The sequence below is a fragment of the Phocoena phocoena genome, chromosome 7 (assembly GCF_963924675.1).
Source record: "Phocoena phocoena chromosome 7, mPhoPho1.1, whole genome shotgun sequence".
Lineage (NCBI taxonomy): Eukaryota > Metazoa > Chordata > Mammalia > Artiodactyla > Phocoenidae > Phocoena > Phocoena phocoena.
In genome coordinates this window covers 480,575-552,426 of record NC_089225.1, presented here as the reverse complement: position 1 = coordinate 552,426, position 71,852 = coordinate 480,575, and positions in this window count along the sequence as shown.

The following is a 71,852-nucleotide window of genomic DNA, read 5'->3' as shown; positions in this document are numbered from 1 at the left end:
TGAACCCCAACTCTTCCCCAGGACCTCACGGGGCAGAGTGACCCGGCACGGCCCCTCCCTACCTGGCTTATCCTACTTGATGCTGGAGACTCAGCTCCTCCACGAGAGGCAATGGCCACAGCCCTCCCCACGGAGACGGTACGTCCCGCATCCATCTCGTTCCCTTTTCATCCTTATCGCCGAACCCCCAGACTCTGCTTTGCTAACAGCGCTGACTTCTTGGGGAGAGCAAGCCCTTGCATAACAAGCTCTTGACTTGTCTCCAAAGCCAAGGTTTGTTCCAATGGCTATGACTTTCAGCCTCCCCACGTGTCCTTGAGAAGATGAACCACGCTTTTGTACCACAGGACATGCCAGGAATAGCTCCCACGCAATGCTTTTGGGAGGGGGGTTGTTCGAGAGGAAGAGGCCACAGCTCAGCCAGACATCTAAAAGGTACCATTAAGATGACGGATGCCTTTTTCCGTGGTGCCTTGAGCAAGCCATTGTGCTTTATTACTCATCTCTTCCGTGGGGCGATCACGGCGTGAGAGTGTCCTGGGCTCCTTTGGCCGGGACGCATGCTCTGGGGTCCACGCTCACATCCTGGGGAAGAAAGGATGCAGGAGCAGGGCCTCAGGATGTTTTACCTCTGCATCCCTGCCTGGATGCAGGGCTTGGGCAAAACAGACAAGGGTCCTTTCCATGCCTCTGTGGCCCCGTCACAGCCACCATCTCTCCCTCGCTGCGATCACCACCCCCCAAGATCGGCAGATTTTCCCAACTGTCTGCCAATTCCTATCAAGGGAAAAATCTCAGAGGCAAAACCAGACTTCTGCCCAATTTAGAAATGTCTGAACACACTCCACAAACAACAATAGTGATAGCTACCAATTATCCAGTCGTACAACGACCAAGGGCAGTCCCGGGCGCTTGACACCCCCTGCAAAGGATTTGGCCATCCCCCTTGTCCAGAGTCTTGGGGAAGTTAAGAAACTTGCTACGTGGTATGTAAATGGCAGAGCTGGGATTCAAAATGACCCCTGGCTGGTTCTAAAGCCACCGTCTTCTGCCCATTGGTGACAATGCCCTTGTGATTCAGGGGGCAGAATCTAAGACAGAAACGAGGCTGGATTCAAGGCCTGGGATGAACTGGGTCAGCCTGAGCCAGACAGTGGGGGTTGGCGACCTCCCTGCCCCAACCAGCACTCCCTGGCTGGCCTCCATCAGGCAGACATGCAGAATGCGGAACCGGGCGGATCCTTGGGGAACATCCAGTGGAAGAAAGGGAATCAGGAGCTGAGGACCCATTATGCAGTAGGGCCATCCCCATAGGAAATTGGTGGTCCCTAGAGAAAGCTCATGAGCTGGGGGTTGCCTGACCCGTTTCACAGATGGGGAAGTAAAGCCTCACCGGGGTCACAGGACCCAGGAGACATGCACATTTCAGGCCAGTCCTGTTGACTCCAAGGACTGTGCTTTCCCACCACTACCCCACGCTCCTTCGACGTGGAAAGAGCCTGACTTTGACCCCAGAGGGACCCAACTCCCTGTTAACCACCACTGGGTACCACTCTTAGGGCCCTAAGAAAACAAGGCTATGTGGTATCTGCCTGCTCCCCGAATCACCTTTACGCTCGTCTGGGATAACATCTGGGTGATTACTGTGAAAAAGAACAGTTTCTAATTCCTTCATTGGCCAGAAATGGGTTCCGTTGCTATGCTTTAAAAATTGTTTTTCCCTCCTTTGGTATGTTAAACCTTCTCTCCTGAAATATTATAATTTTCCTCGTTGACACCGTCGCCTAGCTTTTTAAGATCTTTCTGTGTAAATACAGCAAAGATAAATTTCAGACCAACTCCCGTCTGAATCATTCCAAGCCTGGAATGCTGAGGGGTCTGGATGCGTGAGCTTTGGCTGTACCCGGAGTCAAGAGGAGGAATACATTAACCCTGACCTTTCCAAGAGGAACTGGATGACTGAGCCCCATCCACTGGGAAAAAGTGAGCCTTTCCCCGGCCCCGACCCGACTCTGTGACCGGAGGCTCGCTCCCGGAGACTGGAGATGGGCTCATGCTCCGAGACGGGCAGGCACAGGGCAAGGTTCACGCCTGGGTCTGTGTTTGACGCCTTCAGTTTGCAGCCCAGCGCCACCCTTCGCCGGCCCTGCTCTCTGCCCCAGGACGCAGACCCACCTGGGCTCCCTGGCCCTCCACCTTCCTGTGGATTTGGCCCTGGGAAGCCCAGCAGGAGATGGGAGGAGATTGAGGCTGGGGTATTTATGTCTCTGAGGCTCCCTCCCAGCAGGTCCCCCAGCCTAGCGATCCCCTCCACACCGGTTCCGCGGACCGCCTCCCCTGCCCTGCGCCTCTGCGTGGCCAGGGCCCCTCTGGGACCAACTTCAGGCTACTGCACTGGTCTGCCTGGAGCCCTGATACTAGGAACAGGAGCCGCCATTTACAGAGGCTTCTCTGCTCAGTCATTTTATCTGTGTGATGGTGCATAATTCTTACAGCAGCAGTGAGGAATTGGGGTGCACAGACTATGAGCACAGAGGAGCCCAGAGCAGTGACCCCAGCATGGGGCCACTTTCCTCCAGAAGAGCCTAAGAAAGTGAGAACACAGTTGAGAGCCTGAATCAGGCTTCCGAGAGATCTGGGACAAACTCTGGAATTCAGGGCCCACTAAGGATGTCCTGGTAAACATCCCAGACTTTCAGCTGAGACCCAAAGGCTACACCCCAAGAGTAAAAGTGAATGGTTCACACAGAGTCTGAAGCTCAACGCTTGGCTGGATTAAGGTGATCTGGGATAGTGGAGCCCCTAGCCTCATAGGCTGCCAGACCAAATATAAATCTTTTCTTAAAAGCTGTAACATAGGGACTCCCCTGGTGGCGCAGTGGTTAAGAATCTGCCTGCCAATGCAGGGGACATGGGTTCGATCCCTGGTCTGGGAAGATCCCACGTGCCGCAGAGCAACTAAGCCCGCGCACCACAACTACTGAGCCTGTGCTCTAAAGCCCGCGAGCCACAACTACTGAGCCCACGCACCACCACAACTACTGAAGCCCGCGCACCTAGAGCCCATGCTGTGCAACAACAGAAGCCACCGCAAGGAGAAGCCCGTGCACTGCAACCAAGAGTAGCCCCTGCTGGCTGCATCTAGAGAAAGCCTGCGCATAGCAACGAAGACCCAACAATGCAGCAGAAACAAAAAGCAAAATAAACAAACAGAAAAAACTATAACATCATCCAAAATAAATAAGCTCTGGAGATCTGCCATACAACCCTGTACCTATAGTCAACAATAATGGATTGTACACTTAAAATTTTGTTAAGAGGGTAGGTCTGATGTTAAGTGTTCTTACCACAATATAATATATTTTAAAAAAAACTGTAACATCATCTAGACTCTCAAATGAACGCTATTTAGAATACAGTGTCTGGCATGTGATCAAAAATAATGAGGTGTTACATGACATGACCAAAAACCAGGAGAAAAAATAGACACAGTACAAACAACAGACCCACAGAGTTCCAGAGAGTGGAGTTATCAGGCACAGATTTTAAATCCTCGCTTAATATACTCAAGGAACTGAGAGAGAAGGTTAAAATTTCAGCAGAAAACAAACTATAAAAAAATTCAAATTCTGAAACTGAAACAAAAAAGGAAATTGAGAACACAGTGGACAGATTTATGAGCTAATTAGGCCTGGCTGCAGAGAGGATTAATGACCTGGAAAGTGCAACAAAAGAAAATATCCAGAGGAAAACTCAATGAAACAAAAGGATGGGACAAATGGAAAAGCTCATGAGAGACATGTGAAATATGGTGATGATTCCAGGCCTATAACTGGAATTTAAGAAGAAGAGAAGAGGACTTCCCTGGTGGCGCAGTGGTTAAGAATCCGCCTGCCAATGCAGGGGACACTGGTCCAATCCCTGGTCCGGGAAGATCCTACATGCTGCTGAGCAACAACTACTGAGCCTGTGTGCTGCAACTACTGAAGCCTGTGTGCCTAGAGCCTGTGCTCCATATCAAAGAGAAGCCACCGCAATGAGAAGCCCGCGCACTGCAATAAAGAGTAGCCCCCACTCGCTGCAACTAGAGAAAGCCACACGCAGCAATGAAGACCCAATGCAGCCAAAAATAAAAAATAAATAAAGACACTGCCAAACTATTAAAAAAAAGAAGAAGAAGAGGGAAAATGGAGCAGGAGACCCTTCTGAAAAGAAAGAGCTGAGATTTTTCTTCATGTGTGTGCTCTTCCCATTTAATCCATTCTAAATAATTCGAGTTTCTGGATTCTTTTGTCTTTGCTTTCCCTATTCTATTTCCCACCATCTCTTTTTCCTAATGGGTACCTTTTGAGACAAATTAGGGTTCAGATGTTGGCCCCATGCAACATTAGTGAATTAGAAGGCAACATTTTCTGGGGCCTTCGGGGAACTGTGAGAAAGGATGATCTTTCCTCCCCTGGACGGTAGAATGTGAGGCCTGGAACTGCTGCAATTATTTTGTGAGCATACAAGAGTAGTCTTGGGAGGCAGTTAACACTACAGACACAGAGAAAGTGGGCTCTTCTCTCATTAAAACACCCAGGTAAGGCATGCCTGAAGCCAACCACACATACACACACACACACACACACACACACACACACACACACATCTGTCTGATTATTTGGAGCAATAAATTCCTTTTAAGCCAGTTTGAATCAGTTTGTGGGCACTTGCAACCAAATCTGCCCTAAGTGATATACAATGTTGGAAGTAAAACTTCTCTCTAGAAAGTTTGAAACCAAATCTATCTTGAAGTATTCGCAAGGGCCTCCTGCACCCACTCCAACATTTAGTATTGTCGTTTTGGGTTCTGCTTCTGATAGGCAAAACAGTAATAACTTCTCTTTACTTTAAATGTTCCTGTCTCTGATTTCCTGTGAAGTAGATTTTAAGATGTTTATAAACATCTGAATCTCCTCTGTTGTATATTGTTACTTTATGGCTGTGACTTCCCAAGACCTTAGCTTTCCATTTTTTCCCCTTGCTTCCATTGTTCAATTTGCTTCAATAAACAAATGTGTTTTTTTTCACAAGCCCCATCAGACTGAGGGCCAAACACTGACCTGCACGGGACAGGAGCCACAGAATCAAATGGACAGGGCTCTGTCCTGGAGAGACCAACTCTCTGGTAATGGTGGACAGACAAGGATGCAAACATCTGGGTCAAAGGCTGATGACAGGCCTGCAGGAGGAGATACATATTATGCTTATTAGGACTCTACCTTTTATGATCACTGAGTTATTTGGAATCATTTCTACCATCTAACCTTGTATTTTGTTTGTATACGCTTTTCCTTGGCTTATTCTTTTCCCCTCTCTTTCCTTGTCTTCACTTTACTGATTGAGTTTTCATTGTTTCTTTCTGTTCAACCAGTTTGAAAGTTATATATTCTATTTCTATTTTTTTACATTTCAATATATATTCTAGTGCTAACCCACTATATATATATATTTTTTTATAATTTTCTGTCCTTGTAAACTCCCTCTTTATTTTTATTTATTTATTTATTTATTTTGCGGTACGCGGGCCTCTCACTGCCGTGGCCTCTCCCGCTGCGGAGCACAGGCTCCGGACGCGCAGGCTCAGCGGCCATGGCTCACGGGCCCAGCCGCTCCGCGGCATGTGGGATCTTCCCGGACCGGGGCACGAACCCGTGTCCCCTGCATCGGCAGGCGGACTCTCAACCACTGCGCCACCAGGGAAGCCCCCCCACTGTATTTTAAGTTTCATACCTAAGCCTAATCAGTGTCTCTATCCTTCAGCCAAATGATACATGGAGCTTAAATTATTTAACTTCAATCAACCAATTAACATTTAGCATGTTATTGCTGTACAGTATTTCACTTCCACCTCATTTTTAAACCCCTTCAACAGATTGTTTTTTTAATAAATGCTTATTTGGATTTACCCACAGGCTTACTAATTTCTTTGCTTAGTTCACTACTTTCATCACACCCCTTCCTCTGGACTCAATTTTCCTGTTACTGAAGAAGATCTTTTATTAAATATCAGGTGAGAGGCTGTGAGTAATAAACTCATTCATTTTTTTGGAAAACTATCTTATTTCATCCTCAGTCATGAATGATGGTTTAGCTGGACACCAGTGATCAAGGTGACAGTTTGTTTTTCTTCGGGTTTTTGATGATTTTATCCCATTGTCTCCTGGCATCAGTTGTTTCTGCTGAGAAGTCTGCTGTCAGCCTAATTAGCATGCCTGTTTCGTTTCTCTCTACTCTGCCTGTTGTGTTTGCCATTTCATAATGATGTGTCTCGGTGTTGATTTGTTTTTATTTCAGTTTTTTGGAACTTGTTTCTTCAATTTTTCTTCACTATTCCCTCCTCCTGGAGAGAATGTGTATCTGGACTATTTCATTCTATCTCTCAGTCTCCTAACATCATGGTTACAGTTTTCTTCTCCTTATCTCTTCCTGTTGAGTTTTCCCAGACCTATCTACCACCTCCTTATTTCTCTCTGTTTAAATGATCCATTGAGTTGTGAGTGTTAATTACTACATGTTTATTCCTCGAGATCTATTTGGTTATTGTTCACATTTGTCTCACGTTATGTTTTTCTTATTTTATCCTTTTAAATATTTTGATCATACTTATTTTACAGTCTCTTTTTGTTCAATTCTAGATTATTCAATTATTTCTAGTTCTTAGAATAGGAATCCTCCCTTTATTGACTCTTCAAGACTATTTTAACGGACAGAAAAATCCCACATAAAACAGACCTAAGCAAAAGTAAGTTAATTGGTTCATATAACTGAAAAGTCTGGGTTATCTCGTCTTTAGTCACGATTTGACTCAGGACCAAAACACAGGGCCTAATTTCTCTTTTTTTTTTTTCTGTCTCTTGGACCCACTTCTTCTGTGTTGGCTCTATTCTCAGACATATAATTCCTCATAAGTGACAAGAGAGCTGCCAGCAAGCCAGCAAGAGAGAACCTCTGGTCCCGTAGCTCCTATAGGAGTCTTAATATTGCCTCTGGTTAGTCCAGCTTAGATCGTGTGCCCACATCCGCACCAAGGACTGTGGTCACGGGAAGGAGACGGGCTGACTGGCTTGGCCTGGGGTGGAGCCCCACCAGTCCACCTCGTATGCAGGAAGGGCAATCACCAAATGGGTCACTGGAAGAAGGATAACAGATGCTGGGGGGCATGGTGTATGGGTGAGGGTAAGTTTCATTAAATGTTGAAAGACTGAATGAGTTTAGTCTGACTTTTATCTGATTCATGAGTTTGCCTTCTGCACGTGTCCTTCTCCACACACACATGCACACACATGCACACAAATGCACACACCGAGATAGCTCCATCCCCTGTCTTGATAGATGAGCAAGCCCAGCCCAGAAATCTCCTTTCCCAGGGGTTCTCATTACAGCACTGGGGCTGAGGCTCTGGCTGGATTAGACCCCAGGCCTTCCCCTGCACTCAGCAGGCTCACTTTGCCTGGCCACGCCTGGGTCACATCCTTCCCCTGCAGCCAGGGACAGGGCCAGCCCCGCAGAGCTGCACAGTCTGAGAGTGGGAGAGGGGTGATCCCTAAGGAAGGTGGGTGCTTACCCGAGAAAAGGGGGATGGATGCTGTAAGACAGAAATAATAGTTGTCCTCTTCAAAGAGAAACTCACCAATTCCCAAAGTCAACCTGTTCCCATTGGGCAGCTCAGCCCACCATGCCCTGCTCAGCCTCCCTGGGCCTCCCGCCCCCAGCCTCACCATGCCAAGGACACTCTATGGCTTCTCTGGTATCTCCCATCCACAGATTTACTTTGAAGCTTTTCTCTAATTTCAGCCTGAACCACCTTCTAGAGTAGTGAGCTCCCAAATGGGTCATCCCCTCTCTAAAGCATAGCTTTGTTAGTCACTGGGATCACGAATCCTCACTGGCGCCTCTTTGGAAATCCCTGGTCCAGAGCATAATGGATTCCATATTCCTCTGATTAAATGCCTTAATGACTCCATCCAGGCCTCAGGCAAGCCTCTCCTCTCCCGAGATGAGCCGCAGCGTATAGACCACTCTCTCTTCTGTGACCCGGCCCCTTCCTATGTGGTCAGACAGACCACTGCTGGTCCCAACCCCACCACTTAGAAATGGTGAAACCTTTGGTGATTTACCCAACTTTTCTGAGCCTCAGTTCCAAACCTGCAACATCAGTATAAAGATGCTCACCTTGCAGGTCACGGGGAGGAAGTACTAATGGCACTGTTGGCAGGGTAGCCCAGGCACCTCGCCCGGCTCGTGGGAGTGCCTCCTTCTCTCCTCCTGATGACCCTGGCTTTTTGCTCAAGGACCAGTCAGTCCTTGGCCTCCAGCTTTTAATAGCCACATGTCTTTGCATCGATATAACTGCCCACCTGACCTTTGATCTCTGACCTGTGACACCTGCTCCTCCCCCCTGGGATTTCCCTGCTGGCCCCTCCCCTCCTGTGACCCCTGACCCATGAACTCCAAGCGTGGATGCGCCCACCCCAGAAGGGGTTAGGGAAGAAGCAGGAGATGAGGACAGGTGACATGGAGGAGGTGATGGCGGGCACACCAGGGGATGTTGCTAGGAGCTCTTCCTTTCATCTGGAGCGGACATCTGTGGCTTCCACGTTGTCACAGAGCAAACAGAAGTGAGCTTCCTGTTTCACAATTCAGGCAGCTCCTTTCATGGACCTTTGAAAGTTCTTTCATGTGCCTGAGGGTGGCCAGTATTTTCCCCAGGGAAGTTAGGAGCAAGCACCGGCCCCCCCATGGCCCCGCTCGCCCCGGTGACATTATGCCAGCACACCCAGCCTGATGACACTCTGTAGTCATCTTTCCTGTGTGAGCAGAGGTTGCCGCATAGGTTTCCAGGTGATCGAGCCACATCCCTGCTTCCTCAGGACCCCAACCCTCTGACGCATGGTCCTCCACCCACAGGGGCTGCCTGCTCCGCCTCTCTTGGGCAAACCTCCCAGTTTTGAATGAACGCTTTTCTGCTCACAACAGCCTTTCCTGGGGCCTCAGGGGAGGCAGAGCCGGAGTGGGGGTGGATGCTGGGTGTCACCCTCTTGCTATGGTTGGAATCACAGCCCACACATTCCTAGATCTTCCAGTGGGACCCTCAGACTATCCCCTGGTTTGGGGCTCATTAGTGTAGCTAATGCTTACTTCCTTCTCCTCCCCTGCCTCCCCCTCCCCCTGTTTCCCCTCCCCAGCCTCCCGCTTCTCCCCCTCCCCCTGATTCCCCTCCCGCTTCTCCACCTCCCACTGCTTCCCCTCCCCAGCCTCCTCCTTCTCCCCCACTCCCTGCTTCCCCTCCCCCTTCTCCCCCTCCCCGTTTCCCCTCCCCCTTCCCCCTCCCCCTGCTTCCCCTCCCCCTTCTCCCCCTCCCCCTGCTTCCCTTCCCCAGCCTCCCCCTTCTCCCCTCCCCCTGCTTCCCTCCCCAGCCTCCCCCTTCTCCCCCTCCCCCTGCTTCCCCTCCCCCAGCCTCCTCCTCAAGGGACCACTTCAGGTCCCGGTCCCTCCGACAAAGCTGTGATCAGCCCCACGGGGAGGGAGGGGGCTGTGATGACGGCTGGGCTCCTGTCTGACCCTTCCCTGCCCCTCCCCTGCTTCAGCTTCACTCCCCACCCTTCCCCCTGCAGAGCAGGGCCAGCCCCAGTTTGGAGCCGGGAAGCAGCCTTCTCATAGGGGTGCAGACTTTTGCTGGGAAACCCTGGGCAGTTTCACCCTGCTCTGCGCCTCTGCTTCCTCACCAACGCCCACCCTGCACAACAGCCACGAGGGTTACATGAGGAGAGGGGTCTGAAGGGATGATTTCCAATCCAGCATCATCACGCAGCCAGACCATCGCAGCTCACGTTCACGACATGCTGACCACACACGGGGCATGTGGAACACCAGCGAACTCATCCAATCTGCACGGGAAGATCCCATGAGGTGCCCATCCTCCAGCTGAGGAGATCACTGCCCAGAGAGTTCATGTAAGCACACAGGGTCACACAGCTGGCGAGCCCAGGCGTCTGCCCCTTTCTCTCCAGGAGGGAGCCGTCCTCATTTCTCTGAGAAACGTGTTCTGGTCTCTCATCGCCCCGTGTGGCCGGTCTCCCCCGTCCCCACCACCTACTGGCTCTGCCGGACACACAGACAGGGCTCTGGCTGGGCCGGGCACCCACTCCCCACACTCCTTGGCACTGGCCAAGCCGGCGGCTCAAGACTCAGGCCCCCTCTGACTGGGCAGGGGACTGAGTTCGGGGCCACACAGTGGCTCTCGGCCCCCACGGCCCGGGCAGGTGGCTCTCGCGGGGGCAGCACCGGACCCCAGGTGCTCCCAGGACATGTGGAAGGAGGGGAGCCCCAGGCGAAGGGCCCAGAAAGAAGGTGCCTGTTGTCTCCTCCATCTCCGGGAACAATTCCCCTTTTGAGCTTCTTGGCTGCAAGAGTTGAGAGATTCTTTCTCCAAGGCTTCTTCCTGACAGATTGATTTATCTGTTTTGGTAACTCGGCCTTCCTGAGAAAGGGGGGCTGTGCGCCAGGGCCGGCGTGCGGGCTGACCTGGGGGCAGAGGAGGGCCCGTCCCCCAGCCCCACGCAGCCTCGGACCCTCGGGCCACCTCCCTGCTCCCTGCTACTGACCAAAGGGAGGATGAGACCCATGGGCAGACAGCGGATTCCTCCCGCTGCACCCCCACCCTGGTCTCCGCTCCCCAAGGTGGGTCCTGGACCCATTTTCTGGATGGGAAAGTTGAGGAACTGAAACCCACTGCCCAAGGGCATGGTGAGCATGAGGCAGAGGTCAGATGTGGTGCTGAGCTTGGCCGCCTCCACACCGGCCCCCGGGCACCTGAGGAAAGGACTCTGAGCCCCAGTGGGGACGTGGGCTGCCAGGCCCGAGCTGAGATGGGTGTGGGCCCCCCAGGTGGGGCGAGACTGCAGGCTGACAGTTCTTCCCGGGTGTCCCTCACTGTCTCCTAACAGGAGTGCCCACTTCCTGCCCCTGCCGGCTGTCCCCCAGCGGTGTCCACAGCCCCACAGTCTGACCTGTGTCCCAGCACAAACCCCTGCCCACTTCCTGTCTCCCCATCAGACTGCCCGCTCCTCCAGGTGGGGACCCAGGACCCGAGGGAGGGAAGGAAGGAAGGAAGGAGGAAAGGGTTGGGAGGGAGAAAGGACAGAACCCCCAGTGGGAGGCTCAGGGGTCCTAGGGCCATTGAGAAATCTACAAGGCACCCTGTGCTTGAAAAATCGAATGGAAATAGAATACAAAGGCCCCAAGAGCAGCTTCTTTCCTGGTAAAGACACTGAGCCACTTCCTCAGGCAGGCGACACAGCCTGGTGCTGGCCGCCCTGGGGTGGGGAGTGGCGACGAGGCTGGGCATGAACTGGGGCTCTGAAGCCTCAGCAACCCAGATGCCCTCGCCCCAAGCGTGCGCCAGTGGGCATGTCAAGTCTCCCAACTGATCCCCATTTCTCATCTCTGTGAAGGGGGATCCTGGTGACATGGGGTCAACCAAAGTGGCGCGTGGGGTTACACCCCAAGTTTTGTTTTGTGTATCATTGCAAACAACTCTAGGTCCCTCTGGGAGCAAGACAGGACTCTGTCGTCAGAAGTCAAACCCTGTGGGGGGGGTAATAAATGAGGAGTTTGGAGTTAACAGATATACACCACTGAACATAGCATAGGCAAACAACAAGGCCCTGCTGTACAGCACAGGGAACTATACTCAGCATTTTGTAATAACCTATAAGGCAAAAAGGATCTGGAAAAGAATAGATATATAAAATTGAATCACTGTGCTGTACACCTGAAACTAGCACAACTGTCAATCAACTCTACCCCAATAAAAAAGGAAAGAAAGAAAACACTATGTGATCAGGGGCAGCTGCCTGTCCCAGGGGAATCCTTTAGGCGCTACTTCAGTCCCCCCTGAGAGCCCTTTCCTCCTCTCCTGGAGGGGCTTCCCGCCCCTCTCATGCTGTCCCCGGGCCGCCAGGTCTCCTAACACACAGTGACCTTCCCAGGGCTGAGGCTGCTCGGGCAGCAGGGGCAGCGTCTGGGCCCCAATCGGCTCTACCCCCGGACGTGCTCTCGACCACCCAGGGGGCGTCTCCCAGGCCTCAGGCCACCTCTGGGCCAGTCCCCAGGTGTCCCCACTGTGTGGCCTGGGGTCCTCACAGCGGCTTTGTTGGTGGCTTGCTGATCCTCGTGAGAGCCCCTTCACAGCCGAGAAGACAGATGCCCACAGCCAGACACCCGGCACCCCCCCCTCGGGGTCCCCCACGATCCTTCCACTTGGCCCCTTGGCCCCCACCTCAGGGATTTTCTCTTTACACCTCCATGTTTGGCTTTACCTCCTTGCATTTTTAAAGACACAATTTTAAATTGTTTTTTAAATCGTGGTACGCTATCCATGACATGAAATTTACCTTGTTAACCGTTTCCAGTGCAGCTTGGTGACAAGGACATCCATGCGGCTGTGCCGCCATCGCCACCTTCCACCTCCAAGACATCCTCATCCCGCAGAACTGACACTCTGTCCCTGTTAAACCCAGCTCCCGCCCCAGCCGCTGGACCCGCCGTCCTCCTTTCTGTGCCCAGGAGTGACAACTCCAGGGACCTAGTCTACATGCTATCACTCAGTGCTTGTCTTTCTGTGCCTGGCTCCCTTCACTCGGCATGAGGTTCCTCCCTGTAGTAGCAGGTGTTGGAATAGATCTCCTTTTCGAGGATGAATACCATCCCGCTGTGTGAATGGACCACATTTTCGTCATCCCTCCATCCGCTGACGTCCTTCTGCGCTCTGAAGCCGGGGCCGCCCAGCTGATTCTTGCCCCTGGTGGGGCTCGCCCCCCACGCTCTCCCCACCCACCAGAGCAACACGGGGAGACAGGCCAGGCGAGGGGCCTCTGCCCCCTTGGCCCCGTGGGAGGTCGCCGCTGTGGGGCATCGACAGGCCTTGCTCTGCTGGCGGCCCTCCCCATGGGGCCCCATCCCACCCAGGCTCGTCTGCTGCTGGTTTCTCCCCACAGGGCCCCGAGTAGGATGTCAGGGGCACATGTGTGGCGAGGGGACTCAGGGAAAGGGCCGGGCGCACCCCAAGGAGTCCCTCTCTCCCTCCAGGGTGAAGGGGTCAGCCGAGGGGAACTTGGCCATGCCCTGGAGGTGCCTCCCACCCAACACTGCTCAGCGACTCAAGGCCCAGCGCAGGTGCTTGGATGGCCCTGACCCTGAGTCCAGCTGAGCGGGGCTCAAGTCCTGGTCTGCCCAGGACGCCTGCCAGGCTTTCAGAGTACCCCCCATCTCACCCTGGTCCCCCTACCCGTCCTCTGCTGACCTAGGATGAGCCTAGGGGGACTGAGAGCAGAGGAGCCCTTGAGACACTCAGCAGAAAAGAGTGGAAGGAAAAGCAGGACCTGCACCTCTCCCACCCCTGCAGGAGGAGCTCCTGAAAGCCAGCCCACAGGGCCCCAGCCACCAGCCACCGACTCAGCGCAGGAGGGCTGTGTGCTCGGGGCTCAGCCCCTCCCTGGCCGGGTAGTCAGGTCAGGCCCACGCTCCAGGTGCGCAGAGGTGACCCCGAGGATCATCACAGCCTCATGCGGCCGGCGCTCTGGAAGGACGGTGCTGCCCCATCCGTGGTCTCTGGGTGTCAAGGGGATGCCCTGCTGAAGCCCCTCCCCTGGGGGTAGACAGGCAGTCAGCGAGGTCAGCTGCAGCTGACAGAGAGCAGCCCAGGCCCCCAGCCCCATACATGTGAGGATGAGGGCTTTGGGGCCAGCAGCCTCTGACCCTTCCACCCCCCACCCCCCAGGGCCTCGCTCACCAAGCAGCCTTGGAGGGTCATCTTCTCACCCAGAGAGACTGTGAAGGCCAGAGACAGGCTCCTCGGCAGACACTGTACGTTAATCAGGTGGCTCGTGGGTGACAAACCAGCAGGCCACCGTGGCACACCTGGAGCACCCACGACCTGAAGCCCAGGGGCAGTAGGTGAAAAGGGTGCCTCCCTGTAGGGGTTCCTGGACCCTCCCTTTGGCTGTTTTCCACTTGGACGCCGTCCAGCTTTGCCCTCACAGAGCTTCTGCTCTAAAGGGGAAAGAAATAAGGTGCAAAAGGGGTCGGGAGACTGGGGGTTGCTTGTTCAATGATCTCATGTGATGAAAGAAAACAGCCACACCCACTGAAAAGGGGGCCGCTGATTCTAATGGAGCTTAGGCCATTGGGGGTGGGGGGTCTGATCCTTCTTTTATAAATATGTTTGACTTTTTCTGTAAAAAGCCAACCTCCCCCAGAGGGATCTGCAAAATGAAAATCAATTCTGTTTTTTGGGGTTTTTTTAATGTAAGGTGTCCCATTCATCCTTCCTTAAAAGCAGTAAGTTTCTCTTCATGACCTACAGTCCATCACTTCTTCCCATTCTGACCTTAGTCTGGTGCATGACACCAGTCGGTCCAGCCAGCCTCCAAGCCGGTCTGAGCACCTGCTGTGAGCATCCTTCACTGGGAGCTGATGGCATGTGATCAGCCCCTGCAGTGTGACTTACTAAGAAGGGCTGGGGCAGGGGAAGGAGTGGGAGGCTGCCCCGGTGAGGCGGTGAAGGCACGTCCCAGGAGAGCCCGGAGGAAAGCCTGGCTGCCAGGCCCAGATAAACCCAGGCAGAGGGGAGGGTCCCGGGGCAGCCGGGGCAAGAGCGAGTTTTCTTGAGTAGCAACCCCCTCTACCGGTCACCTAGGGTATTGCAGGCAGGACTCCTGAACCCTCAGATTGTTGCGTTTTCACATCACCGATAGATGATAACACCTCCTTACCTTAGCACCTCTGGTTGGAAAGGATGAAAGCAAGGGTGAATCTTACCCACCTGCCTTAGGGAATAAGAAATGTAAGTCCCCAGAATTATCTCCAGACACCAAAAATTCTTCCAGAGGGAAGCAACACCAATTTTAGACAGAGGCCAGAGCTCGTGTGGAGGCACCCACTGCTTGACAGTATCCGAGGAGTACACCTAGAGCGGGCCTGTCGGACACACGTTTGGACCTACACAGAGGCCACCTTTGCTTTGCCAGGGACTCCTTTCAACTCTGAGTCTTTGCCCAAGAAACCAGTCTTGCATCTGATCAAGCCTCTAGCTGCAATTACCAGTGGGAGAAAATACAGGGACAGAAGAACTGGTTAAACCACACCATGGGGATGCAACCCACAAAGCCCAGACTTTCCTGTGGGAAACTCTACAGGACAAACAGCCAGTTTCTCCAACAATTTGTGCAGGAAAAATGAAAAGGTGGAGAGAGATATTTGGATTAAAAGAGACTTGAGAATGAGCGATTGCCAGGGGATATCGTTGAGTAAAAAAAATGCAAAGTGTGAATAAGTATCTACCACATGAGATAAAAGGGAGTGAAAAGGGCAATATACATATAGCTGCTCATTTTTGCAAAGGAAACACAGAAAGGATAAACTGACACCACTGAGATTGGTTACCGACAGGGGTGGGAACAGAGTGGAAAAGATGGGTGAACAGGGCGAAGGAGCTAGAGGGGGTGACACTTGAATACACCTTTTTGAACAGTTCTGATTTTTAGAATCATGTTAAGAGTGCACGCACTCAAAACATTTTTTTTTTAATAGCAAGGATGGAAAGAAATCCAAAATGGAATACAACCAGCAGCCAATGAAACTAAAGAGTTTTACAAATGAATTATATACATACACTGAAAGGTAGGGAGGGGAAAACTCATTGAAGAAGCCTTGGGAAACAGTATTTTTATTATATTCTCTGAGGCTAAAAACATAAAAACCTGTATACCTCTATTATGCCTTAGGTGGTAGGTGTATTTTTCACAGGGGTACAAGAAAGCAACTCCGGATGTATGCCCAGGAGTGGAACTGCAGGATCATATGGCAGCTCTATTTTTAGTATTTTTTTTTTTTTTTTTTTTTTTTTTTTTGCCGTACGCGGGCCTTTCACTGTTGTGGCCTCTCCCGTTGCGGAGCACAGGCTCCGAATGCGCAGGCTCAGCGGCCATGGCTCACGGGCCCAGCCGCTCCGCGGCATGTGGGATCTTCCCAGACCGGGGCACGAACCTGTGTCCCCTGCATTGGCAGGCGGACTCTCAACCACTGCGCCACCAGGGAAGCCCTTATTTTTCGTTTTTTAAGGAACCGCCATACTGTTCTCCATAGAGGCTGCACCAACTTACATTCCCACCAACAGTGCAAGAGAGTTCCCTTTTCTCCACACCCTCTCCAGCATTTATTGTTTATAGAACTTTTGATGATAGCCATCCTGACCGGTTTGAGGTGGTACCTCACTGTAGTTTTGATTTGCATTTCTCTGATAATTAGCGATGTTGGGCATTTTTTCATGTGCCTCTTGGCCATCGGGAAAGCAATTCTAAAACTAATTTATGTGCATCCCAGAATTAAGCCAATGAGTAAATACAATGTGGATAATGAGATCCAAGTCACTCCAAATTGGAGAGAGGAATTATAAATAAGGAGAGGAGAAGCTAAAAGGAGCCCTGTGGTGCTGTATTGGAGTTGAGGGTATCAGCATGAACTCATGGTTTTTAATATATATACAGATATACATATCATACACGCATATATATAATATAATAAATATAAGTGTATACATATAACTCATGTTTTTAAATACATATACATATATAACATAATATATACATATATATTATATTATATACATATAATATTCAATACATACAACTCATAGTTTTTAATATATATACAGATATTATATTGATATATGTGCATGTGTGCGTATGTATAGATTTTATTTTTTACATACATACTTTTCCTAGCTCTATCTGGTGAGAGAGCCCAGGAGCAATGAGCACACCCAGCACCCAGATCTTGGTTCCTACAAACCATTCTCAATGGAACAAACCAGGGCTCCTTAGAGAAACAGCTCATTCACGGGCTGGCTCAGCAAAGGTACAAGATGAGCCTGGAACACCTTGTGATGGCAGATAGCAAGGAAACACTCAAAAAATGATAAGGACACATCAGAAAGATACTGAAGCCGACCTGAAGGAGCTTCCGATGTCTAAATCTGGGACAATCTGAACAAGAAAATAAAGGATGATAGTAATGGCCTGTAAGCCACAGAATAAAATAAGAATCCATGAGTTACACTGATATAAAGATAAGTGAATAAATACATAAGTGGTGGAGAAAGGGACACTCTTCCTCACAGAGAAATCTCAAGTATTAAATGTAGAAGGAATGATGGACACAGAAAAATGACTATTTAATTAAAACCTCAGTAATAAGTGTTTCAAGCAAGGATTAACAATGGATGCTAAAATGAGCAGGCAAAAATATGATGAAAAACAATTTACTCACTCTTAAATTATCTCCCCACAGGTTTGGACCTACAATTACAAAGGGACCTACTAATTACAAAGGGAAAAATGGTAACTTCATAGTAGAGGAATCAGACATCATGCACCCCCAAAAGGATACACCGGAAGGATGCGGCATCCCCGCCAAAAAACGCATAACCCGAATTGAACCACAAGGAAAGACCAGACCAACCTAAATTCTACAAAATAAGTGGCAGGGACTCCTCCCCCCCAAAAAAAGGATAAAGCCAGACTCAGGAATTCTTCCAGATTAAAGGAGACAATTGAATTGGCAAAATTTAAGTAATATCTGTAGATGAGATCACAGTATTTCAAGCACATTAATTTCCTGATTTTGACCATTGTACTGTGGTGGTTATGCAACATGGTAATATTTGAAGAATCCGAGTGAAGAGTATAATGGGAATTCTTTGTACTATTTTTGCAACTTTCCGGTAAGTCTGAAATTATTTCAAAACGAAAAGTTGAAAAGGGAAGTCCTAGTGGGGCCTCCCTCGGTCACTCTGGGTGGATCCTGACTCAACCTGGAAAGGAAATTCTGCCCCCCTCAGATAACTGGACATCGGACCCTGCGTGTCTGCTGCTGCAGCCGTGGCCCTGCCATCTTGTACAGATGCGTACCGAAGTATTTTCGGATGGCAGGATATGATGCCTGGGATTTGCTTCAAAATAACAGAGGGGGGAAAAAAAGACAGAGGGGCGGCAGGAGGTGTGGGTGTGGCAAGGCAGGGTGGCCAGTGGTTAATGGTTGGCGAGGCTGCAGCGTCGGTACATAATACTGTTCTGTCCACTGTGGTGTGGACTCAAGATTCCCCCAAATAAAATGTGTTTGAAAACACTGCCCAGAGGCAGTTCTCAGCCTGGACAGGGGAAGGCAGGAAGCGTGCTGGGGTTGCCGGTATTCCTCCCTGGACCCTTCCTCTCTCCGTGCCAGGCCTTCCCGGGTCCTGGCCCGGCGGCTTGGGGGCTTGTTCATCCCCTCCCACGCCCCGATTTCAGAGGTTCTCAGTCGCCTGACCCCTCCCCCCAGGAGAGCAGACTTCAGACCTGGGACCACTCGTCACATCCCCCCAAAGCAGCCCTCCCGCACTCCCTGCCCCCATCCCTGTCCATCGGCAGCTCGGCACGTTTTCACGACAGCTAAATTCACCCCTTCTTTCTGTGCTTCCTCGTACTCAAGCTGGGCAGGGATGCTGTGGGAGTGTCCTCCGGTCCCCTATGGGGGCGCCGGGACCCAGGGAGAAGGCCATGGCTGTGGACAGAAGCATCCTCTGCGTCGCAGGAGGCTTGGCATCCCCGACCCACCCTCGAAAAGCCACTCACAGCCCCGAGTCGCTGGGACAACCAGCCAAAGTGTGCCCGCAGCACCGGGAGCTACCACGCTCCTGTTTCCTGGTCTTGGTCTTCCAAATGTCTCCTGCAGACAGAGAGCACACGCCTGGTCAGATAAACGCCAGAGAGGAGCAGCGGGCGTGCTTTCCACCCCCCCAGCCCCACACCAAGACCAGGCAGGAGGCTGGACATAGCGGCCCCGATCGGAGAATCCCAAGATAGCCTCTAGGGACCCAAGGGCAGAAGGGCCCTAAGCCCACCCTCCACAGAGAGCTCTGGGGAGGGACGGGCTGCAGCCTGAGTGCCAACGATTCCCTTGAGTTCCCTGCCCACCCCCTAGGTGGCACAGAAGCTGTAGGGAAAGCTTGGGACTCGAAGGATGCTGGGGACGGTGACAGGGAGCCTCACTCTGAGGGGCACGGATGGTACCCGAGACCAGATTGATCTCTCATACACACGTACACACACACACACACACACACCACACATTCTCACACTCACTCTCACCCTCTAAACTTGGAGCCAGAGACCGTGACCAGCAAGGAATCAGAATGCATTAAGGTCCATACGCTGCTGGAACAGACACATGAAATAGACACTAAGTTATGGAAAAGAAAACAAGGGACCCCTCTTGCATCCCTGAGTTGGTATAAAAGATTAAAAAGTATGTGTCATCATTTCATGCTGTATGTGAGTCGAATCATTATGCTGGTCACCTTAAACTTATATGGTGCTGACTATCAACTGTATCTCCATAAAACTGGAGGAAAAAAATAAAATAAAAACATACGAGAGTGCATTTTTAAAAAGATTAAAAAGTAGGAGGCAGAAACGCTTGATAAAATGCCTGCCACAGAGAAAGCCTGCCCTGTGGGTGGGGTCAGCCCAGAGTCTGGAAAATCAGACAAGCAGCTGGCGGGGGTCCCCGGCCCCATGATCTGGCACACACACCACACTGTAAGTCACTGGACCTTGCAGGTAGGGTTTCCGGGGTTGATAGGTGTAAACTGGGATTGAGAGAAAGTAAAGGTGTGTAATTCGGTTTTTACCCTTTTCTCCTACGTCCTGCCTTTTAGTGTCACTGAACGTGTTTGGGGCAGTGTGGATGGATAAGAAGTGTTGAGTGGTGGGGCCCTGGGAACACACTGAACTTTTACAATTAATTATTACAAAACAATGTCCCATTTTAAAGCCTCCCTGTTGTCAACTTCCTGGAGGGTAAATGGGAAATAGACCACTGCAGGTGGGCCCTCTGTAATCGATAGCTCGTGCCGCTGGGCTCATCCTGGCCCGAGCCTCAAACACCGAGGTCCCTGGATAAGGGCTGGGTCAGGTGCACAGAGCCCACCACCCCCAGACGCCTCCTCCCCGCCTTCCAGGCCGTTCTTGATTTCTTCTGAAAGAAGAGCATCAGTGGGATAAGATGCCCCAACTGTGGCATCAGGGCGCCACCTGGTGGTCAATATGCGTAGTACTGTTCCCCCGTCCATCTGCTCTGTGTGTGTGTGTGTGTTTGTGTGTGTGTGTGTGTGTGTGTGTGTGTGTGAGAGAGAGAGAGAGAGAGAGAGAGACAGACAGACAGACAGACAGACACAGAGACACAGACAGACGGATGACAAGGGGAGGGCGGTCAGGAGCAGCTCGGGAAGGGGCGGCCTTTACTAAACCTAGTTTCAAATCCCAACTCTGCTATTTACTTAGCAATTGACCTTGGACAAATCACTTAAACTCGATGAGCTTGCTTCTTCATCTGGAAATTGGAAATAATATTCCTTCCCTCATAAAGCTGTTGGGTGAGTATATGGGGCACAGAGGAGCTCTCCGATTCTTCTACCCGTGGTCAGCAGGGATGCTTTCACATGAGATGGGGGTCTTCTACCAACCAAGTGCTGCCCCCACCCCGCCATCCCACACCACCAACCAGAGCAGTGCACAGTGAATGTCCAGCCCAGCACAGCCTGTGGCTCCGGAGCTTGGTCTACAGCTTTAACTAGCTCATACTTTAACTGAGGGCTGCTGTCTCCCTTTGGAGCTGGTTCCATACCAAACAGCATTAAGGGAGGCTCATGGCAACTAAGGGTCAGGCCTGCCAGAGCGGGGCCTGTCTGTGGATGCACAGGGCACAGAGAAGGATAGGAAAGCAGCAAGAAAGAGCCAGGCCTGGTGGGCAGATGGGCTGCCAGGTGAGCCACTTCCATTAACTTGGGGCTGAACTGGGGTCACCATGACCGTAAAAATGGGTCCCAACTGCAAAGTCTGAGGTGGAGTCTCTTTTCCTGATAAGCCTCAAGGCCTCTTTCTCATCCACCATGATGTCTCGTTAAAACTGGAAGAGATAGGGGCTTCCCTGGTGGTGCAGTGGTTGAGAGTCCACCTGCCAATGCAGGGGATACGGGTTCATGCCCCAGTCCGGGAAGATCCCACATGCCGCGGAGCGGCTGGGCCCGTGAGCCATGGCCGCTGAGCCTGCGCAACCGGAGCCTGTGCTCTGCAACGGGAGAGGCCACAGCAGTGAGAGGCCCGCGTACCACAAAAAAAAAAAAAAAAAAAACTGGAAGAGATAAAGCTCTAATTCGAAAAGATACGTGCACCCCTATGTTCATAGCAGCACCATGTACCATAGTCAAGACATGGAAGCAACCTAAGTGTCCATCAACAGATGAATGGATAAAGAGGATGTGGTACATATATACAATGGAATATTACTCAGCCATAAAAAAGAATAAAATAATGCCATTTGCAGCAACATGGATGGACCTAGAGATCGTCATACTGAGTGAAATAAGCCAGACAGAGAAAGACAAATATCATATGATATCACGTATATGTGGAATCTAAAATATGACACAAATGAACCTACCTATGAAACAGAAACAGACTCACAGACATAGAGAACAGCTCGTGGTTCCCAGCGGGGTGGTGGGGTGGGGAAGGAATGGACTGGGAGTTTGGGGTCAGCAGATGCAAAGTATTACATAGACGATGGATAGACAACAAGGTCCTACTGTAGAGCACAGGGAACTGTTCTCAGTATCCTGGGATAAACCATGATGGAAAAGAATATGAAAAAGAATGTATATGTACGTGTAACTGAATCACTTTGCTGTACAGCAGAAATTAACACAACATTGTAAATCAACTACACTTCAATAAAATAAAAATTTTTTAAAAAGACAAAAAGATCTGGACATTCTGTAGCCCAAAACACGGCTGGCCCGAGGGGTTCTGGATCAAGGACTAAGGGTCTGTAGTAGAAACTGACACTGTCTCCTGGCTCATCCACAGTGTGCATCCCTTAGAACTGTTAAAACTGAAAATTCTAATTCAGTTGCTTCTTCTCACCTGTACTACCCTATGGTATATTCTGATTTCTAGTTGTATATTTACACAACTTTTGTCAATTTTCTGGTCACTGTCAATTAGACCATGTTTCTTTAGGCTCAAGTTTGAGGTCAGCCTTTGGCCGAAAACAGCTCAGAACAGCCTGGTCCTTCCTTCCTGTCTCCCGGACCATCCCAGGTGGGGCCAGCAGCCCATCACCTCCCAGCATCTTCTCTCTGCCATCACCCACGAGCTCTGTCCTATTTTTTGGACCTTCTGGTCTCCTTTGTGAGCCCATGGAGCCCTCCTTAAGTCAGGATTTCTAGATATTGAAATCAACAGGGCTGCAAGGAAAACCAATGATACAGAAAAACAGTAGATGCAAAGTAGTGGTGACTGCAAAGGTGTTCTGAGTGGTCTGCAACGACTGTGCTGTGAGATTAAAATATTTGTGACTGAGGACAGAGCCATGGGTCCTGCTAAAGAAACTGTTTTCTTTTCCTTTTTTTTTTTAAACCCACGTACTGGAAGGGAATGTGACATTTCAGTTAGAGGTTACGAAAAGTGTAAAAGTGCAATTTTTTTCCCATACAAGTTGTGACCACCCTGACTTCTCTCCGTGGACCCTCAGGGTCCAGGGACCCAGATAAAGACACCCTGAGCCAGTGGTCGCTGCCCTGCCGTCAGAGCACTATTGTGCCTATGGGGGACCCTGCAGGCAGGTTCTCGCGGAGTCCCGGGCAGAGCACGGCCCTCGGAGCACGGGAGGCTGCTCTCACACCTCGTTGTGCTGGTTCTGTTGCCACATGCAGCCTGGTAGCCTGGAGAGGACCTGGTGCCCTCACCTTGGGCAGAGAGGAGAGTCGTAACTGGACAGGGTCCCCAAGGCCCTCTGGGTCCTGCTAATGCTGTTTCCTGATCTGAGTGCAGCGCCCTAGTGATCTTTGCAAACTAATGGAAGTTAAACTTCTATGAAAACTTTACTTTAAAAGAAACAGGCGGGCTTCCCTGGTGGCGCAGTGGTTGAGAGTCCACCTGCCGATGCAGGGGACACGGGTTCGTGCCCCGGTCCGGGAAGATCCCACATGCCGCGGAGCGGCTGCGCCCGTGAGCCATGGCCGCTGAGCCTGCGCGTCCGAAGTCTGTGCTCCACAACGGGAGAGGCCACAACAGTGAGAGGCCCGCGTACCGCAAAAAAAAAAAGGCAAGGAGGGGATGGAGGGCTGACCATAGGGTCTTCTTTAGAGATAGATGAGCCCTGAGCATGGAGTCTGAGGAGAAAGGGGCCGGTTTGGAGCTGTCCCTGTAAGAGATGGGAGGGGACGCTGAGCCCGGACAGACTGCAGGGGGTGGGCAGGGATGGGGAGGCCTGAGGGTGGGGCAGGCTCCAGCGATGCTCCTCTCAGGGAGATCCAGACGGGAATGCAGGACCCACCCCTCCGTAGCCATGGCAATGGGACCCTGACCTGGTCCGAGGGGGGCATTGCTCAATCGTACACCGGTGTTAGGGCAGGGGCTGGGGTACCAAGACAACCGAGACAGACACAGTCAGCACCCTCCCAGGGCCCACGGGGCTGAGTGGGGCAGAGAGAAGGGCATGCGGTTCTAGGGCCACGTGACTCAGGCCGGAGGTCAGGGAGGGGAGGGCACATAGGCTGAGACCCAGGGGAAGAGTCAGTCGTGCCTGGAAGGAGAGGAGCCTGCCCAAGGCCCTCTAGGGGGACAGCAGAGCAATCCCCAAACCCTATCTCACACTGTGAGTTAGAGATCTCGTCTCACCTGCTCACTGGCTTATATGACCCCAAACTGTTGTCCATCTCAGGAACGATTTGAACATCAGAATAGTGTTACCATTTTATAAGAGAAGGCAGTGACCAGGATCTCACTTAATGCTGCTGTGGAATCCTGTTGGTTTTATATTCTTCTCCCCCTGGTCTTGACCTGACTGTTGAACAAGTCAGTTGAAAGCAGCTTCTTCTCTGTTACCTGGAGATTCGTGTGTTTTCTTTCGCAGGGGCTTAGATGACTTTCTGGAAACACGGAAGCATGACCTAAAGAAACATCACGCCAAGCTCTCCAGCTCGGCACAGAACAAGGGAATAACACACTGGCTTTGCACAAATCCTTCCACCACCTTAACATTTCCAGCCAGTGAAGAGAACATGGCCCAGCCATGCATTCACCTGCTTCCCTGGTTTTTCCACACGTGATGTGCCTCACTTATATCGAGCTATAAATAAACTGTCATCCTTCTGGGGGGAAAAAAAACACTTCACGAATGCTTTGCTGGATTGAAAACAGGCAGCATTTTTGAAGTGAAAAATTTCACTTTGTGAATTGTGGTTTGTTATTCATAAGGCTATTAACCCGTGAGAAGCTCCAGGACATTCCTCCTAACCAGAGTCACCTCTCAGCAGACTGACCTGGCAGCAGCTGGGGGATTTTATGGCTGTGTGGCCTGAGCGGAGAGGACTGTGTGAGCCCCAGCAGTGCCACCTCCTGACCCCTGTGCCCTCCCCGCTGCAGGCCGGCACCACGGCGACATGGGGAACCCGGCAGCCGAGAGCCTCCAGAAGTCAGCCGGTCCGGGGACCCCTGGGCCTCTGATATCCCTGCCCTCACGCCACACCCGTGACCAAGGAGGCTCAAGATTAGCTTTGGGCTTTGAAGGTCCAAGACCATCCACATTTTACACGCGTGGGGTGGGCTGGGGGACAGTGGAGGGGACAGCAGCTCCCACCTGGGGGCCAAGACAGCCCAGGCCACCGCGCCAGATGCACCACAATCCCCAGACCCGCCAGCAGACGCCTGGTGCCCTGCCTGGGAAGGGGCCTCCGCGTCCCTCTCTCCATCTCAGGGCCAGCTCACAGGACGGGAGCTGTTAAGGGGCTATGGGGGATGCGGGGCCCTGGTGTCTGCTTCCCTACTTCCCACCGGGAGAAAACAGCCCCGGGGGAGGGCGGAGGCAGCGCGGAGACCCCGCTCCTCTGATGGACGTCCCATCCGTGCGGCCTCCGCGTCCCACATTGCAACTCTAACCCGCCACGAGGGAGGAAGGCGCATCCCGCGGGCGCTGGGTCATCAGTGCAGCTGGAGACGCCCCCCGGTCCTCTCTCCGCCTGAGAACCCCGGGGTGAGAGCCACTGCGTTGGACGCTGTGACACAACAGTGTGACGCTGAGGGAACCCCTTTCCTCCCGGGGTCTCGCGGCCCCACCTGCCGGGAGGCTGTGAGCTCGGGGCTTCGGTGCGGAGCCCGGGGCAGAGGAGGAGCCTGAGGCTGGTGGGCACACGGGGGCGGCCGTCGGCAGAACAGGGTCCTCACCCGTCACTCCCGAGGCTCCTGCGCTGAGCCCATCTCCTCACCTTTGTCCCCTGCGGCCCATCTCCACGTCCCCATGTCCGAGGTCTGCTCCATCCTGCTCCGGCCGGGGCGCCTCCCCTCTGGGACAGATGCCCTCGGCTCCACGGGGCGCACCGTGCGCTTCGCCTGGTTCTCAGCACATCCCCCAACAGCCCCGTGGGGGAAGCCCCGCCTCCGCTCCCCGTTCACAGTTCACTGAGGCTCAGAGCGGTTACTGCCCTGGCCCGGGGACCGCACTATCGGGTCACAGCGGGATTCGCACGCAGAGCCCACAATCTTGCAGCCTGTCCGCCCAGCAGGCTCTTCTCTCTGGCCAGCTTCTGGGATTCTCCATCCTATCTCGCAGCCCACTTGCTGCTGCCTGAAAATAATCATTATATTTGCCTTCTTTTTTGCCCCTAACAAATTAAGCAGTACGAGGTCATCTTGCCAAAAATCTAGGTAATACAAAAAAGTAAAGAAAAAGATAAAACCCACCCACCTTTGCGTTCCCTTGTGCCTGGCTCTGTTCTTTGGTTATTATAGGCACAGGCTATATACACGGTTTCTCAGACTTTTTTTTTTACTTACACAAAAAGTGTTATGTTGAGAGTAATTTTCACATCATGAAATATTTGTGGGAAACGTCATTTTCGTGGCTGCTCGGTGCTCCGTGAACAGCTGAATTAAACCGTGCTCAATGTTAAGGGACTATAACTAATTCACCATTCAAAAGGCTGGCAAAGGGAGGGCTCTCGTGCTCCCCCTGGTGGGAGGGTAGAGCCATGCAACCGCTTTAGAAAGCGGTGAACATCTGGGCCCTGCTGGGTTACCTCCCAGTAGCCCGCCTCCTCGGGACACACATTAGCAAAACTCACCAGCACGGGCATCAGCAGATCAGTGCTGCAAGGCTGAGGTCCTCAAGCAAAACATGGAGACAAGCTGCAGAAGAATAAAGGCTATGCCATTTATAATAAATTTAAAAGCATGCAAAGCAACACTGTGTTTTTTACAGATGCATGTATCCTGGAGGATTCACGAAGAAATGCGTGTGAGCTCTGAGCACGGTGTTCAGGACGGTGGCTGCCTTTGGTGGGGGAAGGCAACAGACAGAGATGGCTGGGGTGTGGACTATACCCAGCTACAGACTGGATAGGTTGATTTATGAAGCTGTGTTATTGGGTACATAGTTGTTATATAGACAGATTAATTTTATTTTGTAAAAAAATTAATCAAGAAAGAGAGGGAAGGGGCTTCCCTGGTGGCGCAGTGGTTGGGAGTCCGCCTGCCAATGCAGGGGACGCGGGTTTGTGCCCCGGTCCGGGAGGGTCCCGCATGCCGCGGAGCAGCTGGGCCCGTGAGCCGTGGCCGCTGAGCCTGCACGTCCGGAGCCTGTGCTCCACAACGGGAGGGGCCGCAGCAGTGAGAGGCCCGCATTCTGCAAAAAAAAAAAAAAAGAAAAGAAAGAGAGGGAAGGGATCAACCAAACTGACAAGGCTTTAGCTAGATGGACTAAGAAAAAAAGAAATTAGAGGCTAAATAAATGGAAACACATTCATGGATTGCCAGATGTCACTACTACCCAAAGCAATCTTCAGATTCAATGCCATCCCTATCAAAATCCCAATGGTGCTTTTTTTCAGAAATAGAAAAACCCATCCTAAAATTCATACAGAATCTCAAGGGCCCCTGAATAGCAAAAACAACACTGAAAAAGAAGAACAAAGCTGGAGGAATCACACTCCCTGATTTCAAACTTACTACAAAGCTACAGTAATCAAAACAGTGTGGTATCAGCATAAAGGCAAACCAATGGAATAGAATAGAGAGCCCAGAAATAAAGTTCACATATATGGCCAAATGATTTTTTTTTTTTTTTTTTTTTTTTATGTTAGCTGTTTGCTGTATTTGGTTACAAGTGAGGTGTTTACTTTTTTTTTTTTTTTTTTAAATATTTATTTATTTATTTATGGCTGTGTTGGGTCTTCGTTTCTGTGTGAGGGCTTTCTCCAGTTGTGGCAAGCGGGGGCCACTCTTCATCGCGGTGCGCGGGCCTCTCACTATTGCGGCCTCTCTTGTTGCGGAGCACAGGCTCCAGACGCGCAGGCTCAGTAGCTGTGGCTCACGGGCCCAGTTGCTCCGCGGCATGTGGGATCTTCCCAGACTGGGCTCGAACCCGTGTCCCCTGCATTGGCAGGCAGATTCTCAACCACTGCGCCACCAGGGAAGCCCGCCAAATGATTTTTGACAAAAGTCAACACCATTCAATGGTAAAGGACAGTCTTCTCAACAAACGATGCTGGGACAACTGGATAGCCACATGCAAAAGAATAAAGTTGGACACTTACCTATCACCATATACAAAAATTAACCAAAATGGATCAAAGACCTAAACATAAGAGCTAAAGCTATAAAACTCCTAGAAGAAAATACAGGTCAAAGCTTCAGGACATTGGATTTAGCAACAATTTCTTGGGTATGACACTAAAGGCGCAGGCAACAAAAGAAAATATAGACAAATTGGACTTCATGAAAATGTTTAAACACTGTGCATCAAGAGAAACTATCAATAGAGTAAAAAGGCCTCCCAAGGATAGGAGAAAATTTTTGCAAATCATGTATCTGATAAGGGATCAGTATGCAGAATACATAAAGAACATCTAAAACTCAACACCAGGGACTTCCCTCGTGGTCCAGTGGTTAAGACTTCGCCTTCCAATGCAGGGGGTGCGGGTTCGATCCCTGGCCGAGGAGCTAAGATCCGACATGCCTTGTGGCCAAAAAACCAAAACATAAAACAGAAGCAATATTGTAACAAATTCAATAAAGACTAAAAATGGTCCACATTAATAAATAAATAAATAATCGTAAAACTCAACACCAAAAAAACAAACAACCCAATTCAAAAATGGGCAAAGGAGTTGAATAGACATTTCACCAAAGAAGATATACAAAGGGCCAAAAAGCACATAAAAGATGTTCAACATCACTAACCATTAGCAAAACACAAATCAAAACTACAATGAGATAACTCCTCACACCCACTAGGATGGCTACTATCAAAAAAAAATAAAAACAGAAATTCTCAAGTAAGCGTTGGTGAGGATGTGGAGAAACTGGAACCCTTGTGCGCTTTTGGAGGGAATGTAAAATGGTGCAGCCACTGTGGAAAAAAATTAACACTAGAACTACCATATGATCCAGCAATCCCACTTCTGGGTATATACCCAAAAGAATTGAAAGCAGGGCCTCAAAGAGATATTTGTAACCCTGTGCTCAAAGCAGCATTATTCACAATAGCTAAAAAGTGGAAGCAACCCAAGTGTCCTTCAGTGGATGAACAGATAAGCAAAATATGGTCCATACATATGATGGAATATTCCTCAGCCTTAAAAAGTAAGGAAATTCTGACACCTGCTATAATATGGGTGAACACTGAAGATATTATGCCAGTGAAATAATCCAATCACAAAAAGACAAATACTACAAGATTCCACTTACATGAGGCACCTAGAAGAGTCACATTCCTAAAGACAGAAAGTAGAAGGGTGGGTGTCAGGGCTGGTTCATGCTCTTACTTCACTTTAATTCCGTATCATTAATTTCACACCTCTCCAGCTTTGACTTACATGTCAACACTCATGATTAAAATTGTGTGACATTTGCATTGTCCCAGGACAGAGAGAACTGTGACCCATTGCACCGTCTACACGGCCAATCTTGTGAACTTGTGACAGTTCGGTCACATCCTACTGCTATGCTCACCACCCAGGTTTACTAGAGGAGAGCTGGTCTATGGTTGATAACGGGCTGGGGTTTCCCTGATTAAGGGACCCCGCCCAGCTAGTGGCCCCTCTGTTTTACTTTCCTCTCTCCTCTCCCCAGGCTGGGGGTGGGGCTATGAAGGGCTCTCCAGGGCAGGGGCAACAGGACAAAGTGAAGTCGATTTGAAAGCAGACTATAGCAATCTTTGTGGAAACACACCAGTTCTAAGTCCAATATTTTAAAAATTGAGGATTTAGTATTAGGGTAGAATCAGGGAGTAGAATACTTGTGCTAACCAGACTGGGGGTTCCCTGTGAGCAGGACCCATGTCCAATTCATTACTGGAACCCAGAGTCCAGCATAGGGCCTGACCCAGAGCTACCCAGTTTGGTCAGCATCTGCTGAACAAATATTGAAGATCTCATCCAACACCACATTCTGTGATTGTACTAAGAAGGAGAGATGTAAGGAAAAGAGGATATTTTCAGGGTCTTTGAGTTTGTATTGTGACTCACGTGAATGAAAAGTCCTGGGTAGGTCATTCAGCGTGATCCAGGCACAGCTTGATCCAGGTGTGTACCTGGTGTCAGGCACCAGATTCGATTCTCTCCATCTCTTGCCTCTGCTTTTGTCTGAGGTGCCTTCGGTCTTAGGGGGAGTCTTGTCAGGAGGGGGGCAAAGATGGTCCACAGCATCTCCTGGTGACATTCCAGCAGCTTAGCAACCATAACAGAAACAAAGCTGCTTCCCTCTAGTTCCAGAAAGGGGAAGCTGAGACAGGAAGCAGAAAATAACTGAGGTTCTGTGTTCATTATCCTGAGATAAACCATAATGGAAAGAATATTTTTTAAAATGTATGTATACCTGAATCACTCTGCTGTACAGCAGAAATTAACACCACATTGTAAATCAACTATACTCCAATTAAATAAAAAAGTGAAAATAACTGAGGTCCAACCTGCAGGTTAAAGAAAGCAGAAACACAAGTCAACCTCCGTGTAGGCAGTTAAAGCCTGCAAACCAGTGTATCTTGTACTTCCAGGCCTTTTTAACACAGACGACTTGGGATCCAGAAGACTTTGGGAAAAGTAGAGCCGCAGGACTGGCTGCCAAGGAGAACTGCTCTCACCCCAGAGCCCCAAGACAGGAGGGGCACAAAGAACTTCTGTTCCAATCACTTAGAACGTCAGTTCCTCTTCAGAAATTACAACCCATCACGGATGCAAACTACACATAAAGTCCGCCCCACTGTAGGGGTATCCGCTCCCGCCTGGGCGCAGATGGATCACCAAGATGCCACCCCTGCCCCTCGGCGCTCTCAGCGCAGAGGCTCCAGGGAAAGCACGTGGCTTGGGGCTTGGCCAACGAGAGTCTTGCATGCGTCCCCATGGACACAGTGATTGGTTCAGGGAAGGACACAGGATCCAAACCAGGCCAGCCAATCAGAGGCTTCCAGGACACGCGCGAAGGCAGGCAGGATCTCAGCGCAGGATGTCAAGGCAGGCAGGCTGCTGAGACGACCGCAGGGTGCTGGCTGGTCAGGAGCCCCCTGCTACTCTCGGTCAGAAACAGGGTGCTGGGGGCACTGCGTGGCCACAGATCTCCCGGGTTTTCTCCTGAGGACACAGCCTCGTCCACCCCTTCTCTCCCGGCCCAGGTCCCTGATGCATCTGCCACCATTTCTTTGGCCCCCAAGAGGACTTACTGTCTTACGAATGTCACCCCGGAAAGCGTCTCAGGCCACTCATACGGGCTGGGGAGGAGGGAAGGGGCTCCCACCCACAGCTGAGAGGATGTAAAGCTTGCTGAGGAAGGGGGAGAAACACGGCTTCAAACAGTGTGAAGGTTACTTGAGTGGAAACATTTTGGTTTCCGTCTTGGCTGAAGCCACAAAACAAGAGATGCCTCATGCTAAAGGTGGGCTGCAAGAACCCCATGAAGGACTTGCAAAAAGTGGGGTAGAGGAAAATAAAGATCAAGGAGGAAGCCTGGAAGGGCTTTTGACTCTGAAGGGGGGCGGGTCAGGGGGCAGAGCAGCCTCGGTCAGCCCCTCTTCCCCGGGAGGCACCAGGGTGTAAGCTTGCAGATCCTTCCTTGTGGTCCCCCCGACTCCCACCTCCTCCAGGCTTGGCCAACGGTCTGGCTCAGGGCACGGGCTTCTCACTTGTGAAGCAGGTAGAGCCAGCTGCCTTGCTAGCATTCCAGGAATTGCTGGAATCACCTGCTGCCCCGGTGGAACGGTCCTAAGGGACAGCAGAGATTTACTGGCTGAGGTCCAAACATTGATCTCCAGGCACCCCCAGCCAGCCCAGGCTCACCCTGAAATGCACCAGACAGGGGCCTCCACTCCTGGCCCCTCCCGGACTGCTGTCTGTTTCTGTTAACGGGGGAAGAGTTCACATCTCTCCGCCAGGTGTCCAAGCCCCTAGCTTCTCTTCTGGGGCTTAAAGAGCCTGCAATCCCGTTGGGAGAGTGAACAGAGCTTCTGGGACAGGAAGAACCCTCCAAACCAGGGGGTCGCGCCCCCCACGGGGAAGCCTCCCCCAGAAAGTCCGGGTTCCTCACTCCTCCAGACCCACCCGGTCCCTTCCCCTCTTCCCCCTTTCCTCCGGGGCTGGGGGCGCAGGAAGCTTGCCCCCAAATGCTCTTGTATGACACATCCTCACAGCTATGGGCGTTTGGGGGGGACCTGGGGGAAGGGAAAGGCGTTGAGGGAGCAACTGGAACCTTTAAGTGTTGGTGAGGGGATGGGAACACCGAGCGACACTCTCCTCCAACTTTTCAATAGCAGGACTTTGAGATTGGACCCCGCCTCCGAAAGTGCAGCCTGAAAGCCCGCCACGAGGTGGCAGCGTAGAGCTAAGAATCGAGTCATTGCGCGCGGTCCTCGTCTGCGGGACAGGCATCCCACCGCCCAGGGAACTTGTGATTCCAGCTCTGCCTTGTGCAAAGTGTCTGGGACTTCACACCCCGCGGCCTCTCCCTGTACAAGGGGAAATTACCCGGCATTTACTGAGCATTTTCAGTGTTCCAGACCCCGTGCTGGGCCCTGGGCAATCATGAGTCGTTAAATTGCAGCAGCCCCAGTGACCGTGGCATTTTGAACCTCGTTTTGTAGCCAAGGAAACTGAAGCTCCATGGAGGCTAAGTGGCTGCTCAGTGGCAGAGCCAGAATCCAAGACCAGCGGTCCGTATACAAAGTTAGTGTCTTCCCGGCCCATTGTGCTGCCTCCAAAAAACCTGAAATGACAGAGGCCTCTTGGCTCTTCCCCTCTTTGGGGGCAGAGGGAATGGACCTGAAGGCTGCCCAGGGGTGCAGAGGGATTCCCTGAAGACAACACCCCCGAACAGCAACAAAACCGTGCAAAACAAACAATAAGGTTGTATCTCACTTCAGCACTTTGTTTTATCTCCTGTGATCTCAGCATCCCTGGTGTCCTTTCATTTTATGGAAGGGCTAATTGAGATTCAGAGGGGTTAGTGCCCGGGGCAAATGCCCAGAGTCTCCTGGTCAGACTCAGGCCTCCAACCGGGGCCTCTAAATCACAGCCTCGGTGCTTCTGTACGACAAACTAGAATTGCGTCCCTTGGTTGGTTAAGTCGGGGAGGATATCACTGAGTCTGATTAGAACTTCGTTCCCTTGTTGGCTGGTGAGTTCAGACAGGAAGTTAGGGGCCAGGGAGAGGAGGAGGGAACCAGGGAAGGGACGGAAGGACTTCCTGGAAAAACTGGAGAAGTTGAGGGATAATGTCTCCAACCAGACTCCACTGAAAGAGGCTGGTGATCGGCACATCTGGGCTTGAATTCTGGTACCACTTACCAGCTCCCCACGCTTTAATTTTACTTTTTCTAAGACTGGGTGTGATTAATCATAGCCTGTATCTCAAGAGGTTTTCTCAGGATTAAATATAAAAAAAATACATTTAATCCCTTACACCCACTATGATGGCTCCTATCAAAAAAGCGGGAAATAACTGGTGTTGATGAGGTTATGGAGAAATTGGAACCCTTGTGCCCTGTTGGCAGGAATGTTAAATGGGGCAGTGTTGATGGAAATTAGTACGGCGGTTTCTCAAAAAAATAAAAATAGGGGCTTCCCTGGCAGTGCAGTGGTTAGGACTTGGCGCTTTCACTGCCGGGGCCCCCAGTTCTGTCCCTGGTCAGGGAACTGAAATCCTGTAAGCCATGCAGCAAGGTAAAAAAAAAAAAAAAAAAAAAAGTAGAAATAGAATTGCTATATGATCCAGCAATTCCACTTCCGGATATATACCCAAAAGACTTGAAAGTAGGGTTTTTTTTTTTTTTTTTTTGAAAGTAGGGTTTTGAAGAAACATTTGTACACCCATGTTAGCAGCAGAATTATTCATAACAGCCAAAGCATGGAGGCAACCTAAGTATCCATCGAGAGATGAACGGACAAGCAAACTGTGGTCTATACAAACAAATAGAATATTATTCAGCCTTTAAAAGGCAGGACATTCTGACACATGCTGCTACATGGATGAACCCTGAAGACGTTACGTTAAGTAAAATAAGCCAGTCACAAGAAGACAAGTACTACATGATCCCCCTTACATGAGGTCCCTAGAATAGTCACATTCATAAAGCCAAAAAGTAGAAGGGTAGTTGCTGGGGGCTGGGAGAAGGGCGGAGGGGGGGAGTTAGTGTTTAACGGGGACAGAGTTTCCGTCTGGCAAGATGAAAAGTGTACTGTATGGGTGGATGGTAGTGGTGGTTGCACAGCAACGTGAATGCCACTGAACTGGGCACTAAAAAATGGTTAAGCGGGTAAATTATATTTATGTATATTTGACCACAATTTTAAAATATAGAAAATAAATAAAGATGATCACACTATGAATAAATAATGAAAAACTAAAGATAATTAGTGTATATATATATATATATATATATATAATTTTTTCTAAATGAGCCTCTGGGTGACTTGATCTGGAGCTGTTTGTCCTTCCCTTGTGTGCCTACAGATTCTTCAAGAGATGGGCGTCTATACCCCCTTCCTTGAGCTTGAATCTGAGTGGACTTGTGACTAGCTCGTCACCAAAACAATGTGACCGAAGAGACACAGAGCGACTTGCACATAGATCAGAAAAGTCCGTTCAGCGTCTGCCTTGTTTGCTGGGTTATTTGTGTTTGGACCCCTGAGCTTCCAGGGAAGGAGGTGGAGCAGCCCCCGGGGCCACCATACTGTGAGGAAGCTGAGATGTCACAGATGGTCCACGTAGAGATGCTCTGGTCAGCAGCGCCAGCTCCGGTCCTGGCCTGGCGGTCCACACAGCAGAGAGCAGAGACAAGCCACCCCTCCGGGGCCCTAGCCGAATGCCTGACCCACAGAACCCATGAGCACGTTAAAGGAGTTGTTTCTAGCTGCTAATTTCCTAAGTTGCTACTGCTACACAGCAATAGTTACTGGAACGTGTGTAACACATCCGGAAATGGGTGTCCCTTTGAAATAGCTGCCTAGTAGCACACTTCCCCTCTCCCCGTCTACTCCTCCTGGACTCCCTCCCTCTCCCCTTCTACAGAGACACAAGCAAGTCAGTCTAAAATGTCTTCTGAGGGTGACCCCAGATTGGGTTACCAAGGAGTCTTGCAGAAATGTCCTCTGAGTCCACGCTTGAAAATGAAGTTAGGTCACCCACACCCACCCTCATGGGAAAAGACACTTTGTAGGGAAGGTTGTCTGTCCATTCAGAGTCTGTCATCAGACGTTCTTTTCCCACTGGTGTCCCTTCTTGTTGCAGGGATGCTCTCTGGCCCTTAGGCTTTTGCAGGTTAAACTCCACTGGACGTGTGCTTCTAGCAGCTTTGCTCTGAGCATCGCTCAGTCTGTCAGGTAAGGGGACAGACCCCAGCCCTTCCCTGGAAGCTTGCAGTTTCTCCAGGATGTGTGGGGGGCCACCACGGTTTGGCTGTGACTGTGCTGTCCCCGAAGGGCACAGACGAGGCATTATTGGGGCGGGGCACGGTTTCACTCCCCACCCTGCCTCACACCAACGGTTCATCTGGGCCAGTCACCTTGGCCCTGGGCCTCCCTCCTGTTTGCCGTGCGTAAGGTGACAAGCACCAGCCCACTCTCAGGGCCCGAGGTGTGCCATTCACTGGACAGGTATGACTGTCTGACACTTGAGCTGCCGAAGGGGACAAGGCAGACCCAAACCCTGCCTTCCTGAAACTTAGGTGCTCGTGGGGCAAGGCAGACATCTGAAACCAGCCAAGTATTTACAGGCAGGAAATTCCCAATAATCATAGTTTTTAAATGCCAGATAAAATTTAGTGAAAATCTGGACTTCCCTGGGGGTCCAGGGGTTCGGACTGCGCGCTTCCACTGCAGGCGGCACGGGTTCGATCCCTGGTTGGGGAACTAAGATGCTGCATGCCTCACGGTGTGGCAAATAAAAATTATGATTATGAACAGTAAGAGAACCAGCCTGACCCGACCACGCGACTCTTCTGCCAGAATCAAAGCCCTGCCGGGGGACTTGACCCCTGTCACATTGTCAGCAGTAGTATTTTATGACAAAGGTTATCTATTCTGGTAAGAATCAGGTGGTCTCTAAATGACCTATACCTCCTGAAAACCTACTTTATGAATGCAGCCTGAGAGGGCATCCCAGTGTCATCTGTGTGTCTGGACTCCTGCTCTGTTTAGTGGGCCAGAGACCACCTCTCGGCCCCCTTGACTTCTGCCACCCCACCCCTGGGGTGACAGAAGCGGTGCATCCTTACGGGGAGCCAGTCGTTCTGCATCTGAACCCCTCTCTCAATGGAAATCTTTCTGGAAGGAAGATTGAACTTCTCCCTAATTGCTATTAGCACCTCGTTATGAATGAAGCATCCCCCCAGCAGGTGTGATGCCCTCCCCGGGGCGGGCAGTTTTGAGGGCTCTAGAAATGCACTTTCCTGTAGGGCAGCCACTAGCTACCTGTGGCCATTGAAGTTTAACTGTAAATTAATTGAAAATAAAGAAAAATGCCTCCTTCAGTCATAAATAGACACATTTCAACTACTCAAAAGCCACAGGTGAGTGGCTGTCGGGTTAGACAGCGCAGGGATGGAATATTGCTACTGGCGCAGAAAGTTCTATTGGGAGTCCCTGATCACCTGCTGATTGAGCATGGGATGCAGGGATGCAAAGATCCCCTTTCCCCGCCCCGCCTTCCAGCTCCTTCTCCTCCCAGGCTCACCCCTCCCTTGAAGGGACAGAGGCAGCTCTTTCAGCCAGAGCGGAATCCAGCTCTTTCTAAGAGGGCTCCGTTGGCACTTTGAGCCTATGGTTCTTTGCTCAGGAAGGCCGGTGCGTTGGAGGTTGTTTTGCAGCATCCCCGGCCTCTGTCCACTGATGTCAGTAACCGTCCTCCCTCCCATCGTGACGACCAGAAAAACATCTCCAGACATTGCCAGATGTGCTCAGGAATGGGGGAGGTGTGGGGACCAGAACTGCTCTGACTTAGAACCACCGCTTTAACTGTGAAGACCTACGCTAATCTCGAAGATGGAAGCATCCTGTGGGGAGGGGTACAGGTTAGGCTGCTTCAGCCGTCAGCATCTCCCCAGAATTAATGGCTTAGTCAGAGCCTTGCCCCTTTTCCTAGTCAGGCCTTGAAGCAACGGGACCAAGAGAGCTCTGAGGGAGGAGAGACAGCAACAGAAGTGACCTAAGTTACTGACTGCTTTGAGGCCTCAGGCTCAGTCTTGACGATTTACCTGGGTCCTGGTGGCCTGAGACCCCGATGCATACTTCAGGAGAGGATTCGATGCAGAAGGGCACCAGGGCTCCCAGTTATTTCCCCCTCAGGGGCTTATCAGGCAGATAAGCTCTGAATGTTGATCTTGGCTTCTTTCCTCCACCACAGCTGGCTCTGTTGCATCATATATATATATATATATATATATATATATTTCTTTTTTTTTCTTTCTGCGGTACGCGGGCCTCTCACTGTTGTGGCCTCTCCCGTTGCGGAGCACAGGCTACGGACGCGCAGGCTCAGAGGCCATGACTCACGGGCCCAGCCGCTCCACGGCATGTGGGATCTTCCCGGACCGGGGCACGAACCCGTGTCCCCTGCATCGGCAGGCGGACTCTCAACCACTGCGCCACCAGGGAAGCCCTGCATCATATATTAAAACAGGAAAGGACTTCCATGGCGGTCCAGTGGTTAAGACTCTGTGCTTCCAATGCAGGGGGCACAGGTTCGAACCCTGGTCAGGGAACTAAGATCCTGCATACCTGGCAGTACGGCCAAAAATGAATAAATAAAAACAAAATGGGAGAAATGGTTAATACGCACCCACAAGTAATCCCCAAGTGTCTACTTTCTGCGTATGCAGAGCCATCGCCGGCTGCCATCACCACAGATGGCCACAACAGGAGTGCCTGCAGTGAGCCACCCTTGCCCAGTGGCGGGTGAGTGAGGAATGGCCCCTGTACAGCCTAACAATTCACGGAGTAATTGGTCCTCCGGGAACTAAGCCCAAGAAATATATTTTTGCAGGTAACAGCAAATAAGAGCCGAAACTCAACAAAGATGAAGACTGACTAAATCCACCCCCTCCCGCCACCACCCCCAGGAAAATTCACACGTTTTGACAAAGGCAATCTATAAGCCCGCTAGGGACTCTGCAGTGCCTGAGGTGGGATTGGAAATTGTATTCGTTGCCAGGCTTATAAATCCCAGGGGAGCCCAAGGGAGCCAGAAACTTGCCCTACCCCAAAGATGACTCAAAAGGCAGAGGTTACCCCATTCTTCTGCTCCAAGTTGGATGGGGCCTAGACCTGCTGGAATTTCGGGGTTTCTTCAAAGTCTGTGTGAATTTTCCAGCTGGTGTGTGATGGGCGGCAACTGGGGAGGGCATTTGGAGTAACTTCCCTCATCTGGTTCCCTGTCAAACTCCTATTCATCCTTCAAAACCCTGCCTCTGACTCACCTCCTCTGTGCAGCCCTCCCTGGATCCCCCCACGATTCCCCCAAACATGGCTAGGACCAGAAATGAACTTTTCCAGAAAAGTCTGGTAATGGCAGGAGGAAATTACCATGCAGGAGAGAAAAGCCTCAAATAGGGCTGGAGCACCCCTGCTGCGCAGACATCTGGCTGTGCAGCCCCACCCATCAGCCCGAGGGGCGCTCTCCAGGTCTGCTACGAAGGTCCTCCCCCAGGATCCAGCCCAGCCCTCTCCAGGCCCCTTGAGGCCAGAAGGGATCCCTCCCTCACCTGGTTATGGGCTCTCCTCCCTGGTCACCAAGATCACCTGCTCAGAAGAAAATCTGCTCCCAGCGAGGACAACCACTGACAGTTGCCAACAGGACGATTCAGCCCCTGAGTGCAAACTTTCAGGACAAGAGTAGAATATCTGGCTTTAATTTCACAGTGCTTTCCCCCAGTCTTTTCCCAATTAGGAACCAGAAGCTGCCAGAGGCTTACAGGGGGAACTTAGCCTCCACACCTTCAAAACTGTAGGTGTGAGCACGTGTGGCCGCTCCGTCCCCTTGGGGGCACGGCCTGGGCTGTTACAACGGCAGGCTGTTATAACTCCTCGGCCAAGTTCCGAGTCTCCTGAGGGCGGGACAAGACTAACTCATGTCTGTGTGTTTGCCAGGCTCTGTCCTAAGCACGCTGCTTGTGTTCACTCTAGTTCATCAACACAGCCCTACAGGCAGGTGCCAATGTCTCCATTTACCGATGGGGAAACTGGGGCAGAGAGAGGGTGAGTAGCCCGTCCAAGCTCACAGAGTTGGCATGTGGCCGGGATTTGGGCCCAGAGGTCATGCATTGAACCACTACACCTGCCCCTGCCCTCCAGAAAAGTGTAATTTGCCTTTACTTTGGCCTTTGTAGAATCTAGGACAGCCTGGCTGGGGCTTGGAAATGGGGGGCCCAGTTTCTACTGGGCCACTCTGAAGAACACTAGGGTCTCTGCCAGTGACCCCCAGACTCTCACTGTACACCCCTCCTGTGTCTGCCGTGTGCCAGGCTGGGCCCCAGGGTGGATGTGAAGGCGGGCACAGGTGTGTCAGAGCAGATGCTGGCCTTCCAGCAAGGAAGCGACCCACGACCTGAGGGCTGTGGGGTGACAAGGTCCCCAGGCTCTCCAGCATTCTGAGGGGTCTGGTGGGCTGATCCCCAGGACAGTGAGTACAGGCAGCCCAGCTGAGGGGGAGGTGAGGGGCCCGAAGGACCTGCAGGTATTCTGGGGTCAGACACCTGGCTTTTTCATTCCAAGCCCCTGAGAGGCTAGAAAAGGATGAGTAGAACTGGGGCAGCTCAGCCTCTCCGATGGGCAGCTTCCTCCCCTGGACGGTAGGCCTTCCACTCCCTCACAGGGCAGCAAGGAGCATCGAAGGAGGTGATGGACGCAGGGAACTAGCTCCGTTCCTGGTGCCAGGTGGGTTATGGGTTCAGCCACTGCAGTTTGAAAACTCTAGCCTAGTGAATTTGGAAAGCCTCTACCTTCTTTCTTAACCTTTGGGTGGGCCCTGTGGAGTGGCGCTGAGGAGGAAAGGGTGTGAGAGGGAGCCCGGGGGCCCAGGCCCTCTAGTCTGCCTGTCCAGCTGCTCTCGGCCTCCCTCTGCAAGGACTAATGGCGCTCCCAGCCCTTGGGCCCGCCGTTGCTGTGCGCTGGCCACCAGGGGCTGCCGCCTCTCCCAGCACTTGCCCAATTCCAAGGCCACTGTCATCTAATCCCAGCCCCATGCCAGGAGCAAGGGGGGAATTAGAATTATTGGGAGGAAAGGAAACCCAGTGAGTCTGCTGTCCAAGGTCAATGCTGCGCCTGGGGTCACCTGGATCCTCACGTCCTTTAATGTCACAAATCAAATCCTGTTATTCTGCTTGTGCTTAAAGTTCTTCAGGGGTCTCCCGTTGCTCTTGGGGTCCATTTCAAAACCCGTGGGATCCAGGGCCTGCCTACCCTCAAGTCTCATTCCTCTCCCCACACTGTGGTCCTTCCTACTCTGGGGTCTCTGCTTGGAGCACTCCATCCCCCCACCGTTACGCCCCACCGCACCCCGCGCACACACACACCTGTATTTGTTTAATCCCGAACTGGGCTGTATCCCAAGCGCAGCCCAGTGCCTGGCCTTGGGAAAGCACTCGGTAATTATTTTATGAATGAACGTCTTGATTAATGGGTGGATTTGTGAAGGAAGGGAAATAAGCCCTGAAATTAACTACTTTGGCCTAAAGCCATTGTTACCGCTCCCCCAGGTTCCTCACCGGCCACATCCTCTCACCCACCAGCGGATTCACATGCGCATTCCCGCTGGACACCTGCCACTTCCAAAGCCACAGAAATGACAAAACCAAACCCAAAAGCATGTCAAAACCCCAGCAGGTCAATTAGCAAAACAAAGGGTTTTTTCATTAAGTACTCAAAGCTTTGGGTTCCTGTTCTAATCCGCATCTCAGATGTCGCCCTGCCCCCAAAGCCGTTCTGGACCTTGGAAGCTTGAGCATCCGATTGGTGGGAGGGAGAGGAAGAAGCTCTGGGAAGCGTGGCCACTGGGAGCTGCTGCCCAATAGCGCTCCAAAAAGGATGCACCAGCACCCAGTCCCAACCCGCCTCAAACGAGTAACGAAGGCCAATTCATTGGTGGAAGTTGAAAAGCCCTTTGGAATTACTTTTCAAAACTTGATATGCCACCTGACCCAGCCATTCTACCCTGAGTTTTCTATCCCTATTTTTCCACTTGCGTGCAAAGATCTGTGCACTGGAATATTCTTTATGACATTCTCCGTTATCGTGAAAAGGGAAACAACCTACCTACCCACCAACAGGGGAAGGATCCAGCACATGACGTACATGCTCACTGTGGGGCACTGGGAAGCTCTTAGGACAAGGGGTCCAGAAAAAGTTGAAGGGAAAAAGCACATTTCAGAACAATATTTATAGTATCATCCAGTTTATGTCTATCATATTTGAAAGAATGGGTCATTCTAGGACATGAAAGGAGTTGATGGGCCATGGGGTCACAAGGAAAGGACGGCTTCCAGGAGGGACAAACATTCAGCTACCGCTAGGAGGACGAAAAGGGGAGAGCGGACAAGAGGGTGCCCAGCCGTGAGCGTGGAGGTGTGATGGCTCCGAGGTGGGCTGTGGACCCGGGCAGTAAGGCAGGGTCCTTGCTGGGGGGGGGGGGGGGGGGCGGTGCAGAGGGTACCCAGGCAGTAGAGGAGGGCGGCAGGCTGCTGGCATCACCCAGGACCTATGTGTCCTGAGAGCAGGAGGGATGACAGGGTGGAAGGTGGAATTGCTAGTGTGTAGCTGAAATATGATCCTCTCCCTCTCATAGGAAGGGGAAATGCTCAGATGCAACCTGAAGCTGTGGCAGAAGCGGGCTGGAAGGGCGGCAGGAGCTGTCGGGCAGGGGTGGGGGGTGGGGGGGGGAGTGCTAGGCCGGGTCCTGCAAGGGGCACTGGCCTCTGCTGCCGGGCGGGAGGATATCCCTGACCCCTGGGCTTGCAGTCAGGTCTGCACTGCGGGGGCATCTGTGGGTGGACTCGGCAGGCAGGTGGGAGAAGAGGACACGCAGGGATTGGGGGAGACAGGAGGTGGCGCTCTTCTCCCGGGACCCTTAACTCCTGACTGTGGAGCCCGCAAGATCTTGGTAGTGATCTGCTCCTAGCCTCCGGCTGACTCGTTGCTTCCTCCTCCGGAAAGAGAAAAGGCTTCCCCATGCAGACTCAGTATCAGGACGTCCTGTTTTCAGGGAAAATGCGGGGAGCAGACCTTTTGTTATGTCGTAGCAGTCACTGAAACCACCAACTCCTGTCACTTTAGAGCACCTCTCTGAAGACCAATGCAGGTGATCTTGGTCAGGATTGATTGATATTGAACTTGCCCCAAAGGAAAACAGTAAGGATGTTATCCCTGTACGCTCCACATTCCCAGACAGCAGAGGAGTTTTTTACAATGAGCGCAGATCACTTTTATAATCCAAAATACAGAAAAAAAAAAATTACTGACCTGAGCAACTGTTTCAGCACCACCCTTGCTAGTTTTTTGTCCATGGGTGGGACCCCAAAGCCCTGGCTGGTGCCAGGATGGCTGAAGACAGGTAGACTCCTGCCCCACAGAATGCAATTCACTCTCATTGCATTTGCATTTATGTGCTTCATAGAATTTGGGATTTGCAGGAGTTATGGCAGTAATTTCCTAGTCCAACACAGACACAAGATCATAATCATAATAGGGGATTTTTTATAAAGGATGAGACCGTGTACCAGGCTCTGGGCTGGGCACTGTGTGTGGGGTGGGGGTGGGGTTCCCTCTTTTCACCCTCACAGCCATCCTTTGCAGTAGGTACTGTGATCTGCCCATTTGACAGATGAAGAAGCTGCAGCACAGTGAGATATTGCCACTAAAAGTCTCTGAACTTATTTTTAAAACAAACGAAAGTTTAAAAAGGAAAAAAGGAACCTACACTGCTGGTGGGAATGTAAATTAGTGTGGCCACGATGGAAAACTGTATGGAGGTTCCTCAGAAAACTAAAAATAGAACTACCTTATGACCCAGCAGTCCCACTCCTGGGCAAATATCTGTAGAAAACCATAATTGGAAAAGGTACATGCACCCCAATGTTCATAGCAGGACTATTTACAACAGCCAAGACATGGAAATAACCTAAATGTCCATCGACAGATGAATGGATAAAGAAGATGTGGCACATATATACAATGGAATACCGCTCAGCCATAAAAAAGAATGAAATAATGCCATTTGCAGCAACATGGATGGACTTAGAGATTATCATACTAAGTGAAGTAAGTCAGACAGAGACAAATATCATATGATATCTCTAATATGTGGAATGTAAAAAATGACACAAATGAATTTATTTACAAAACAGAAATAGAAGACATAGAAACTAACATGGTTACCAAAGGGGAAAGGGGGTAGGGATAAATTAGGAATTTGTGATTAACATATACACACTACTATATATAAAATAGATGGGGCTTTCCTGGTGGCGCAGTGGTTGAGAGTCCGCCTGCCAATGCAGGGGACACGGGTTCGCGCCCCAGTCCGGGAAGATCCCACCTGACGCGGAGCGGCTGGGCCCGTGAGCCATGGCCGCTGAGCCTGCGCGTCTGGAGCCTGTGCTCCGCAACGGGAGAGGCCACAACAGTGAGAGGCCCGCGTACCACAAAAAAAAAAAATAGATGAACAACAAGAACCTACTGTAGGGCTTCCCTGGTGGCGCAGTGGTTGAGAGTCCGCCTGCCGATGCAGGGGACACGGGTTCGTGCCCCGGTCCGGGAAGATCCCACATGCCTCGGAGCGGCTCGGCCCGTGAGCCATGGCCGCTGAGCCTGCGCGTCTGGAGCCTGTGCTCCGCAACGGGAGAGGCCGTGGCAGTGAGAGGCCCGCGTACTGCAAAAAAAAAAAAAAAAAAAAAGAACCTACTGTATAGCATAGGAAACTATATTCAATATCTTGTAATAACCTATAATGGAAAAGAATTTGAAAAAGAATATATATTTATGTATAACTGAATCACTTTGCTGTACACCTGAAACTAGCACAACATTGTAAATCAACTATACTTCAACTTTTTTTTAAATGGTTAAAAAAAACCCTCTAAGAAAGGGTTTTCAACCAACATGGTATTGATCTGATGCTGAGTACTTAGGATCTGTGTTGATATCTTTTATTTTAGTCAGTCATGTGTTTCTTTTGGAAACTGTTTAAGACAATGATTTTCAAAATGTGGTCCCCAGACAAGTATCACATCATTACTGTCACTAGGGAACTTGGAAATGCACATTCTCTGGCCCCGCCCCAGATGGACGGAAGCAGAAACTCTGTGGGTGGCGCCCAGCAAGCTGTGTTTTAACAAGCCCTCCAGGGGATTCGGATGCACCCAAAATTTGAGAACCTTGGTTTAGGCTTGAATTTAAAAGACAGTAAACCATTCATTGTTCCTGACTGAATTCTCATGGGATCTCTCAGAGCTAAGTAATTCCTCCAAACACTTGGAGCTAGAGATTAGTTCAACGCTTCTCACACTTGAAGATGCACAGAAACCTCTGTGGGGCTAGCTGGGCCCCACCCCCAGAGACTCTGATTCAGCAGGTCTGGGGTGGGGCTTGAGAATTTGCATTCCTGACGAGTTCCCAGGCCCTGCAGGTGCTGCTGATGGAGGGGGAGGGGGCAGGGGGAACACACGGAGGACGACTGAAGGAGTGAGTGCCCAGGGAGGACCTTGGCAAATTCAGACAGGTCTCTTTTTACTTTTTTTTTTTTTTTTTTTTTTTTTGCAGTACGCGGGCCTCTCAGTGTTGTGGCCTCTCCCGTTGCGGAGCACAGGCTCCGGACGTGCAGGCTCAGCGGCCATGGCTCACGGGCCCAGCCGCTCCGCGGCATGTGGGATCTTCCCGGACCGGGGCACGAACCCGCATCCCCTGCATTGGCAGGTGGACTCTCAACCACTGTGCCACCAGGGAAGCCCCCTTTTTACTTTTTGAATTAAGAAACTGAGATTTCTAACTGCTGCAAAATAAGATCTGATTCAGGCACATCCAGCTAGAAGAAGTGCATCTGGGACACAAAGTGAAGGGTCGGGGACGTCCCTTCTCCGCAGGCTCCTTTCTGACAGCCCTGCATGTCCCTTTGAGGCTGGCTTCCCTGCCCATCTCAGACTCCCTTGTGGGAGGGAAGGCATATCCAGGAGACTGTTCTCTGGTGCAAAGGGCCGGGGGAAGATGGTTTAGGGGACTGTTGTGGAGCATCTGTGAACAGCCGGGAAATAACAGGTCCACACAGGCCTGCACACAGACTGCAGCTGAAAAGCAGATAGAAATGCCTCCTTCCTGCAGGAAGGGCCACGCAGGATCCTCCCGTGGGATACAGGAGCATGCCGAGGACGGGGCCTAAATGACTTGCTAAGATCGCACAGCGGGTCCTGTGCTGAGTAGGCCTAGGAGTCAAGAGAAGAGTGATGTGAAAAGAGAAGAGCCGTGCATGGAAGACCTACTAGGTGTTAGATGCTGAGACCTTGGTCCCATCTTTGAGGAAGACCAGAACTGAGGTTGCTGCATGGCTGTGTATCACAGGTGATGGAACAGAGGTCAGCATACAGGAAGGGGTCTAAGGCGGGGTGTGGGCAGTGGGCAGGGGACACAGGCCTCTTGGAAACAACACAGCTGAGCCTGGTTAGATGAAGAGGACGGAGCAGGGGGTGATAAACAGGACGGGTGCCCTGATGAGATCTTGATCCTCTGAGAGGATCACAGCATTTTCCATGGCTGGAGGAGAGTGGGCGGTGGAGCCACTGGCTCTTGCACTGATGCTGTGGGGCCTGGACCAACACAGGGCTGGGCAGTCCGAGAGGATGGCTGACACAGGAGTGATGCTCATAGAACAGGAGGGAAGGGGGCAGCACAACTTCTAAAAGAATGACATAGCCGTTGATGACATGACAAAGACTAGTTAGAACCAATTAGATCCAAGATGGAGGAGGGTCAGCTTCCAGTAGACCTTGAGCCTCATTATACGCTCATTGTAATGCATTAGCTAAATGACACACCCACGGGCGCCATGACAGTTCTGAGGCCAAACACAAAGGGCCAAAAAGTGGGCAGTGGCCACATTCCTGGAAATCTCCACCTCGTCTGAAAAATAGTTGGACAAATCCTCCCACACATTAGCCTATGAAATTACGCAGCCCATAAAAACTAACCACCCCATGTTTTGGGGTCTCTTGCCTTCTGAGATGGCCCACCCTCTGTCTGCGGAGTGTGTTTCTCTCTAAATAAATCCACTTCTTACTATCACTTTGCCTCTCACGGAATTCTTTCTGTGCTGAGACATAAAGAACCTGAGCTTCAGTAAGTTCTGAGACCGTGTGTGTGATCTCAATTAAAAGACAGTGGGTTCAAGTTCCAATGTGGGTTGTGTCATTTCACTTAGGGGGAAAAGGCTGAAGGACTTGGGAATTAATTGGATGTGGAGCAGGGAGGAAAGGAAGGGCATCAGGGGAAGTCTTGGATCCACTAATCATTCTGTGTCTGCTTATTAAGCTCCTGCTGCATACTAGACCCTGGATGACAGCACTGGATTTCTACACTGGAAGATTCCAGAACTGCAGCCTGGTCCAGGGGTGTGGCTAGGGGACTCATCTTTAAGCAAACACAGTTTTATTTGAATTTCCTGTTTATTTGGGGTTGGAAAGAGTGCAGGTAACGAAGATAGCAGATGTCTAGACTCTCCCAAATCAACCCAAGTAGGACCTCCACTAGGTCCTAGGGAGATTGAAATGTTCTCCCTGCCCTTAACAGCCTCACAGTTTAGTAAGAGAGAAGTACCAACAGATAATTAAAATGTAATGTGTCGAGTATGTCGAAGAGACACACACATCACGGCAGGAGAGTCTGTTGGAGAGTTATCTAATCCACTGGGAGAGGAAGAGTGATCCAAGAAGACTTCCTGGAGGAAGTGACACTGGAGTTAGTTTTACAGCTTTCTGCTCAGGGCCTCCAGGTGTGGGGCTTGGCTGAGGGTGGGCCATTCACTGAGGTGGAGAATGCCAAAAGAGGAGCAGGTTGGGGAGAAGGGTGTCAAGTTCAGGTACAGACAGCTTGAATCTGAGGCTGCTGTGGAACTCCAAGAAGTGATGCCCAGGAGGTATTGGATACATGGGTCTGGACTGCCACTGTTCCCATTTTATAGATGGGAAAGTTCAGGCTCAGACTGGTTAAGGACACTGCTGACAGTGACATGGCTGGATAATGGCAGACTTGGGCTTCAAATCCAAGCAGAGTGGAGCCGAAGGCCAGGCAGCCGTGCTGTGGCCCTGCGGGGGTCACCCTCGACAAACGCTTGGTATCCTAATCAGCTGACCCATAGGTCTGGAAGGGCCTGTCAGAGAGTTTCTGAAGATGATCAACAGAAGGGAGAGGAGTTAATTGATCAGAACCAGAGGGCCAAAAAAAATACTCCTATTAGAATGAGCTCACACTCTTGTCTGATTTCCTTTCGATGGTGAGATTAGAAGGAAAATGGCAGAATTTCAAGTTCCACCCAAACCACCAGGAATCCTTCCCAGTACCCAGCAGCCACAACCTTCGCCCCCCACGTTGCCCGCCCACCAGCACTGCACCTTCAGGGCACCCCCAGTCCCACCCTCTGTGCCGTGAGCCAGAGCCAGCAGCACCTCAGAGAAAGGTCCAGGAGGCTCTCCCAACCAGCTGCACCAGAGGAGGTGGGCGGAGAGCTTTGCGACGCCCCGTCACTTCCGTTTGGAGGAGAGGGAAACTGAGGCCCGAGTCACGGGGACTTGGGTCCCCAGCCAACATGGCTCCGGTTATGGGCGTATGTGACCGACACATACTCCCCTAACTGGAGCCATGCGGTCCAGCGAGAAGGGCGATTCAGGAGGCGGGCGCATTCTTAGTCAGGACCTTGGCCAGGTCATGTGGACTAAATGATCCCCTCTCAGAGAACGTTTAGCTTCCCCCCCCCCGATTAACATTAAATTTCCTTTTGTTTTTTTTTTTTTTGGCCACACCGTGTGGCACGTGGGATCCTTGTTCCCCGACCAAGGATCTAACCCGTACCCCCTGCAGTGGAAGCACAGATTCTTAACCACTGGACCGCCAGGGAAGTCCTGACGTTAAATTTTTAACAAAAACCAAATTGTTCTTCTCCCCACGACCGCACTATGAGATTTTTTTCGCCTCCATTTTTGCTGGTGGTCTCGGTCTCATTAAACAGTAGTGCTCTCAGGGGACCCTGTTTGGGGCTGGCATGTGGGCCACTCACCCCTTGTGCTCAGAAAGGCTGCTTTCTTTACAGGACGCAGCTTTACGGGAAGCTCTCGGGAGCTCTGTGCACGTGCCAAACACAGAGCCCTCATCCTGCCACCGTCAGGGCAGCGTGGCCGGCGTCCAGCAACCGGGTTGCAAAGGGAGGGCTGGGGATGAGCAATTGCCTTGACAATGGGAGCCCGTCACCCATGCTCACATCCTCTATCTGACGACGCACGGCATCACCCTGAGCATCCCCAGATCCTGATTCAGAGGCTGGGCAGGGGCTTTGGGTTGGCCCCTGCCCCCCAAGTCCCCAGGGTTATTTTAACATGCTCCCCTTGGCACCCTCCTGCCCTGTGAGACCAGCCTCCCTTGCTCTCCCCTGTCCCTTAGCTTGGGTCCTGACCCCGAGATGAAGCTGCAAGTGCAAATACTTTACCTGGCACGTCTAGAAAACACCAGCACGGGGGAGGTTTTCCTATGCCAGAGCTGCCATAACAAAGTACCACAAACTGGGAGGTTAAAACAATAGGAATGTGTGGGCTCACGGTTTTGGAGGCCAGAATTCCAAAATCAAGGTGTCGGCAGGGTGCGGTCCTTCTGAGGGCTAAGCTTCTGGTGGTTTGCTGGCAGTCTATGGCATCCCTGGGCTTGTGGGAGCATCACCCCCATCTCGGCCTTCACCCTCACATGGTGTTTCTCCTGTGTGTGTGTGTGTCTCTGTCCAAATTCCCCCTTTTTATAAAGACACAGTCATATTGGATTAGGGCCCATATAAATGACCTCATCTTAACTAATTACATCTGCAGCAACCTATTCCAAGTAAGGTCCCATTCTGAGGGACTGGGGGTTGGGACTTCAACATGTGAGTTTTGTGGGGGGAAATAAGTCAGCCCATAACAGGGATGGAGACGTGAAACGGGGGAGGGAAGGAAGCCGATACAGAGCGTACTGTCCCGCAGTTTTCCACTGTGGGCAGCTAGCAGCCTGTGGGGACTCGGGAGGCGGTGTGGATCCCAGGTGTGCGGGTGCTGAGGGACTCACACACCAGCTTGCATTTATCCTTGGTGGAGGCTTCTCCCAAGGGACAGAATTCCTGGGGGTTTCCAGCTGCTGTGCAAGCAGAGGTCCCCAGTGTCCAGACGGACCCCCAGGCCAAGAGTCAGGGGTGCTGGACGTCAGGCTGAGAGGGGCGTGCCCCAGATGGGAAGGGTGAAGGGATGCACTGACATGTCCCCACCCCTGCCCCAACTCCCAAAGCCTTCCCGGTCACCAAGTCCATGAACACAACTTAGGGGTCTGGACGGTCACACTTGGTCCTCAGCAGCCTCACCAGGATCTGATACATAGCCACCATCTACTATGGCCAGAGCCAGTGCTCACATTTCTTCGAGGGAAACCACACTGGGATTTTACGGGGGAGGGGCCGTGGTGAAGGCTGACACTGACTCACCAAGCCTTGTTCTTACTACACGACAGCCCGGCCCAGCATCACTCCCTGGGCGCCCCATCCTGGCCGCGCCTGCCATGTGCCTCGGGAAGGCAGGCAGGGGAGGCACCGGAGGGGCCCCGTCTTCCAGATGAGGCTCCCAGGGCAGCAGGCAGCGGACCAGGCCCCAGGCCCCGGGGTGCCGCCATCTCATTCGAGCTCCATCCTGGCATCAGCCTGTGCTGGACCCATGCCCGCCAGAGCAGAAGCAGGGCGGGGAAACTGAGGCATCGCTGCAGAGACGATCCCGTTCCAGTTCTACCCATTCATTTTAGATGTGGAAACAGAGGCCCTCGGAGAGAAGAAAACTTCTCACACTGACGCCATCGTGATCTATGATTGCCGTAGCTAATAATCAAACCCTTCAGATCTCCTGAACTGGCCCTGGCATATTAAGTGCTTGTTAGAAATGTTCTGATTTTATCATCATGGCAACCCATAGGTAAGTGTTATTTACTGTCTCTGTGTGACAGATGTGGAAACCGAGGCCCAGATGAACTTGGCCAAGTGTGGCTCTGAGCTTCTGGGGGGATTTCACTCTGCGGACAGGGCCACCCCAGGATGAGCCATGCTGCTCTGGCACGATGGGGAGCCCCAGACCACGCCGGCTTCCCACATTCCACCTTGGCTCGGACCCAGCAATGGGAACAAACAGGGAGCACCCCGGGGCCTGTCTGCCGCGGGATCAAAGCACCAGGGTGGGAGGCTGCAGGCGCTGGCGTGCAGATCAGAGCAGGGTGGCAGCCTCTGGGCCAGGGAGGCCCCAAAGCGGCCGGCAGAGAGCCTCACCCACGCCAGGCCCCTATCTCACCCGGTCCCCCAGGAGAGGGCCTGGGAGGAGACAGGGAGGCCGCAGTAGGCCTCTTCGAGGAGTTCTGCTTGCCCAGTGGAAACCCAGCTCCCAAGCTGCTAACTGAACCCTGCCCCACGCCCTTCTGGGCGGCCAGCAAAGTGTGGCAGCGCGCACGCACGCATCCACGAGCAAACGCTGACCTCTCCTTGAAATGCAGCTGCGGGAAATAAAAGCACAGCCGGACACCTGCAGTCAGAGCTCACTGGCCCCTCTGGCCTCGCTCTCCCAGTGTCCCCTCACCACCCACAGCCCAACAGTCACCTGGTGAAGGAGGCTAGGGGTCTGTGCTTTTCTAAAAAAGGTGTTTCATTTTTTCCGAGTTTTGTTGAGACACATGACATTGTATTAGTTTCAGGTGTACTGCACGATGCTTTGATACATGTAGACGTTGCAAAACTGATCCCCATGTTAGCTAACATCCATCACCTCGCAGAGTCACAGAATAGCTTTTCTTGTGATGAGAACTTTTAAGATGTACTCTCTTACCAACTTTCAAATATACAGTACAGTCTTGTTAACTATGGTCACCATGCCGCACTTTACATCCCCTGCTGTACAGGACTTATTATCTCATAAGTGGAAGTTTGTACCTCTTGACCACCCATCTCACCTGGTCCCCACTGCCCACCTCTGGCAACCACCGATCTGTTCTCTGTTTCCAAGAGTTCACTTTTTTGAGATTCTACATATAAGTGAGATCATGCACTATTTGTCTTTCTCTGTCTGACTTATTTCACTAAGCATAATGCCCTCAAGATCTATCCATGCTGTCACTAATGGCCGGATTGCCTTTTGATGGCTGAATAATATTCCATTATATCTGTAAATATCACATCTATATATGTGAGTATATACATATACACACACATATATATCTATCACATCTTCTTTATCCATTCATCCATTGATGGTCACTTAGGTTGCTTCCATGTCTTGGCTATTGTGAACAGTGCTGCTGTGAACACTGGGGTTGTTTCCATGTCTTAACTATTGTGAATAACACGGCAATGAACAGGAGGCATCTCGTCCACGTAGTGTTTTTTTGTTTCCTTAAGATGTATTCCCAGAGATGGGATTGCTGGGTCACATGGTAGTTCTGGAATTGTTTGAGGAACCTCCATGGGATCCTCTGCTTCACAGCAGGGTTTTTCCTCTTTTTCCTCTTTCCTCTATAACATTCAGGGCCAATAAAGTACACGTGCCAAACAGAGCGTCAGAGCAGAAGGGGCTAAGAGATTACCCCTGCCCCGAGTGGAAGGAGGGGTCCAAGGCCACACGGACACCCAGTGGTAGAACCAGGTCTGGCCACCATGTCCTGACCCCAGCCCGTACTCTGTCCATGCCTGCATTTGTTTTCTACTACTGCCATGACAAATCGTCACAAACTTAGTGCTTAGAAGGACACAAGTTTATTATCTCACCATTTTGTAGACCAGAAGTCGAGGACAGGTCTCATCAGATGATGGAATTTTTTTTTTTTTTTTCAGTACACGGGCCTCTCACCGTTGTGGCCTCTCCTGTTGCGGAGCACAGGCTCCGGACGCGCAGGCTCAGCGGCCATGGCTCACGGACCCAGCCACTCCGCGGCATGTGGGGTCTTCCTGGACCGGGGCAGGTCTCATCAGATGAAAATCAAAAAGACAGCAGGGCGGCATCCCATCCTGGCAGGTCCAGGGGAGAATCTGTTCGCTGCTCATTCAGGCTGTTGGTGGAACTCAGTTCCTTGTGGTTGTAGGACTAGGGTCCCCGTTTTCCTGCTGGCTGAGAACTGAGAGCAGTTTCTATCAGACTCCTTGCCTCGTGGCACCCTTCCTGTGATTTCACAGCCAGCCACGGCCAGTGGACCCCTGCTCGGTGCATCTCTCTGACCCACTCATTGGCCTCCTCTTCCCCTTGGAAGGACTCACGTGTTGAGGCTGGGGACACCTGGATAATAATGCAGGGGAATCTCCCCACCTCAAGGCCCTTAACTTAACCATTGCTGCAAAGTCTCTGTTGCCACGTAAGGTGACATAATCACAGGTCCAGGGTATTAAGGCGTGGATATCTTTGGGGAGGGGCATTATTCTATCTACTGCATCACCCTGCTCACTTTCAAGGGGACCAAAAACATAAAAAAGACGCATAAAGAGTGGACCGCCAGCCTCGCCAAGCAGTTTCCTGCAGCCACACCGGACAGGCAGAGTACACGGTGGCGGGGGAGGATGGGGGGGAAAGAACTGTCACTCAGCCACCCAAGCCAGGCTCCGCCCACATGTGCCCGCCCTCCCCACTTTCCCCATCTGCTAGCCTGCTTGCTGTGATCCAGCGAATGGGCTTTTCCATCACGAAAGAACTACATGAGCATGAAAGTTTGGAAAATACAAAACAAGTACAAGAAAACAAAAACAACAGTCCCCCAAATAACCACGGTTAACAAGCTGCTTACTAAGTCCAGCCTTTTATACTAAGCATGGGGTGACACTTTAAGACTAGAGTTATAATCATATTATACAAATAAAATTGTATTTTGCTTTTTTCACACAGCATTCTCTTAGCTGTATCTTTGCCACATTGAAATAAACTATTTGCAAAACCTTTTCCATTGCCTACCTAATATTCCATTATGTGGATGAACAGACTACAGCTTACTTAATGATCCCCCCCAATGTGGGACATTTAGGTTGTGGTCATTATAAATGACATTTTGATGAACATCTTTTGCATAAAGCCTCCCCCAGATCTGAGAAGCATTTTCCAAAAGAAGGGTTGTTGGGTCTGAGGGCATGAGCCCACCTTAAGGTTTAAAATGAGCTGGGCTTGGGGAATTCCCTGGCGGTCCAGCGGTTAGGACTGGTGCGCTTTCACTGCCAGGGTCCAGGTTCAATCCCTGGTCCAGGAAATAAGATCCTGCAAGCTGCACGGCATGCCCCCCACCCCAAAAAAAGAGCTGAGCTGAATTAAACGCCCTCAAATTTTTCTTTTGTTTCTCTCTCCCTCTTCCACAAGCATCGCTGCTAAGCCACATCTCTCCAGTTTTTCTTCACGGGATGGGTTTTCTGAAGCTCAAAAATCTAAGATCTCATTTCGCCAGTTTCTTTTCCTTCTTCCAGGTTGGTGAGGTCTTATCTTTTCAAATTCTGATCCTGCATATTTCAATATGTATGTCTAAAAGATAAGGACTCTTAAAAAAATAATCCCAATACATTATCACCTCCAAAGAATCAATAATAATTTCTTATATTAATAATTCTGCCACCAGGGCTCAAATTTTCCCTATTGTCTTACTTTTAGCCCTTTTGGTTTGATATTAGTTCAAATCAGGGTTCACATAAGGTTCATCATTGCAACTGGATGTTATGTCTCTAAAATCTTTTCTAATTTATAGCTCCTTCTCCAACCGTTTTTTCTTCCTTGCAATTTATTTGTTGAAGAAACTGCATTGTTTGTCCTGCAGTTTCCCGTGGTCTGGATTGCATCTCATTGGTGGTGTTCAGCATGTACCTCTGTCCCCTACATTTCTGCTAAATCACAGTTAGATTCAGAGGTTTGATCAGACATAGGTTTGATATTTTTTTAGCGGGAGTACTTCATAGGTAAGACTATTTTTTTCAGGAAGTACAAGGTGTTTACTGATGGGATGTCTTTCTTTTTGCCATGCATCAATTCACTAGGGGGTATGAAATGGTGATATCCTGATTATGCCACTCCTTCCTTGTTTATAAGGCTGGAATGCTCCTAAAAAGAGAAACTTCATATATACGTGTATATTCAATCTGTCCTCACATGGAGATATTTGGATTGTTTCCAATTTTTTGATATTATGAGTAATGCTGCTAGTAATAGTCTTCTGCATATGCCCTTTTGTACTGTGCCTGAGATAGATGCCTGAAAGTAAGATGTATAGGTCAAAGGGGTAAACGCATATGAGATTTTGCTAGATATTCCAAATTTCCCTCCGTCAGAGTAGTCCATTTTGCATTTCCATAAGAGTGCCTATTTCTCTACAGTAGAGCCTCACTGACAGAATAAGATGTCAAACTTTGGGTCTTTGTCAGTCTGATAGGTGAGAAACAGTCCCTTGTCTAGTTTTAATTTCTAGTTATCCCAGTACAGCTTATGAGAAAGCACCTCTTTCACCCACTCATCCCTGATGCCACCTTTATCGAAACTGAAATTTCCATACGCAATCAGGTCTGTTTCTGGATTTTGTATTCCATCCCATTGGCTTATCTTTTTATCCACTCATCGATACCAAATTGTTTTAATTATAGATACTTTTTAAAAGTTGAAGTATAGCTGATTTACAATGTCATGTTAGTTTCAGGTATACAGCATAGTGATTCAGTTATACATATATCTATTCTTTTTCACATTCTTTTCCCTTATAGATTATTACAAAATATTGAGTAGAGTTCCCTGTGCTATACACTAGGTCCTTGTTGGTTCTCTATTTTATATAGAGTAGTGTGTATATGTTAATCCCAAACTCCTAATTTATCTCCTTCCTTTTCCCCTTTGGTAACCATAAGTTTGTTTTCTATGTCTGTGAGTCTCTTTCTGTTTTGTAAATAAGTTCATTTGTAGCTTTTTTCTTTTTAGATTCCACATACAAGTGATGTCATATGATATTTCTCTTTGTCTGGCTTACTTCACTTAGCATGATAATCTATAGAGACTTTCCATTATGTTTTAAGGTCTGATAGGTCTGCCTGTACCCCCTCCCATTGCTTTTCATTTTCAGGGTTTTTCCTTGTCTAGGCCTGCTCCCCACACCCACCAAGGAAAGATGGTATTTTTATTTGGATCACAGTGACTTATACATTAACCTAGGGAGAACTAACTCCTTTACGATGCTGAATGCTGAATCTTCCTAACCAAGAACACATATCTGTTTGTTCAAGTCTACTTTCATGCGTTTCAATAGTGCTTGACAGTTTTTCACATACAGGTTTTGAACATTTCTTTTTACATTTACTCCTAGCCAGTTTATACCTTGTTCCTCTTTGCTATTACAATCTTGCTAGCTTCCGTTTTATTTTCGAACTGGTTTTGCTTATTTATATGAAAACTTTTGACTTGTATGTTAATTTGGGGGGGAAAGACTTGCTATCTCGTACACCCTGTGGGTTAGCCTCAGCTACAGATCAACTCGCACCTGCGCGAACCAGCTTCCTGCCTCCACCTTGCTGACACCCTCTGCCACACGGCCTGACCCTGGGTGGCCCCCAAACCATCTCCCTCCTTCTTGGATTGATTCAGAGTCCGTGGGAGCTTGCTCTCCCCGGCTGACTTCTGACATACGAAGCTCCCCAAGTAGCCCAGGCACAAAATAAAACTCTGACACCAAACATTTTCAAAGACAAGTCGCGAGAATTCCCTGGCGGTCCAGTGGTTAGGACACAGCGCTCCCAAGGCAGAGGGCATGGGTTCGATCCCTGGTCAGGGAACTGAGATCCCGCCGCAAGGCCAAAAAAAAAAGACAAGTTGAAACATTGAAAGAAATAACGGATAAAAACAGAGGAGGTATCACAGGGGAGAAATGATGTGTATGCATTTGGGAAGATTTGAGTGTGAATGTTCCCAAATGCATACCATCATTTTCTTTTTTTTTAGCAGAGGTCTTCTTAGAAGCCCATATGATTTAAATTTATTTATTTATTTATGGCTGTGTTGGGTCTTCGTTTCTGTGCGAGGGCTTCCTCTAGTTGTGGCGAGCGGGGGCCACTATTCATCACGGTGCGCGGGCCTGTCACCATCGCGGCCTCTCTTGTTGCTGAGCACAGGCTCCAGACGCGCAGGCTCGGTAGTTGTGGCTCACAGGCCCAGTTGCTCCGTGGCGCGTGGGATCTTCCCAGACCAGGACTCGAACCCGTCTCCCCTGCATTAGCAAGCAGATTCTCAACCACTGCGCCACCAGGGAAACCCGTGAACGTTCTTTCACTGAAGTCCATAAGTAACCTCCACATCATCTTCTTTCTGTTGGAGAGAATGGAGTGGACGGAACCCCAGGAAGTGGATGCCTTGGAAACCAGCCATCTTCCACACTGAGTCTCCATTGCTTCCTGGTAACTCCTTAGAGAAGCGACTAATTTAAGTTAAATTCAATACACCATGGGCAGGGAGTGTCTATCCTTAAGATCAACGTGTGGGTCAGTCCAGTATCTTGTAAAGATTTCATCACATTTTAATTAGGAGCCTTTAATAATTTCTCTTTTTTACATATAAAATATTTTTTATATACATCCAACAAATCATCACCACAATCAAGATAATGATCTAGATTCACCCACAAGTTTCCTTATGCCCTGCCTCTTTGTTACCCATTCCTCCGTCCCCAATTCCTCTGTCCCTAAGCAGACATTGATCTGATTTTTTTTTTAACTGAAGCATAGTTAATTTACTATGTTGTGTTAGTTTCAGGTGTACAGCACAGTGATTACATTATATGTATATATATTCTTTTTCAGATTCTTTTCCCTTAAGGCTTATTACAAAATATTGACTATAATTCCCTATGCTACACAGTAAGTCCTTGTTGGTTATCTATTTTATATATAGCAGTCTGCGTATGTCAATCCCAACCTCCCAATTTATCCCTTCCCCACCCCTTTCCCCTTTGGTAACCATAAGCTTGTTTTCTATGTCTGTCTGTGAGTCTGTTCATGTTTTGTATATAAGTTCATTTGTATCAAATAATTTCTTTTTAAATTGTCTTAAAATAGTGTCTTTCGTTATTATGTGATTGGTGAGGGCTACTGATATTCCTTAGAACCACTGATGTCTGTGAGATGATGCTACCTCTTTCACTTCGGTTAAGAAACCCACAAGGGGACTTCCCTGGTGGCACAGTGGTTAAGAATCTGCCTGCCAATGCAGGGGACACGGGTTTGATCCCTGGTCCGGGAAGATCCCACATGCCGCGGAGCAACTAAGCCCATGAGCCACAACCACTGAGCCTGCGCTCTGGAGCCCGTGGGCCACAACTACTGAAGCCCGTGTGTCTAGAGCCCATGCTCTGCAACAAGAGAAGCCACCGCAATGAGAAGTCTGCGTACCACAATGAAGAGTAGTCCCGGCTCGCCACAACTAGAGAAAGCCCGCGCGCAGCAACAAAGACCCAACGCAGCCAAAAAAGAAAAAAGAAAAAGAAAAAAAAAGAAACCCACAAGGCATCTTGAGGTAAGTTCTTTCAAGGGCTGGCCCTGAGATGGAAGGAAGCCTGACCAACATTTGCTGGATCTATGAGCCCTGCTGATTTTGCTGCCTGCTCTCCACCCCAATGCCCTTCCGTTCTCTCCCCTCCCAGGATGGCCGCATCAATGTCCCTTGGTCCCTTTCCCCAGGTCTTTCCTTTCCTAATCTACCCTGCACTTGGAAATCTTTCAGAGCCCTTATTGCTCTGAGGCAACACAGGAGCCAGTGGGAGTACCACCCAGACAGGGACTAGAAGGTAGAAGAAAGCAAGGGCTGTATCTCATTCATCTTTTCATCTCTGAAGTTCATGGTACATGGTAGAAGCTCAACAGAGCCGAATGAATGAATACATGTGTGTTCATGAATGCACCCATTAGCCAAAGAGTTTTGGTCCTTCTGCACTTGACTCCCTCCCCACTGTGTCCTCTAGGGTAGCCCTAAGAGGGAAAAGGATTTTCGCTGGTTGCTTCTGTGGGAAGGGCTTCCGAACATCTCCCAACTTTGCACAAATCCCCTGTGTGAGTCTCTGTATTGCTTCATCCCACAACGTTGTCTGGGAGGGGGTTGAAGAGTTGGGCTATAAATCAGAAATGATTGTTGGTCTTTGGCCCGCCTGGCATCCTTCCTCTGTGTACCTGTCCTCCTATTGGTGCCTCTTCAGGTGCCATCGTTATGTTGCTTAGTTCTCCTATAGAAGCTGGTTCTTTGGAAAAGATCTCGTAAGTTTATTCACCGTGGTAAGGAGTATCCCCTAGCAAGGGTCTGTGTTAGCCCAGGTATACTGGGATGGAAGGAGCAGGCGAGACTGAGGGCCATCTCAGGACCCCTGGAAGAGTAACAGGATCAGTCTCCTTTGGGGATTGGCCCTTGTTCTTCTGAGGCCTTCTTAGCCACTGCCCACCCCTCACTTACTAAATCATCTTGTGTCCTTCAGTTGTCGCCAAATCTGCGTGTCTCCTGATGAAAGTGTAGCTTCCTTAAGGGTAGGAATTGGGTGTCTCACTTCTTTCTAGTGTGTCTAAGTGCTAGCTCCTGGGCTCTGTGGCCAAGCCACAAAATGACACACCTGGTGGGCTACCTCAGAGCCCTTTTCTAGTCTTTTCTGTCTCTTCTCTGTGTGGCGGATTGTGTGTTTCCAAAAGTAGCCCCAGCACTGTTTCTGCCCCCACATGCTCTTCAGAATCTTGCCTTTTCCCATCGAGAAGCAAAGTCTAGTTTTCCTGCCCTTGCATCTAGGCAGGACTTTGGGTCTCAATGAAAAGCATGCAGCCAAGTGATGCTGGGTGACTTCCAAAGTTTCCTAAAAAGCGATAGGGTTTCTGCCTGGCTATCTTTTGTGATGCCTACCCTGGGAACCCAGCTACCACCACGCTGCGAGGAAGCCCACACTAGTCTCAGTACTGAGACCACATGGAGAGGTCCAGACCAAAAGGAACCGAGGCCCCCAGCCCCCAGCCGGCATGTACAGCAGGCAGTGTGAGGGGGCAAGTCTTCAGATGACCCCAGCGCCAGCGTTGGAGTCTTCCAGCTGAGGTCCCCACACTGTGAAGGGGAGACAAACCGGCCTCATGGTACTCTGTCCAAAACCCTGACCCACAGGATCTTTGTGCATAATTAATGGTTGTTTTACACCGTTGAGTTTGAGGGTGATTTGCTACACAACCCTAGTAACTGGAACACTGTGCAAAGATGCACAAGCCACTTCTCTTTGCGCCTGGATTTTCTTGTCAACAGGTTTCTTTTACAGAAAGAGAAAAGAGAGAATCGGAGCACTGCTTCCCCCTCTTCCCTCCCCTCACTGACTCTCCCTCAGCCCTTCTATTCCCGCCCCCCACCCCAGCTTTACTGGGGTAGAATCGGTGCATCAAAATTGTACCTACTTAATGTATACAACTTGGCGAGTTTGGACATATGCATACACTCGTATTACCATCACCACAATCCAGATAACAAATATATCCATCACCTCCCAAAGTTTCCTTGTATCCCTTTCTTTTCTGTGTGGTAAGAACACTTGACATGAGATCTACACTCTTACATTTTTTAAATAATTAATTAATTTTTGGCTGCGTTGGGTCTTCGCTGCTGTGCGCGGGCTTCTCATTGCGGTGGCTTCTCTTGTTGTGGAGCACAGGCTCTAGGTGCACGGGCTTCAGTAGTTACAGCACACAGGTTCAGTAGTTGTGGCTCGCAGGCTCTAGAGTGCAAGCTCAGTAGTTGTGGCGCATGGGCTTAGTTACTCCACAGCATGTGGGATCTTCCCGGACCAGGGCTCGAACCCGCGTCCGCTGCATTGGCAGGCGGATTCTTAACCACTGTGCCACCAGGGAAGTCCCTTCCTTCTTTTTTAAGGAGGTTATTCCATAGTATGTTTACACCACAGTTTCTTTATGCATTTCATCTGATCACATACATTTGGGTCGTTCCCCTATTTTGATTACTGGGAGTAATGCTGTGATGAACATAGGAGTGCGGATATCTTTTCAAGGTCCTAATTGCAATATTTTTGGATACATACCCCGAAGTGAGATTGCTGGATCATATTCTATTTTTAATTTTTTGAGAGACCACCATACTATTTTTCATAATGGTTACACTATTTTGTACCATTTTAATTTTACTCAACATTACTTGTGCACTGACATTCCCACTGTCAGCGCACTAGGGTTCCATTTTTTCTACTGCCTCGCCAACACTTGCTAACTTTTGTTTTTTTGATGATAGCCATCCTAACAGGTGTGAGGTGATATTGCCTTGTGGGTATTTTTGGTTTTTTTTTCCGGCTGAGCAGCATGTGGGATCTTAGTTCCCTGACCAGGGATCAAACCTGTGGCCCTTGCATTGGAAGCGTGAGGAGTCTTAACCACTGGACCGCCAGGAGGCCCCTTGCCTTGTGGTTTTGATTTGCATTTCCTGGATGGTGAGTGAGGTTGAGCATCTTTTTGTATAACTGTTGGCCATCAGTATGTCTTCTTTGGTGAAATGTATGTTCAGGCCCTTTGCCCATTTTTTAATCAGGTCATTTGTATTTTTGCTGTTGAGTTTTAGGAGTCCCTTACATATTTTGGAAGTGAACTCCTCGCCAGTATATGGTTTGCAAGTATTTTCTCCCATTCCATAAGCTGCTTTTTCACACTGTGGATTGCTTCCTTTGCTGTGCAGAAGCTTTCTTGCTTTAAGTAGTACTATGCATCGATTTTTGGTTTTTTTGATCCTTCATTCCGTCTTCCTATCAGTGCAGCCTCATTTCCTCAGGGAAGCCTTCTCGGCGCCCCCAACTGCTGCCTCCTGCTAGTTCAGGTCACCCATCGTAAGCTCTTAGAGCACTTGGTATTTTTTCTTTACCCAGTTTGCAATTATGTATTTGTCTGTGGTTATTCATGAAACATTAAGCTCCATGAGGGGAAGGATCTCGTTCATTCCATTCACTGTGATGTCACATCACTTAGAATGGTACCCGGCACACAGAAAGTTGCTGACTGAATGAACTGGCACTCCCCCAAGGTCATACATTTAGCTCTAGACCTGGGGCCAGGACCTTGTGTCCAGTGTTCACTTCTCTGCTCTACCAGTTTGCCTCCACTCCAAAACTTGTTGTTTTCGTTCAGTGCCCAGACTTCTGACCATCTAGAGATCAAGGCGTGATGTTTACACTCTCTCCTCAAACCAAAAGATTCCATCTTCTTCTCAACAGCCACCTTCTTGCCAAAATAAGCCAGGAAAGGTTATGAGAGTGCCTGGATTCCAGCAGGAGTGGAGCGGGTCTGAGAAGAAAAACAGAGAAAAGGAACTATCTCAAAATGTCGATTTGTTTAAACTTCTTCGCCAGCTTAACAACACAAGGAAACCAACAGAGACGAGCTTGTAATGAAGTAATCAGCCAACGCTGCTAATATTCCAGTAACACGAAATGATTCTGCACATTTCATGGGGTAGATATGAATGGGGTCATTAAAATATGGCCAAGGAAGGGAGGGAGAGTTTACTTTTTCTGTCTCCTTAGTCTGTGTCTGAAAGCTCAGCAGGAATTTAAACAAATAGCATGGAGGAATGGTGAATCTGATCAGATTTAAAGAGAAAGTCCCTTCCAAACTTCTCTTCCTTTTAATAAATACATTGATTTCTGCAAGTTTTGCTTTTTTAAAAACACTGCAGGTTTTTTTTCCCCCCAAATCTGGAAAGCCTATTTGAGAAATTGCATCAAATTGTCGTGATAGTGTTCTGCATATACATATTTTTCTAGATCAAGAAGAAATTGTTCTGTCACGTAAATGAATGTAAGGAGAATAAAAGGAAGGTAGGTAATAGGGAAGATAATGCTCCCTCTTTGATTAAAAAGTGAAAAATAAAGTTAGAGGAGGGTTAATGGCAAATGAAGAGAGCTACTGAGAAAAAGGGATTACATCAGTAAGATAGGCTGGTGAACGGAGGGTAGAATTGGGCCTCTGAGAACTTGGTCCCCCTGCATTCTAGACAAGATCTAACCGTAGGAAGAAGGGCTGAAGGGAGAGAGCTGCTCTCACCCCCACCCCCTACAGGGTGAATTTAGTTGAGCTAATGGTTCAACTAAACCTACTGAACTCGTGCAAGATGGCAGTTCAGTGCTCTGGCCTTGGACAAGTTAGTTCACTTCTTTAAGCCTCATCCTTCTCACCTGTAAAATGGGGGAGAAGAAAACCTACTTCACAGAGTTTTGTAGGTTAAATAATGTAAAAGAAATATAACGTGTCACCCAGCACATCATAAGTGCTCCACAGACATTAGAGAGAAAAACAAAAAACCTCCCTCAGTGAGGCACTCTTTGGGGGAGGACCCTCAGCCCTAGAGAGGCTGGGGGCCAGCGATGGGTTGGGGGACACTTCAGCCAGCTGCCCCCCGCCGCGCTTCTCCAAGCGGGGCAGCTCGGTGCTGGGCTGCGGTGCGGCCTGAGGGCCCAGGGCTCGTCACCTAGTTTGCTTAAGCAAGTTCTTTCACACACACACCCATACACACTTTGGCCGGAAAATTCAGTGAGGTTTTTTCTTCCTTCTTCCTCTGTTGTTGTTGGGTTCTGATTACTTCCATCTGGTTGCGGCAGCTTGACTGGAGTCTCTAAAAACAAAACAAAACAAACAAAAACCCTTCCTACCAAACACACAGGCACCGAACCTAGAAGGCTGCTTCGCTTCTCACCACCAGGCGCCCAGAGGGCGACTCGCGCAAGTCGCGGCGGGGGGTGCGCAGGCCGCACCCCGGCACCTGCGCTCGCCGCTGACCGCCAGAGGGTCGGCGCAGAACCAGCCCCCCTAGAGCCAGCCTCCCTCCCCGCCGCCCTCCCGTCCCCCGCTTCCGCCCCGGCGCCCGGAGAAGCGGGCGCACTGGGAACGGCGACCCGGGCATCTCCCGGCGGAGGGGAAGAGGGAGGCGGGGAGGGCGGGGGATTTCAGAGATTGAAAACAGAGCCTTCCCTGCGCCTCGGCTCCGGAGCTCATCTGACTTGAGTTAGCGACGCAACCCCCCCGCCCCCGCCCCCAGCGCCTTAAAAAAAGTGTTGGAGACTGGCGCGCTCCTTCGTTCTCTGCTCGAACTTTCTTCGTAGGTGTGCTCTCTCTCCCAGGCGCTGGGGAGGAGGGTCCTCGGCCGCCCCTCCCCTCCGGGTCCCTCGGATCCCCTCCGGGCGGGGGCGCGCGGCGCGGGCGGGGGCCCGGCGCCCGGTGTGCTGCAGCCGTGCGCGCGGGGGCGCTGCGCCGTGCGGGCGCGCGGCGGGCTGGAGCGCGGGAGTGCCGCAGCTCGCCAGCCGAGGCAGCAAGGCTCCGCGGACTTTTTTTCAAACTCCCATCAATGAGTCTTCGAGGAGGAGCGGGAGGCGGTGGCGGCGGCGGCGGCGGCGGACGCGAAGGAAGGCGAGGAAGGAGCGCGGGCCGCGCGGCGCGCCGGGGCCTCGGGGAGCGGCTCGCTCGCCGGCGGTAGGGTGGCCCGGCCCCCGCCCGCCTCTCGGTCCCCTCCCCTGCCTGGCCCGCCCCGCCCCGGCCGGACTGAGTCCCGGCACACGGCAGCCCGCGGCGGCTCGCCGCGCCAGCCAAGTTGGGATGGGGGCCCGCAGGCACCGCTCGGCGCCCCGGAGGCCACCTGCGTGCTAGAGGCAAACTTTTGTCTCCTTCGGTAAAGTGGCTTTGGCCTTCTTTTGCTTGCTTTTCGTCGCGAAGTGCCCCCTACTCCGGCCGACCCCGGGCCGAGGGGATGCTGCGCCGTCTCGGAGGGTCCCTCGGCCGGGTACCCGCGCCACGGCATGGGGATCCGGGCACCGGGCTAGCGGGCGGCCCGGGTACGGGTTCCGGCCAAGCCGGGCGGGGACGTAAGGGGGGGTCCGGGGAACTCGTGGCCGGGGGGCGATTTTGCATCTCCCTTCCCACCTGGGGGAAAGAGCCAGTCTTCTTGGGGTGCGCAGCCAGCCGGCCTCCACCCCGTCTCCACCTCGCCCGAGCCCGGGGCTGTTTTCTCGGGAGGTGGGGGTAGCGCCGGAGGCTGGGGTGCTGCGAAGCTCCAGAGGTGGGCGGTGGGAGTGTGTCTCCGGGTAGTGTGCCGGGGGTGGAGGGGCTGCAGCCACAGCCGCTGCGAACTTCTAACTGCACTTCTCGGCGCAGCCCGTCCCGAGCCCTGCCTTTCTTTCTTTCTCGCTCCTTCCTCCCCCTCGTCAGGCCCTGTTGCCCCCTCCCCCTCGGTCAGGCTCTTCCCTCCGGCCTCCCTCCTCGCTTCTCTCCTCCGCCTCTATTGCCCTCCGCCCCGAGAGCCGCTTGACTTCCCGAAGGGATCCGCGCGTAATCCCTCGCCCTTTCCTCGGGTCCCCCCAACCCCGCACTTTCTTCCCCGCCCCCACTCATCGTTCCCCCCCCCCCCACCCCGGCAATCTCTCAACAAGTATATTTGCTGAGGAATTTGAAAAATCCACTACTGCAACTTGATCTGTGTGTGATGGATGGGGAGAGGCGCGGAGAGAGTTGGGCGCCAATCCTATTAAGGGTTTAGAAAGGGGAGCGTTTTACCCGGACGGGGGCGGGGGGGCGTGTAGAGGTGGGAGGAGGAAGGGGCGCGTGCTTGTGTGTGTGAGTGTGAGCGCGCCCGCCGCGTCGGGGAGCTGGAAGTCCACCCATCTCGGCGCCGTTTCAGCCCAGCAGTAATTGCTGTCATATCCTAGGAAATCCGACTTTTTCTGCGCGGGGAGCTCGGGATGGAGCCCGCGCGCTTCACCCCGGGTGACCAGCCGCAGGGACGCTCGTAGGCTTTGGGTCTCCCCCAGGGGGCCTTCCTCCACTCTCCTCTCTTTTGTGTCATTTTGATATGGTTTTCCGAGTTGATCTCGGCTGGAAAAGTAGACCTTTCCCTGGAGTCTGGTGCCGGGCCCCGGGGGTCCTTCCTGCGCTCCTCTGCCTTCTGGCCCGGGCATCCCGGGCGGTGCTCGGCCTGCAGCGCGGACTTTGCAGCCCAATGGCCGCGTCCGCGTCCTGGGCCCCCGCCCCGCCGCCCCCGCCGGGCGTGTGAAGGTTTAATCCCTACAGCTCCAGATAAAGGAGCAGTTGTAAAACGCTCATATGCTGTTTGCTGACGAGGCTCAGGGGGATGTTGGAGAATTTGAAAGTAAACGTTTCTCTCGCAAGCGGCATAAAATAGTGTTTAAGCAAATATTGTATTGGAGTGCTCAGGGGGCTCGGTGCCAGAAAGGAAAGTAAATAAACGGTGAAATCCAAAATGTACAGCCGTGGAAAGCCACGGAATAGGCGGGCTCGCCACCGGTGCCCCCGTGAGACCTGTTTGCTCTAGCCACCTCGCCTGCGAGACCCCTCCCCGCCCGTTTCCTTACCTTGCCTGGGGGTTTCCTTCCCTCGGTGGCTTCCCTTTGTGGGCGCCTGGGAGCGGCTTTGCACTTGGCTCTGCCGGGAAAGAAGTCATTGTGTGGCTCCCTGGGCTGGTCTCCCCAGAGCCAGGGAGGGCACCCTGACTATGCCTGGCTGCTTTGAGTTTTGGTGCCCTTTAGCCTCTCCCCAACTTCTGGTCCGCCCTGGGGCAGGATTTCTAGACTATAGCCTCTAGGCCACTGCAGCCACATCCCTGCGGAACCTCCCTGGTCCCCTTTCTTCCTTCATCGTTCTTGCTTTCGTTTTCCCAGACTTCGTGCTTCCCCCTTACAGCTGAGGGTTACAGGAAATCATGGAGATGTTCTCCCCCAGGTTTTAGGTCCCACTCAAGCCTAGACGCATGGAGAGTTGTCACTTGTCAGAGCGTTTCAGAGTTAGTTCAAGTTTGTGATATTTAGGGTGATTTGTATTTGCCCTTTGCTGGGAGAAATACGCTCATTTCATGAGGTTAGTTAGTGATTCTAGGGGGATTTAAACTAAGGCAGTGGAGGTGAGGGGCCCACTCGGCCAGGAAATAGCCCTCAGGTGACCCGGCGGTCTCTTGCTTTGGCATCTGAGTGACAGATTATAGTCAGAGCAGTCTGTTTTCAAAGTCAGTGGGCGAGGATACCAATGGGAGGGAGAGAAATACTTCCAAAGCAGGGCTGAGCTCACCAGAACAAGGCTGGACTGGCTGTTAGGGATGTTTTTTTATCTTCTGTGGGGATTGTTTGGAGGGGAATTTGCACAGGGTTCAGACTACTTCAGCAGGGCCTCCCAGGCTGCTTCCAAATTCACACTGACCCTGCCCGTGGCCTTGGAGGGGACTCTTGGCTTGGCCCACCTTGAAGGGTGTGTGGGGTTAGAGAGGCCCTTCTGGCTGGGCGGCCTTAGAAAGGCGGGCCCGTCCATGTTCTCAGGGATGCTCCAACCCACCTGTGGGGAACAGAGAGAATCCTTTGAGTTGCCTGGTTGGAAGAGGGGTCGCAGGGCCGCTGGTCAGCGACTCCTTGCCCGGCTGCAGGGGCCTTGGGGGCTGTGTACTGTAGCTGGCTTGTTTGCACTGCAGACTGAAAGATACACAAATACTTCATGCTTTGTGTACTCCCACACGTGCCCTGTACACAGTGCAGCCCCTAGGGCTGGATTAGCCAACCCGGAGATTCAGCAGGCAGACTGACAAAATTGAATATTTGCCTAATAAACACCCTTCTTCCAGCAGGGCCTCTCTTGACCACCCGGGGAAGGGCGGGGGGGGGGGGGGACCGTCACCCCACAGATGCCAGCGATTCCCTCCAACTGGGACCAGGAGGTTGTCATGCACACTTTGAAAGGCTGTGTGACCCCTACACACCCAGCTGGCTTGTTCAAGCACAAAACCCAAGTCCCACATCCTTGTGGACTCAAGGGGTAGGGCAGCCTGCCTTTTCCTTGGGCAAGTGTGTGTTCAGCCGGGTTTCCTTTCATCTGAATGACGCTCGCTCCTGCTGGTGACGCTGGCTCCGGGGAGGTGGAGCCACCTGCCCTGCTTCTTTAGGATGGGGACGGGTTCTACCTGTGCCTGGGCCTGTTTCCCGGTACACGGGGACAGCCAGGCCAGGCCAGGTGGACCTAGCTGTGGACCACTGCAGCTGTTCCTGCTGGACCCTTTGAAATGGAACCCCGGGGAAGCAGCTCCCCGTCCCCCTTCTTCTTTTCAGTAAGTGTCAGAGGCTCGCACACGTGAAACACGTGAAGAATGCCAGAGAGAGAAACTGTATTCTCAGATTCCAGAAAATACAGAGAGGCTGCATAGGTGATTGTACTAGCCACCGGAATAGGCAGCAATTTCAGTGAACAAGGCTCGCTGGCTTCTAAAGAAGGCTCCCGGGAAGGGAGGCTTCTCTGTAATTGTAGCCTTAGGCTTGTTTAAAAGACGCTTTGGGAAGGGGTCCTGTTTGTTGTTAGGCAGTGTCTTTTGGTAAAGAGCAACAGCTTCGTGGGTTTTAAATAAATACTTGCCACCAGATTCAATACAATTACGTATTCCAAAATGAATTTGAGTGTTTGCTGTGGACTGTAAAGGATTAAAAAAAAAAATCATTGATCATTGTTGTTAGATTTTGAGGGTGACCAAAACATCCTTAACCTACAAAACTATGTTTAAACCCCTGGGAAAATGCAGCAGCGATACCAGCAGACTTTCTGCATGTTTAGTATATTATTTTCCCCAATTCCTTCATCAACAAAAGCATCCTCAGTATGGTGGTTTGTGCTTTGATTCTGGCTTCTTAAAAAAAACACACGTGGGGGAAAATAACTCACTTAAGATGTGACCAAAGAGTTCATATGAAACTGTTGCTGAGATTTTTGGTTTCAAGTGAAAAAGTTAATGTGGTTTTATGTGTGTGTATGTGTGTCGTTTAAAAAAAAAAAAGGTTGCTGGGAAGTGTGTTTTAACTGCGAGTGCCCTGTTTCATGCATTAGCATAAGAAAAAAGTTTTAGTGCATTTCCTATTGTCTTGAATGAAGAGTTTCAGCAAAGGGAGGGGAAGCAGCAAAAGGGTGATGGTGCATTGAGATTCTTCGGCAGCCCGGGCTCGTCATCTGCCCCTGAAATCTGTGATCGGATAGCACTTTTATCTCACTTTTCCATTCTCCGGCCTTTTTCACACGTTCACTTTTTGTCAAGGTTTATTGATTATGTTTTCTTCTCTGCAAATCTGTGGAAAATTTAATGAACCAAACACAGCAGTGAGATAAAGGGGGCTTTTTATTCATTAGCAAGGGATTGATTTCCCCCCTTGGGCCGAGGGCCCCCTGGCCGCCAGCAAGTGAGTGGAGGGGGTGGGAGGAGGCGGTGGCCCTGCTCCGGGCTGAGGCGGGGCTTCCCCGCAGACCGGCCCCGGCGAACATCAGAAGCTTCCTGATGGGTGTTCCGGGCCAGCCCCAGCCGCTGCCGCTGCAGACGCCGGCCTCGAGCTCGGGGGCCGGGCTCCTCCGCGATCGGGGCTCCCTGGGCTTGGGGGCGGGTGGAGGCGGAGTATACTTGTCTTCCCCACCCTGACAAACCTCTCGAGTGCCTGGGCCTTCCCGGGGACACAGTTAAGTATGGCCCTTCCTCCAGCCCCGACTCTCAGACCTGTAATTAAGCAAGGCCCCTGGTGTGATTATGCTTCGCTGACTCTGCTGGGTTTGGAGCCACTTCCCTCCACGGAACAGGGTGAACTTTAGCTCTTTGCAGAGGCTTCCTGGGCAGACTGCACATCTGTCTGTCTGTCTGTCTCCCCTACTCCCCCATCTCCCTTCTTCTCTGCCCGCTTTGTCTTCTTCCCTTCTTTCTTTCCCCCTTTCTTCTCTCTTGCCCCCTCTCTCTCCCGCGCCTCCCCTCCCCGCCCTGGGTCTTCCTTCTCTCCTCCCTCCTGTCTTTTCGCTCTTTCCCTCCCTCTCCTCCCCGCCCATCTCCTCTTTCCTTGGGCATCTTTTTCTTTCGCTCCCCCTCCTCCCCCCCTTCCTCTCCCAGCCCCCCTCCAGTTTCTGCCCCGCGGAGGGCTGGCCGGGAGGCCTCCGGGACGCGGCGTGCCCAGGCCGTGGGGACCGTGTCCGCGTCCGGGGACCCCTCTGCGCTCCGAGAGCCCGCGCGCCGGCCGCGCCGCGTCCCTCCCACCTGCCCGCCCGCCCGGTTTGTGGCGCGCGAACAATGGCCACATTGTCCCGGCCGCGCACCGGCCGCCCCGGCGAGTGGCGGCAGGCGGGACCCTGCTCGTGGCGGCTCGGGAAGAAAGCCAGCGGCCCAGATCCAGATCGGCCGCCTTTGTCGCCGGGTGGGAGACCGCAGCGCCCGGGGGAGCCGGCGCCCACCTGGGGAAGGCGCTTCTCCAAAGGGCGCCCTCCCTGCCCTCGGCCGCTGGTCCTCCCAGCCCCTTCCCCGTGGCTCCCCTCCCCCTCCTCCGAGAAGGGATTCGTTCGACTTTAGGTGACAGTTTGCAGAGTGAATTGAGAGCATTTCGCTAGAGCCAGGAGAAGAGGGGCCACGTTACCGAACTTCTGGCGGCATCCGAAACTTTTTCTGTAAGGCATCTGCGCTGGTGCCGAAGGCCCCCTTTTGCCCTGACCCCCACCTTCCCCACCGAGGCAGGAAAGGAATGGTGGTCTCTCAGAACAGTATCCCCCCCTCAACCCATTCGCCTTGACCTGTAGGGACTCAAGACCTCTTAGCGCTTAGAAAAAGAAGGATCTTTGAATGCTTAGGATGTTAAAAGAGCATCCGTCCCTGCGTCCGAGCAGACGCTTAGCAATGCTCCTTTGTGTGCTGGACAATGCAATAAGTCAGCCCGACTTTTGAGCCACGTTTATAAGGAACTGTAAGGGCCGCTCAAGTACACTTGTGCTAAGTTGAATTGATTGAAATTTAATGGCGGTTAGTGGCGATGAATGGTAATGATTTCCCAGCGTATCTTTGGCATACTTGACATTAATAACAGTGTGTGTGTACCCGCACCGGGAGCCTGCCACACACGTGAGGCGGTAGCATTATTCATTTCTGGAGGTGCCAGTCCTTTGCCTCCTTCCTCTCCTGAAATCCTTTTCCTTCTCACCATAATTCAGTTGTTCAGATGATTTTTTAAAAACAGCAAAGGAAAAGGAGGAAAGAAACATCTTTCTGCATTGAGTTTGTACATCATTTCAACATAATTTTGTGCTCGTGATTTTTTTCCAATTCCTACGTAAATCAGCTTCTCATATACCAAATATGATGAATTTGTTTTAGCTGCCATCATGAATTAATGTTATGCAAATAGAAGCTTTGCAGGTGAAATGATTTACTTAATAATTTCAACTTCTAATATTTAAACTCATTCATTATGTTGGGAGTTTAAAAAAAAACAAGTACATATTTTTAAACCTGCGTTGGGGGAGATTGCTATGCAAGTATTTGCAGTGTAGGCAGGCCTTGAAGGCCAGAAAATAGCTCTTCATGTGTTGATTCTTTCTTGGAGAACCTATAGTTCACCACGCGGTGGCTTAAGAAGCAGGGGATAGAAGTCTTAACAAGTGCCGTCTGTGGGTGGGATGACACAAAGGCATTGAAATAAATCCACGGTGACCATCACGGTGATAGACCCCCAGGACTGAACGTGCTCTGCTCTGGGAACTAAGAAGGGCTTCGCTTTTGAACTGGTCTTGACTGAGCCGGGTGGTGAAGGGTGAAGGGGCTCCAATGCCCCCTGCCCTCATCTTTGTCATTTGCTGGTTGAGACCATCTTAAGAGCAAATCTTTAATGCCTGCCCGTGAAGGTAGCAGAGATATAAAGAGTTGGGCAGAGGACTGCCACTCCCTGACCCCGAAATGCTAGGAAGACTTTCTTACGTGTGTCATCTTTTCAGGATGCTTTCTTCTGGAAAAAGTTGAGGAAGAGAGTAAAAGGGATGAATACATGCCCTGTGATAAGTAATGAGCCGAGGCCCTGGGGGTTACATCTGGGAGAGTGACACCCATCACTCAAGAGCTTGGTGACCCTGTGCCAGTCGGTTGGCCTCTCTGTGGAGGGGGAGGGAGCTAGGCAGATGTGATCTCTCAGATCCTCCGGCTTCACCAGCCTGAGAGCCAGCACACCCGGCCTCTCAAGACGTCAGGCCAGGCGGGGTGGAGGGACCAGGGTCTGGGCAAAGTGGGGGTTCTGGGTCTTTGCCTCTGCTTCTGGGGAGAGTGAAGTCCGAGGCCCTCTCAAGGAATCTGCCCCCGCTTCCCATCTCCCCCTGCCTGTCACCCTGCCTACTCAGCTGTAGTGCTCGGGGCAGGTCCTGGATGTGGTCACAGGGGGAGCGGGGATAGAGTGGACTAGGGGACGTTGGTGGAGGGTGGGGGAGGCACTCGGCAGTGCCTTTTCAGACTCTCCTGAAATGTGTCTCGGATCTCTGACTATCGATAAGGGTCGGGTTTTGACTTGCTGTCTCCAAAAATTGAGATCATCGTGATCGGACGATGGGTTGAAGGTTCATCACTCAGCCGTTTCTGCAGACGGCAGTGGGTTGTGTGCGGTTGATACATTGTGTGTCCAGGCAGCGACAGCGTATTTAGGGCTGGCCCTCGCCGTCTGCGGAGATCAAGGTGAGGGGATGTCGCTGGCGCTCGTTTCTGTAGGGAAAGAAGGAATCTGACTCAGCAGTTACTCAGGAACTGTCAGGTGTGCTGATGGTAGGATGGCAGGCTTTGAATGTAACTCAGATGTCTTCATCTTTAGGAGATGTCACACACGTGATGTCATATGTTACTCACACGCGTGATGTAGTATGTTAGGCTGCCCTTCCGGTTAAGTGTGAATGTGGTGTGTGTGATATCTGTTTATGCTGATGTACGTATATACCAGGAAGTCTTTTAACTACCAGGTCTCTTTATGAATTAGATATTTTTCTCCTAAGATGCACTTAAATAAAAAGAGAAATAGCATAAGAGAGTGAAGTCAGAACTGGAAATGAGCTATAGCGGCAAATCTAAGAAAGCCTCCAGCGGGCTTCCAGCCAGGGATTCAGATGGAAAGCTGAGAAAATATGCAGATTCTC